The following is a 72,089-nucleotide window of genomic DNA, read 5'->3' as shown; positions in this document are numbered from 1 at the left end:
AATAATAATAATAAAGAGTGCTGGGTATGGTTGCACATGCCTGTAATCCCAGTGACTGCGGAGGCCGAGACAGGAGGATGTCAAGATCAAGGCCAGCCCCAGCAATTAGCAAGGCCTTAAGCAACTTAGCGAGACCCTATCTCAATAAAAAATTAAAAGGCCTGGAGATGTGGCTCAGTGGTAGACAACCCCTGGGTTAAATCCCAATTACAAAAAAAGAAAAAAAGAAAACTCAATGTCCTGCAGATGCCAGGGAACCACTGTGAAGCTTCCTGCCCATCACATCCACAGCCCTTGGACTGGCTGTGTCTCGCTGGGCACATGGCTTCCCTTGTGAGCACCAGTATCCATGAGGGAAAAGCAGCTAGCAGGACCAGCCTGATGTGGAGATTTGAAAACTATGGAAAGTACTAGGCTTGTGCTAGGAGCGCACTGGGTCACCGGGTCACCGGGTCATCATCAGCATGACTCTCTTCATCCCCCATCCTCTCCAAGGATGGAAAGACCTCAGGGCACATCTGTAGTCACTTTCCTTGAAGAAGCCTAGGGTAATGGGTGAAAACAACTGCAGAATCCAGGACCCTACCCCCACTCTATGTGGACTTCTAATACTGAGCCCAGGGACCCTGATGCCTTGCAACCTGAGGCGCTCTTGCAGGAACCAGAACTCATGGCTGATCACTAGTGGCTACACCCCTTGCCTGGGGAAACTCAGTCCACTTACTTCCAATGGTTAGAAATACCTAGAATCAGTCTGCACCACCTTGTGGGTAGGTGGGGGAAGGGCTGAAGATGGAGCCCAAGCCTCATGCAGGCTAGGCATGTGCAGCACCCCTGTGCTCCACCTGCAGCCTGAAGCCATCATCTGCTACTTTTGGTTGTATTCTAATTCCTCTTCTGTGTCAATATGTCTTTTTTTTTTTTTTTTTCTTTTAAAGTGCTAGGGCATGCATGTCTCTGCTGGACTGTGTGTGTGTGTGTGTGTGTGTGTGTGTGTGTGTGTGTGTGTGTGTGTAGCACCGGGAATTATGTACCTAGGTCACTTTACTACTTAGCTACAACCCCAACACCTTTTATATATTTTATTTGAGACAGGGTCTGACTACATCACCCAGGCTGGCTTGGAACCTCCAATCCTCCTGCGTCAGCCTCCCAAGTTACTGGGATTGTAAGTGTACACCTCGGTACCTCGCCATAAAGCATTTAAAACCCTCAAAAGATTACATTGCACCTGGGAGCAAGTGCCATAACTAAAAGGAGAATAATAGCCTCAGACTGCAAAATTCCTCTGGATGACTGTTATACCAATACCGAGACCCTTAAATAACTCTCAGACCACACATTGCCATTCCAATTAAGACTTAATTGCTGGTCAGCAGCAGACACTTACTCTCTAAAAGCATGATGGTCAGAGTAGCATACCACCTTCAGTTATGCCTCATATTTAAGCAAAAACACCACAAAAGGGAGATTTGGGGGTATAGCCAAAGTAAGCAAGCACTTTGAATATGTAAAGAAGAGTAGTGTACTACAATTTTATTGATGTTTTTATATTAACCAAGTTTTAGACTCTGTAATGTGGAACAATACTCTAAAATAACAGTTGCTGTTTCACCAGAGGTGTACAAACCTTCATTTGTCCAGTTAGTTGCTCTAGAGAATAAAACTTAAAAGATACAATGTAATTAATATTTTAAGAAGTGTTTGTCATTTTAATATGTAAATCAAACTTTGGTTTATATCAGTACATTAATATTTGCTCTTAGGGAATAATCTTGAATACTTTTAATTATTTGTGTTACATGTATAAACAACTTAGATATAAAGTAACATGTTAATATTTATCCTTTATTTAAGATGTTTATATAACTTACTTAGACCCTGTTGTTTACTTAGATGTATAATAATTATGTTTTACCACACAAAGACTTTCTTACCTGGAAACATGTTTTTTTACTAAATATATTTTTATATTTAGAACCTTTTAATAATTTTTGATCCACGGATCCCTCTTTTTGTTTATACCTTAAAGTAACCCGTATCAATTTCTAAATTTAGATAAATTAATCCATGTTAATAAGAGGAAATATATTTATAGTATTCTAATTTAAATGCAGTTGAAACCTCTTGACTATATGTATATAGAATAATACCCACTGGGACTTTTAACTTTTAGTAACCTTGTTTTTGTGATAACGTAAAATAATTTCAAATTTTTTTAAATTTACCAATATATGAAAACACCAACAGTGCTTAAATGTTTTACGTTATGGAATTTAAAAAGTTTGATTACTTGATATTACATTTAACAGTTAACATTCAAATTTTGTATACCAATCAGATGTCTCTAACAAACACATCCATGATTAATTTCATATAGGTCAAATCTAATTTACATTTTTTTAAAAAAGGTATAAGACAAGTGCATTGAATAGCATTTGTAATTTTTCCCATTGAAGAAAAATCCTAGAGAAAATGAATATTAGACACTTAAGACACATTAATATTTTATTTACTGTTTGACCACCTAGAAACAAAACTGTGCATTAGTAACTTAAAAACATTTTTACTTTTATTTATTCACCCAATTTCAATTGAATCTTTTAAATCATATGAAGCAAAGTATTTGTATCCATTTTTTAAATTTTAATTTATGAGCTCATATGTCAATTTTTAGTACTAAATATATGTAGACATGGCAATATATGTAGACGGACAGTACACTGGTGCCCCTACACAAAACAGACAAACAAAAGCCTTGTCAGTATTTGATAAAAACCTATTATACTGAGAATTAACCCTTGTAAATTGGCCTTAGAATAAATCAGAATGTAATCAGAAAAACATATTAACCTATGTGTTTCAGATAAAAATTATAAATTTAATAAATATAGACTTTCAAAAAACCTTCTTGGCCCTCTTCCTGAGGTGGTCCTGCTCATCAAAGGTGAAAAGAATTAAGGGAACATAGACAAATGACAGGGCCTTATTCCTCCCTGAAGGAACTTCCCAAAGAGGAAGTCCACTGGTCTCCTCAGGACCTCAACACCCAGGTTAGGGTCCCATTGTATGTTAAATATGAGAGTCCAGTCTCCATAATCCCCTGAGGTGGGGACTGTGAGTTCTTTGGGAAGTTGGGGAGCAGAAGATATGTGTCAAAGGCAAGTGTCTCTCACATGGCTTGGATATATGTTGTCCTCCAAAGCCTCTGTGTTAATGCAAGAGGTGAAATGATCAGATCATGAGAACTATAATCCAATCAGTGGATTAATCCATCAAATGGATATATTTCTGTGTGTGTGAGTGTGTGTCTCTCACTTTGTGTGTATACATTCTGATAATTAACATGTTTTTAATCCTAAATAACCATTGATAAAATGCAAATTCAAAAGCCCTCTCTGGCTGCTAAGGTCCTCTGACAATGACTGGTTTTAGCAGGGTTTCCGTAACCCAGGTAGGTGCCATCCCAACCAGAACAAAATTCAACTTTCCTCCCCAGGAGTCTTCCTGGGTCTTCTCCAAAGTTGTTGTTTGTCTAAGGCTTTTTCCAAATCCAAAGAGTCCTGTCCTTTTCATCCTACAGTCTTTCAGTCTGATACCTTGTCAAGACTCTCGAGATAATCTTATGACCCAAGCCACTGGAGAAAAAGAAGGTGTGGGGGGATGACCAGAATGTTTGGCTGGGAGGTTCCCACAGAAGGCAATAGGAGTCCACTCATCACCTGGAACTAGGGGAGAACAGGGAGCTGGGGCTGGAGAGGTGGCCCCAGGCAGGGCTTGCTAAGTGGCAATAGGCAGGCTTAGGCAGGGTTGGAACATGGCCTGAGGTCTGTTTCCATTTCCAGAAGGCTGTTGAGAGGACCATGCTCCCTAGGGGAAATTAACAAGAAACAGAGACACCATCAGAGGAATCATTGCCACCAAGGAGAAAAAGACTGGATTTCACTTGAGTGACCATGGGCAGCTTGGCAGACCAGGGAGGTGGCCCAGGGCAACTTGACCTTGACCCGAGGTTGCTCTTTTGCACCACAAAGAGGAGTAAATCTTCTCCTGGGCAGGGAAGAAACCTACAGTGGCAAGGGTAGCAAGACTGGCCATGGGGGGAGTTGGGGAGTTGAGGCCCTTGGTTCCCAGAGGTCACATGCATCCAGGCTCTGCCTGCACCAGGGATCACAGGAGTTCTAGTCCAAGGAGAAACAACACCCAGAGGAAAGCTAGATTTACCATCAACCAGGGTCCAGTTTCTAGTTTCATCTCCCCAGGGCCCTCCAAGATGCCTCTACCCAGGTGCACCACCAGCCCCTACACTGTCCATTAACAAAAACAAACAAACAGAAAATCACTTTTGGGGGTGGGGGAGATTGGTTTTGAATTAATTTTCATGCCTGTTCTCTCCACAGTCAGTGTCAATCACAGAAAAGTGTAATCTGAAGAAAGAGCCAACTATAAATTAGTGTAAAATGAGCCAGTAGGGGGCAGGCTTGTCCCAGTGTGTCCCTTTTCCTATCAAGTAACTTTTTACTGCTGGGTTCTAGAGCCAGATGTCATTGTGCCCAGTAGAGGGAATGGGCAGCTTGTGGGTGGACTCTGTCGTTAGTCAGGGTTGTCCATTTGCCCTTAGCTGTTTTTATTTTCTTTCTCTCCTCCTCCTCCTCCTCCTCCTCCTCCTTCTCCTCCTCCTTATTCTCTTTCTACCCCTCTTTCTCCTCTCCATTCATCATCTTCTTCTTTTTTTGTTACTGGTGTTTTAAATAAGGGTAATTAGCCACTGAGCCACATCCCCAGCTCTTTTCAATTTTTATTGTGGCAAGATTTCACTGAGCTGCTTATGGCCTTGTTAAGTTGCTGCAGCTGGCTTTGAACTTGTGATCCTTCTGCCTCAGCCTCCTAAACCACTGGTATTACAATGATGGCCCACCACATCTGGTTCCAGGCCTGTCTTATGCTGAGACAGAATCTCACTTTGTTCTCCATACTAGTCTCAAACTCACGATCATCCTGCTACAGCCTCTCGAATAGCTGGATTTCAGACAGGTACCAACAGGCTCCATTTAAATGTAAGCGATGCTAAAAGCCACATATAGTATTTGAGAACATTTACAAGTATAGATGGAAAATGCTAACTCTGAGATGAGGCTCCATTGTCATGTGTTTCTTGTACACGTGACAGTGTGCCACTTTGGAGTGGAGTCACAGGAAAGAAATAGATCAGAATAGAGTACAGCCTATGAAAAATATTGTGTCATTCCAGGTTTGGTGACCTGCACCTGTAATCCCAGCTCCCTGGGAGGCTGAGGCAGGTGGATTATGAGTTCAAACAAAGCCCTTGGCAATTTAACAAGACACTGTCTGAAAAGACAAAATGAAAATGCCTGGGATGTAGCTGTAAAAGAGCATCCCTGTGCTTCAATACCTGGTAAAACACACCCACACATATTTGTAAAGGGGAAATAAAGAAATTTAGCACAGTGTGGTGGCAGGTGTCTGTAATTCGAAAGACTTGGGGCTGAGGCAGGAGAATCAACTTGCTTAAGCAAGGATTAAATTGCTTCAGCAATTTAATGAGACCCTAAGCCACTTAGTGAGACCCTGTCTCAAACTGAAAATATATACATAAAAAGGAGATGTAGCTCTGTGGTGTAGTGTGCCTGGATTCAATCCCCAAAACCAAAACAAAAACCAAAACAAAACAACAAAAAAAAAATGCAACAGAAAAAAAGAAAAGAAAAACAGAAAGAAAGAAGTTTCATATGATCTAAACCAAAGCAGAAATCTAAACTATTTGGATGAAGGGAAACTGCATGTAGAGACACTAAGTCCAGACCTCTGGTCATTTGAAGAGAAAGAGATGTGATATTCTCTTTGCATCACAAACTCTGTGCCACAATTTTGTGTTTCTTTCTTGGTACTTGGGACTGAACCCAGTGGTGCTCTACCACTGAGCTACATCCCCACCTCCTTTTATTTTTTATTTTGAGTAAGGATCTTGCTAACTTGCTGAACCTGGTCTCCCACTTGTGCTTCTCCTGCCCCAGGCTCTGGCGTTGTTGGGTTTGCAGGCATGTGCTACCACTCCTTGGCTGTAGGTCACTAGGGAAGACTGTCTGAGTGTCGACCCTCTAAAGGTTCTGTTTTGAGCTCAGTTGCCCTATACCACTAAAGCACTTGTTGCCAATTGTTTTTTTCTCATCCCTGATGCTAATGTAATAATGAGGACACAGTTTTGAGAAAAAGGAAAGGGAATGTTTTCAATTTGGGTAGTAAAAAAAAAAAAAAAAAAACAACAACAACAACAAAAAAAAAAAAAAACAGAAGGTCATCTGCCCAAAGGTTGTCATTATGACTATCAGAGGAACAGGTTGTTATTTTTTTAATTGATTTAAAAAAAAATAAATGACAGCAGAATGCATTACAATTATTATTACATGTATACAGCACAATGTTTTATATCTCTGGTTGTATATAGAGTATGTTGACACCGATTCTTGTCTTCATACATGTATTTGTAAAATGATGTCCATCACATTCCACCATCCTTGCTAATCCCCTGCCCCCTTATTTTCCCTCCTACTCCTCTGCCCTATCTAGAATTCATCTATTCCTCCCATGGACCCCTCCCTACCCCACTATCAGTCAGCATCCTTAAAGCTGAGAAAATATTTGGCTTTTGTTTTGGGAGGGATTTTTCTAATATCACTTAGCATTATCTTCTCCATGCCATCCATTTACCTGTAAATGCCATGATTTTATTTTCTTTTAATGCTGAGTAAAATTCCATTGTGTATATGAGCCACAATTTTTTTTATTGGTTGTTCAAAACATTACAAAGCTCTTGACATATCATATTTCATACATTTGATTCAAGTGGGTTTTGAACTCCCAGTTTTACCCCAAATACAGATTGCAGAATCACGTCGGGGTTACACGTCTACATTTTTACATAATGCCCTATTAGTAACTGTTGTATTCTGCTACCTTTCCTATCCTCTACTATCTCCCCTCCCCTCCCCTCCCATCTTCTCTCTCTACCCCATCTACTGTAATTCATTTCTCTCCTTGTTTATTTTCCCATTCCCCTCACAACCTCTTATATGTAATTTTGTATAACAATGAGGATCTCCTTCCATTACCATGCAATTTCCCTTTTCTCTCCCTTTCCCTCCCACCTCATGTATCTGTTTAATGTTAATTTTTTCTTCCTGCTCTTCCTCCCTGCTTTGTTCTTAGTTGCTCTCATTATATCAAAGAAGACATTTGGTATTTGTTTTTTAGGGATTGGCTAGCTTCACTGAGCATAATCTGCTCTAGTGCCATCCATTTTCCTGCAAATTCCATGATTTTGTCATTTTTTAGTGCTGTATAATACTCCATTGTGTATAAATGCCACATTTTTTTATCCATTCATCTATTGAAGGACATCTGGGTTGGTTCCACAGTCTAGCGATTGTGAATTGTCCTGCTCTGAACATCGATGTAGCAGTATCCCTGTAGTACGCTCTTTTAAGGTCTCCAGGGAATAGTCCCAGAAGGGCAATAGCTGGGTCAAATGGTGGTTCCATTCCCAGCTTTCCCAGGAATCTCCATACTGCTTTCCAAATTGGCCGCACCAGTTTGCAGTCCCACCAGCAATGTACTAGAGTACCCTTTTCCCCACATCCTCTCCAGCACTTGTTGTTGTTTGACTTCATAATGGCTGCCAATCTTACTGGAGTGAGATGGTATATTAGGGTGGTTTTGATTTGCATTTCTCTGACTGCTAGTGATGGTGAGCATTTTTTCATGTACATGTTGATTGATTGTATGTCCTCCACTGAGAAGTGTCTGTTCAGGTCTTTGGCCCATTTGTTGATTGGGTTATTTGTTTTCTTATTGTTTAATTTTTTGAGTTCTTTGTATACTCTGGATATTAGGGCTCTATCTGAAGTGTGAGGAGTAAAAATTTGTTCCCATGATGTAGGCTCCCTATTTACCTCCCTTATTGTTTCTCTTGCTGAGAAAAAACTTTTCAGTTTAAGTAAGTCCCATTTGTTGATTCTTGTTATTAACTTTTGTGCTATGGGTGTCCTATTAAGGAATTTGGAGCCCGACCCCACAATATGTAGATCGGAGCCAACTTTTTCTTCTATCAGATGTAGAGTCTCTGATTTGATATCTAGCTCCTTGATCCACTTTGAGTTAACTTTTGTGCATGGCGAGAGGAGGGGATTCAGTTTCATTTTGTTGCGTATGGAATTCCAGTTTTCCCAACACCATTTGTTGAAGATGCTATCCTTCCTCCATTGCATGCTTTTAGCTCCTTTATCAAATATATCCATTCATCCACTGAAGGGCATCTAGGTTGGCTCCACAGATTAGCTATTGTGAATTGTGCTGCTATAAACAATGATGTGGCTGTGTACCTGTAGGTTGCTGTTTTTAAGTCCTATGGGTATAGTCTGAGGAGAGTAATAACATTGTCAAATAGTAATTCCATTCCCAGATTTACAAGGAATCTTCATACTGCTTTCCATATTGGCTGCACCAATTTGCAGTCCCACCAGCAATATATGAGTGTGCCTTTTCCCCCATATCCTCAAAAACACTTATTGTTGTTTCTCTTCATAATAGGGGCCATTCTGACTGGAGTGAGATGATATCTTAGAGAGTTTTCATTTGCATTTCTCTGATTGTTTGAGATGATGAACATCTTTTCATATGTTTTGGATTGTTTCTATATCCTCTTCTGAGAAGTTTCTGTTCAGGTCCTTGGCCCATTTGTTGATTGGATTATGTGTTTTTTTGTTTTTGTTTTTGTTTTTGGTGCTTAGCTTTTTGAATTCTTTATATACCCTAGAGATTAGTGCTGAACAGGTTGTTTTTAAAGAGGAGATTCTGAGAAAATTAGATTAGAGAGAAGAAACCAGGAAGGAGAACATAAGGGACAAGAAGATCAGGGAGGAGGAAGTTAGGGAGAAGACTTGAAGGAAAGAAAAAAATATGTAAGATTCAAAGCCACAAGGGATTTAGTGAAAGCATCAAGCTAACCCCTGTTACACATTGAACCACATCCCAAAATCCCCCTTTTATGGAGGAGCTGGGGATAGAACCCAAGGACTATGTTAACTCTGAACCACATCCCTAGAACATTTTATTTTTTTTAAAATGAGAGGGGTTATCACTAACTTGCTCAGGATTTCCGTGAACTTGCAATCCTCTTTACTCAGCTCCTGAGTTGGTGGAATTAGAGGGTGTGCAACTGTGTCCACAACAATCCACATTTTTAAAACTCCCCACACAAAATTTTATTCAGAAAAAGTACAAGGTTCCCAAGTCACTTTTTCTTTTTCTCTTCTTTTTTCCCCCATTGGTACCAGGAGTAGAACCCAAGGACACTAAACCATTGAGCCACAGTTCTAGCATTTTTTTTAATTCAGTAAATACAAGTTATAGGAAATGAATAGTTTAATTATACAACATGTTGGGCAATTAGGCCTTTCCTATTAGTTCAGTTCCTGATTTCTGAAGCTTATTGCTTTGAGGTAAGATGAAACATTGGACTGTTTCATTGAAAAATTAATAAAGACACAATTCCCTTCATTATTGAAACCTAGGCACTGAATATAATTTACCATGTGCATTTTGGTAGTCTTATTTGTCTCTCAGAAATGCCCTTGGTGGCCCTAGGTCTCTTTGTGCCAACACCCAGCAGATGTCAGAGCTGCAGTGCTTCTAATTCTCAAGGCTGCTCTTCCTGGTTCTTTGGTCATCTTCTGTAACTGATGTCTCTATTTGCTTCTGCCTCTGCTCACACTTCTGTGCTATTGTATCTCTCATCTGGGCTCTGAGGCTGTAGGGTCTGCATTTTTGGACTCAATCAACCTTGGATTGAACATGGTTGAAAATAATTTTATCTGTGCTGAATGTGTAGAGTGTTTTATCTTGTCATTATTCTCTAAACAGCACAGTGCAAACTGCTATATAATGTTCCCGTTGTATTAAACGTTATAAGGAACCTCCAGAAGGTTTAAAGCACACCAGAGGATGTGCATAGGTTATATTCAAACAGTGCATCATTAATACCTGGACCTTGAACATGTGCAGAGTTTGGTATAAAAAGTGTGTGGGGGGGTCGTGGAATCAATTCAATGTGAATACTGAATGAATGCCATACTTGGCCTTGAGCTAGGGAGTATAATTTTCACATATGTGTTTACTCTCTAGGTCACATGAACCCAACATATTTTCACACATCAACAATCATTGGTTTTGCAGTGGGAACCAGGGATTGAACTCAGGGGCACTCGACCACTGAGCCACCTTATCAGCAAAATTCTGAATATATTTTAGGGACATGAACTCCCTGATGAGCTTAGTGCCTTGCCATTGCTGAGGCTGTTTTGAACCCGTGATCTTTCTATCTCAGCCTCCTAAGCCACTGGGATTATAGGCATGTGCCACTGTGACTGGCAACCATGGTTCTTAGTATCAAAACTAACCCAGGTACATTGAAGCAGAGAGAATATACAGTAAGTATGTTGTAAAGCCCACAAGATTATTGGCAAAGTTAGGACAATGCTGTGGAAGTGGTTAGGGACCAAGGGAACCAGGCTAGTGTTGGGATGGGCGAAGGTGTGACATCTGTAGTGGAGGGGAGAAATAAATCATATTCACACACTAATGCATTTTTCAATGGTTTATTCACTCAAATCACTCAATACAACTTCATTGTATAGGTTCTTAATGAAGAAAATCATAATCCTTAATGTTGGGCACTGCAATACAAATAATCAATTCAAAACTATAAATTCTAATTTAACTCTGGGCACAGCAAACACTTAATCATGCCAGACTCATTACAAACACTCCCTCTGCATGCTCAGCTCAAGTGCCAGATTTAGAGTCTCAAGTCTAAGGATTGAAGTCCAGCAGATGCTCACTCACTCAGACGACAGTGATAAGGACAAGAACTGATGGAGGCTTCTCCTGGGCTGGATGTGACAGCTGGTTGAGGAGAAAGTCTTAAAAGGAAGTCACCATTCTCACCAGGGTTGAGATGTGGCTGTAGAGTTTGAGAGCGGTGAGGAAGATGCAGAGATCAGGCAGATTATGACTAGAGTTGGGATATTGGTGCAGGACCTCATCAGGCTCTCCAGCATGTGGCCATGAGTGCAGCTGGCTCAATGTCTGTTCACTTGCTCCATCATTTTTACTAAATGTTGGGGCTCAGCTCACCTTTTCAGTCCCTATCAGCTATTACCATGTTTCTTAGTGATGACTTACATTCTCAGGTCACAACCTCTGGTTTGACAATTTCTGCCCTGACCTCTCACCTCTAACTCCCATCAGGGTGAAGGCAAATGACCATGACTTCACTCTGAGTTTCCACTGGGTTGTGGACAGAGACTTATCTTTATCAGGCTGTGCCTGATTCATATTAGAGGGCTCTGGAGGCTGTCCATGGTGGACCTTCAGGTTCACTTTCAACTGGAATTACATAGGCTTAGGCCATTTTTAGGTTAAGGACATCCTTACAGCTAGCCTGGACCACAGCTTGGAGTCCCCACAGACATCCTGATTAGGACCTGCTGCCAGGTGACATAGCACATTGGGGGCACAGGTCACACCTTAGGCATTAACCCCAAACCACATCAGGAGGCCGAAAAATACATTCAACTTTTTCATTCCTATCAGCTGATGGTGGACCCTGCCTTACTTGGAGACTCCCATGTTGGGTGGGGAATTCCTTGACACAGGAAGGGCTTTCATTCAGAGGCCAACTAAATTACACCTCAGCTACAAACAAAAACTAACACATATTACCTATCTATATATGTGTGTATGCACCATCCCTAACTTATTCTATTACCCCTGAAGAGTCCTGCTGGCCTCCCTTGCCAGACTTCTTGAGAGTTCAGAGAAGGGGAACATGATGGAGATGTAGAGACTGCTCTGTAGCTCTGGGGTTGGTTGTTACCTGTCGTGCTGGGACAGCCCACCCATTGCTTTATTTAGTGAATCATATTCTATGGAAAAGCCTTTGGGTATCCCCCATAGAAAAACAAAAACACACACTCACTCTCTCCTTCCAGTGTGGAAGCAGCACTCTTAAGATCTCAGAACTGGCCTGCCCTTGCATTTCAACATTTTTTCTGTGCTGTGTGGTTTCTTGGTGTATCTCACAGCCAGCTTTCTGCAGGAAGGGAACACAGCATTTTTTTTAGTGCAGGCGTCAGGTGAGAGTATAGGCTCTTGAAGGTGTTGGATCTAATGGGAAATCAGGCCTTTTTACATTTTATTTTGAGACAAGGTCTCACTAAGTTGTTTAGGCCCTTGCTATGTTGCTGAGGATAGCTTTCAATTTGCAATCCTCCTGCCTCAGTTTCCTGAGGGATTACATGCATACAGCAGTGTGCCTGGCTTACATATCAGGGGCATTTAAATGTTCAAATAACTAATAGGAAAGTGAAGAACAAAATAGTGAGTGTTAAGCAGGTCCACAGAAAGAGGTTAAGGAATGCATGAAATGAGGAGAAGAAAACTAAGGCAAAGAAAGCATAAGTTACAAGAAAAAAGACACAGAATCCAGAGTACTGGTAGCAGAGAAGAGGGAGGTTCTGTTCAGCTTAAAATGCTCTTTGGTAACTGTAAAGATTTTCTAAATCCCAGAGGAAGCCCAAAGATAAAACCAAAAATGACTGCATGTTCACAAATGACAAAGAAGGAAATCCAAACTTATCCCAGAAGAAAACACCAACCCACAGAAACAGACTAGAGAGTAAGGGAGGAAAACGGAGAAAAAGATCTAAAGAGAAATCAGAAAAAGAAAATAAAAACAAATAAGACCAGTCACAAATAATTCTGTATCTTTCAATCAAAAACCTTGAATTTAAAGGGAATAAACTCCCCAATTTTAAGATGTAAAGTGATTGAATGGATTTTCTTTTTTTAATGGACTCAGTCACCTGCTGTCTACAAGAAAGTCACTTCACCTCAGGACACACACAGAGTGTCAGTGAAGGGATGGAAAAGATATTCCACATGAAGAAAACCAACCTAGAGCAGGAATGCCTAGACTCCTGACAGATAAAATAAACTACAGATTAAAACACAATAAAAAGAGACAAGGTGATCACACCATGATAAATGGGTCAATTGAGCAACATGAGACAGCAGTTGTACACATACATGTACCCGACAAAAGAGATATTACTGGAATGTAAAAGAAGAAGTCGCCTACAACACAGTAAGAACAGTGGGGGCTTCAACTCCCCTTTTCAGAACTGGACAGATCATCTCTGCACACAGTAGACATTTGCAGACCATCCCACCCAACCACTGCAGAGCAAACAGCACATGACACATTCTCCATTTATTCTCAAAATAAATCTCCATAAAATTAATAAGAATGGAATCCATAGTAGGGGGAACACCTGGACAGTTACAAAGCATGGGAATTCTTCAGCGTGTTCCCCCAAAACCAATGGGTCATTGAAGAAATCAAAACATTGTCATGTATGTAAGAAATAAGAAAAAATAAATAAAAATAAAAAAAGAAAGTGTAAAATGCCTGCAGACCAATGAACTGGGCCACACAAGATGTTCAAACCTGTGGATACAGCAAAAGCAATTCTAACTGGGAAGTCCTCAGCAAGAAATACCTTCATTAGGAAAATAGATCTCGAATAAATGGCCCAATATTGCATTCCAAGGGACTGGAAAAAAATAAGGATGTGTCATGCGCCAGTTAGTAATATTAGGAGAAGGAATAAAAATCACAAATCTTCTCGAGTAGCTGGGATCCCAGGCATGTGCCACTGTAACCAGCTTTTCATACTTGTTTGTTATTGTTTTGGAGACCAGGCAGTGAACCCAAAGGTGCCACACCAGTGAGCCCCATCCCCAGGTAGGATTTTGAAACAGGGTCTCAAAAACTTGCTTACAACCTCACTAAATTGCTGAGACTGGCTTTGAACTCAGCATCCTCTTGCCTCACTTCCTGAGCTGCTGGAACTACAGCTGATCACCACCAAGCCAGCTTTTCCAGGTGTTTTTGGAAGAGAATCTTTCAGCACATCAATTTGACCCACCTGTCCAGACCAATTAAAGAATGCATTCCATTGTTTTCTGTGGGTTCTGGTTTTTTCTTTTTGAATATTTCTAACAGATAGACAGCTCTATTCCAATTAAACCTTCCCAATGTGGTCACACCAATTTTTGATTTATTTATTTGTTTATTTATTTCTGTGATGCCTTGGATGGAATCCAGGCCCTTCTGCACGCTAGCAAGTGCTCTGCCACTGAGAAATGTCCCCAGCTCCCTGAGTTAGCTTTGATGAAGTTCACTCATTTCTCTAGAATAGCATGGGTTCCAGGTTTCTAAATTGTGGAGGTAAAATTAGCCAGTGTTCCAGAAGGGCTGTAGAGTGTTTGGATACAGGTGCACAAAGGACTCTGCATCTTTCAGTAGCCAAGGAGTGAAACCCAGTCCCCACTTCCTGACCCAGCCACCCTTACAAACCCGGTCCTGTATGTTATGACATCCCTCACTATTGCTGTGAGCTCAGCACAGAGTTGGGAACATCTCCCTGGGTGGATCGTTCCCCAGGCATCATAGCTCTCCAGAGGGGCAGGGTACAGCTCTATACTCAACTGGCTCAGCCTGGCAGTGTGAAGCAGCAGGTCTCTCAGGGTTGACATAGAGAGGCCGTTCCCATGGAAGCTCAAGATCACAAGCTGGGAGCAGCGGCTCAGGGCAGGCAGGAGGGCCTGGAGCTGGGAGTCCATGATCCCACAAGCTTCCAAGTTCAGGCTGTTCAGGGTGGTTGCAGTGCTGTCCAGCAGGATTTGGAGGGGCTCCAGACTGAAATCAGTCAGTTTGATGCCCCTCAGTTCCAGGTGTCTGAGCTGTCTGGCGTTTGGATATCGGGAAAGATAATTCCAGTCAGAATCGGACAGTGGGCAGTTGGTTATTGAGAGGGTCTCCAGGGGGGTCTTCATTTGCCTAAGGAAAAATCAAACAGTTCTGAGAAGCAATGTCAAGGAGGGAGACGACAAACTGGCCAAAACCCAAAATCACCCTGGTGATCTGAAAATGGTCCACACTTAGGATGCTGCCTTTTGCAGAATCTGGTCATTCACATCACCCCATGTCAGGGTGAGCCTTTCACCATATCTCCTATGAAAAGATGAGTCCACATCTCTGTGTCCCCTCCTCACTGCCAAGCAGAAAGTCACAGGTCTTGCTACAGAAGGTCTTGGGTAGTCATGTATGAAGGACAAATTTGGCAGGATGTAACAAAATGCACTGGGGTGAACCCTCTGAGAGGCTCACACCCTATATCCTCAGCAAGATTTCCAGCCCTGCTCCTGAACCTTACACCCAGGATCACTACCTGGAGTTCAGAACAGCCTTCCCCAGGTGGGTATAGAGGCTCCAGCTGGGGAGCACAGAGCTTCCCTGTTGACAGGTGTAAGTGTGGGTGCTTCCCTCCTTCTAAGACCTCTTCCCTGCCTGCTTTCCACCACCTTCACTGGACAGGACTCCCACAGAGAGAACATAAATCCCATCCCTAGCTCCTGTCCCTCCCAACTGGATTCCCAGCATGGTGGCACTTCCCAGACTATGGACCCTCCTTTAGGAGTCTGCTCCAACACACGTGATGCGAACTAGCTTCAGGATCCAAAAGGAACTAAAGGATGGGTTATTTACCTTCCAGTGTCTTATTAACCATGAGAGTGTCAGTGGCTGGTAGGTGCAAATTTCCTGTAACTGTTCTGCAGAGGGTGCTCACCCCCCCCCCCCCTTACTCACCTCAGCACCTGTTCCAGGTGGCCCTCGAGGAGGAAGACAGCATTGGCACAGAACTTCCGCAGGCAGTCCATCCTGAGGAACTGCGAGGTGAGCTAGGCAAGCAGCTGCTCCTGCTCCTCTTGGGAGGTATAGGCAGGCACATAGACCTGGGAGACAAGCAGCTTCCACAGTTTCCTCATCTGGCCCAAGAAAGGAGCAAAAGCAGCCAAGGTGGAGGTCACCCAGTTGAAGTGCACTTCCACCTTCTGGACAGAGTCCAGCTGCATCAGTCTCAGGACCTTCCTGGTGTGACAGGTGGGTTTCCAAAAGATCTTTAGCCTATTGCAACACAGGTTCAGCCTGTCCCTTCTCTGTGTGACCCACAGGAAAATGTGGACAGGAATTCATCCAGGGGTCTTTTTCTGAGGCTCAAGTCAATGAAAACCTTGAAGGGTGGCTTAGCTGCCATTGCTGGACCAAGTTTCAATGTTCGATTCTGCTTAATGTCCTCTGGTGAGCAGGCATCAAACATGGCTCCAGACCACATCCTCCAGAAGTTCTGGGGAACATTCCGCAAATCCAGCACCTGCAGTTTCCACCTCCTGCAGGGACGACAGCAGAGTCTCAGCCCTGAGGCACCTTCCTTCACCTCTCAGCTGCTGCCTCCTGCTCCACCTCTTCCTTCTGTCTCACTTTTCTCCATCCACTTCCCTCCAATCCAGCCTGGTGCCCCCTCTTGTACAGACTAAGGCAGGGGCAGGTACAGCCTTCTACATGGGTCACCACAGCTGCCACAAGCACCTCCACATCTGGAAGCCTTTCCCAGATGGGGCTTAGCATGGCCAATACCTCTCAATCCCTCCTTGCTGGCAGCACAGGAAGCCTGTGGTGCACAATTCAGCATCCACTCTCCCTGCCTATACCCATCCCTTCCCTAGCACCGAGGGTGCTTCCTTCCAAGCCACCTAGTTCCCCCTCACCTTGGGCAATGCTGCTGGGCAAGCAGCATGTCCAGCCCATCCAGGGCCACTTGGATCATCTCAAGCTGTGGCTTCCTCATCAGGGCCCCCAGGGGCAGGCAGGTGAAGGGCCAGGCCTGCACCATTTTCTTCAGGACCTCAGTGTGTCCCCTGCTGAAGGCCTCCACAAATAGTGGTGAAAAGAACTCTATGGGCAGGTCCTCCAGATCCAGGACAGCCCTGGAATTGTTGCTCAGCAGGCTGAGCCCTGCCAGATCCAGCAGCATGGGTGGGGACTAGATGCTCATCCTGGGGAGTCTGAATGAAAAACAATCCTGGAAAATGGTCCAGGGAAAAGGTCACTATCCCATCCATTGCCAGCCTCTGGGAAGGGGGTACTGGGAAGTCTATAAGCACACCTCACCATTATGGGGGAAAGTTTGGATTATTATTTTGTCCTTTTAAAAGGGGAATTGGAGTGTCATGCGACCTAAACAGTAGGCTCCTAGATTTAACAACTATTGGCTGGAAATGGACTTATTCTCATATGGGTGACATTAGTTTTAATTAAAAAAATAATGAACACTTATAAAGCATGTGCCCATATTTTAAAACACTTGGAAATTACAACAAAGTCTCATGGATATCTGTTACACATGTGAGATTCTGCCATCTTAGGGGGATGTTGAAGAGAACAAACAGATCAGAATAGAGTCTGTGAACTGTTCCATGAGATCATTTGAAGTTTTTGGTTTAATTTGTTTAAACAAATTATAAACGTACAAAACCACATAGGCCATACAGTATACTCTTTTAGGGGCCGATATTGGCGACTGAATTTAGCACACTCAACCACTGAGCCACTTCCCTAACCCTATTTTGTATTTGAGATGGTGACAGGGTCTTACTGATTTGTGTAGCATTTCGTGTTCTGAGGCTGGCTTTGAACTCTAGTCCTCCTGCCTCCTCAACCTCTTGAGTTGGTGGGATTATAGGTGTGTGTCACCACAAATGGCAAAAGAGTATAATTTATAGGCACACAATATAAATATTTCCATCATCAGAAAATAGAATTGCAATCAATTAGAATAAAATAGGAATCCAATCTCCCTAGTGAAAAAGTGGCTGGGGCTCGAACTGGGCTTGATCCTCAGCAGCACATAAAAATTAATAAATGGTGACCTGGGGATATACCTCTGTTATTAGAGTGCTTTCCTCACATGTACAAGGCCCTGGGTTCAATCACCATACCACCAAATGAATACATAGATAAATAAATAAATTATATTGTCCATATAAACCTTAAAAACAAAAATTAAACAAATGAATAAAGTTGGGCTTGTGAGCCTACACCTATAATCCCAGGGGCTCTGGAGACTGACAAAGGAGGATCAAGGGATCAAAGACAGCCTCAACAAGAGCAGGTGCTAAGCAACTCAGTGAGCCCTGTCTCTAAATAAAATACAAAACAGGGTTGGGGATGTGGCTCAGTGGTAGAGTGCACCTGAGTTCAATATGGGGTACGAAAAAAATAAAAAGAAAAGAAAAGAAAGTTAAAAGTGGCATAAACCAAAATGGAAATCCTAAGATTCAGCATAAAGGCAAGACCATACTGAGAGGCAAAATCGAAGTCCTAAGTTGGTTCATGAGAAAAGACAGGAACAAAATTGTACCTGAATCCATACAGGTGAGGAAGGAAGGCGCTGGTCCTTAGGCCAGTAAGGGACTTAAGGGATCTGGCCAGGTGTGCAGGTGCTCTGAGCTTCAGCAGGCCACGGTGTGTCTCCTTAAGCTGCAAGACTCTTGTGTTTCTCTTCTGGCTCTGCAGAAGCTTTTATGGACCTCTCTGGCCTCGCTCCCACCCCCATCTGATTGATCAGCATCCAATCAGAAACCAGTATGTTATCACATTCCCCAATCTCCACCCACTTAATCATGCTGGGTTTTTCTTCCTTGGATTAGTTCATTGAATCTGATGGTCATGCAAGAGCACAGAATCGGTGAGATGTGAGAGTCAGTGATGCCTTTGTCCATGCACTCCCCATCATGGACTCAATTTTGTCCATATGTGGCCCTCCTATTTCTACTGTGAGACATAAAAGTACATAATCCCTAATGTAAGAAAAACATTACTGGAAAATACCTTTCTACAGGGATCTTTGGCCACATCAAAATTATTTGAAAAGAAAGAATTTTCAAAAATTCCAGAGAGAAAACAGCTTTTTGAAGACAGTAGCATCATCCACAATGATTACAAACTGGAAACAATGTTTCCAACAGTGACTCAAGTGTCAGGTTAACTTGCAGCAAATCTGAGCACACTAAGGGAGGTAGAGCACACAGGAGGGTAGAATCAGTCTTCTAGACTTAGGGCAAGATTTCTTCTGTCTCTTTGTACTAGGGATAAAACACATTGGCACTCTACCACTGAGCCACATGCCCAGTCCTTTTTATTTTTTGCTTTTATTTGGAGACAGAGTCTGACTAAATTGTTTAGGTCCTCTCTCAGTTGCTGAGGCTGGCCTCAAACTTGCCATCCCCCTTCCTCAAGTCTCCTGAGTTGCTGTGATTACAGGCATGGGCCACCATGCCCCATCAGACTTGGAAAAGTCTGAAAGTCACTGAGGGTGGAAGTGGTGGGCAACTTGGGATGTTGGAGAGAAAGACACAGGGTTGGACAGCAGGTATCCTTGACTTCAGGGAGGCCCCCAATTAGAGAGCCTTCCTTCAGAATCAGGGACCTCCCCAGGGCACATCTCCCAGAAAACCTTGGCCCCAGGCAATTTACAAGGCCTTTAGCCTGGGAGAAGAACACAAGCAAAGGAAAATTTCAAGAGTCTGAGTAAAATGAAATTCTAAAATTGTGGAAGGAGAGACAGGAAGAGATGGAATGCTTGGATGAGCCATATGAGGTGAGCACTTCCAGGGAACATGTAGAAGGAATGGTTTGATGGGTGGCGGTTAGACAATTGCATTTCTGTTTTTTCGGTCTGTCTTTGTTATAGTCAGCTTTATGGCGCTGTGACTAAAAGACCCAATGACAACAACTACAGAGGAGGAAAATTTATTTGAGTGCCTTGGTTTCAGCAGACTCAATCCAGAGACAGCACCTCCAAGTTGAGACTGAACATCATGGCAGAAGCCTGTGGCAGAGAGAAGAGGCTCACATTACCAAAAAGCAGCGAGAGAGAGAGAGAGAGAGAGAGAGAGAGAGAGAGAGAGAGAGAGTTGAGACTGAACATCATGGCAGAAGCCTGTGGCAGAGAGAAAAGGCTCACATTACCAAAAAGCAGAGAGAGAGAGAGAGAGAGAGAGAGAGAGAGAGAGAGAGAGAGAGAGAGAGAGAGAGATGTGCACTTGCAGATACAAACTCTACACCCATATTCACACCTCAAAGATCAGCATCTTCCAGCCACAGCCTACCTGTCCCCATTATCCCCCAGTTCATCCCACCAGGGATTAATTCACTGGCTAGGTTAAGGCTATAAATCAATCATTTCTCCTCCAAAAACATTGTCACATGTGAGCTCTTGGGAGACAGCATCTAAACCGTGATGGTCTTTTGGGGTATCTTGTTGGAAAATATCCCTGCTCACATCATATAATCATATGTTAGTTGGATACTTACAATTGGCTAAGGTTATATTTGGTTTCTGTTTCACATAATAATTTACCACAAATGAAGCACACTTAATTTCATGTGTGTGTGCAGCTATATAGGATTAAGGCTACATCCAACACTGTTTCTGGTTTTTATGATCTACAATATATGAAATCTACTCTCTGATTTAATTTTAAGTTTCTCTGGAATTTGTGTGTCAACAGCTGAAAGGGTGACTTCATGCCACAGATCTGGCTTCTCTTATTATCCCTGACTTGGTGCACAAAACAAGTCAAAATTAAGTCACAACAGATAGTGGCTCTCCAAAGAACATGGGTAGTCAGACATAATAGGGCAGGAATGCAGGACACCTATAAAAAGATAAGTCAGAGCCCCATCCAGGAGGCAAAGAGAGACAGGGTGTCAAAGGCAGCTTTGAATCAATTATCACTAGTTCCACAATAATGTGGGTGACCTTTGTTCATGGACAACAGGTGGCCACTGGCCAGGTGTTCTCCTAGTCATTAGGGGGTGCATGTTGGGGTGGACTTTATGCACAGCTGAGGTTGGGGCTGACTGGTTTGTGACAATTCCTGCCATCAGGCAGGGCTGCCCAGGAACCTTCCCTTCGCAGCACCCTATTTCCCGTTCATCAGGATTTGACACAGTTACTGCCTGTTGATTTGAGCACCATTTATGTTTCCCCCTTGGGATGAAGGTCTTTCTCTGGATGTATCACATAATGGTTAGGGTTTGATTCTATCTCAGTGCCAGGATGGACTTTTCCTGGTTGGTCCAGTTCCCCATTGGAGGGAATTAATAGATGACTAGGAATCAATGTTGAAACTCATTGAGCCACATTTGAAGAAAAAGGTGGGTTTGGAGGGAGTGGCTCTCAGTGTCCCTCCACCAGGAAGTCACTGTGAAATTCAATTTTGCCTATTCATTAGGCCTTGGGTATCTCATCTCCAAGCTTTGGCCTTTACTATTCTATGAAAAGTTAGACTATTGCAGAAATTTTATGAGTACAGGTGATCATTTTTAAAAAATCTTTAGGCCTTGAATTTATGTATTTTTATTTTTTATTTCTTGGCACTGGACATTGAACCCAGGAGAGCTTTACCACTGAGCTACATCATCAGCTTGTTTTTTTCATTTTTATTAATTAATTATTTACTTAATTAAATTATTCATGTATTCAGTTTGGGTACCAAGGTTTGAACCCAGGGGAACTACACCACTGAGTTACATTCCCAGCCCATTTTTTTTAAGATTTTTTTTTATTTTATTTTGAGACAGGTTATAACTAAATTACTGAGACAGACCTTCCTTGAATTTGAGATCCTTCTGTCTTAGCCTGCTAAATAGATGGTGTTATGGGGAGTCCCTCCAGAAAGCACTCTAAGTCTGAATTTCAAATCAAAAGAGATCTTTACTTACCTGACTAGGGACTGTCACCCACCACAGTGTCTCAGTCTCTGTGAAAGGACAGCAGCTTCCTGATCCATCCAAAGATATTATAAGCACAAAATCCACAACTCAGTGACTTGCTTATCCTCATGTAAGCTAGCCAATCATAGAAATTAAAGCGTTAATAAGTGGGACCTCTGGGCTCTAGGCAAGATCAGAATTTTCCAGTCAGCAAGCCAGAACATTAGCTTAGCAGTTCAGTTGACCATGGTCCTGGGTTCAAGCAGGTGCTAGACAGTCACATCCTGAATTTGGGTGGGGATCAGCGGGGTGAGAATCTAGTTCAAAGTCATGTAGACCCACAATAGCATTCAAACCCAGAAAGTAACTCTCCACAATCACCACTGCATCCCGAGTAGGGTACAATTTGTGGGGTACAAAGTATAGAGATGCATTTGTTTTTGAATAAGAAAACAGCTTTCATTTCAGTTTCTCAGAAATAGCTCTTATAACAGTTTTTCATAAAAGGCAGCATAGGCCTGCCTATGACAGTGCTTGCTTTATAAATGTCTTATCTCGCTTTTCAAATTTTATATCCATCGTCTATATTTTTTTTTTACTAATCTGGAAACTATAACTGACAGGCATATTGATTGTATTTATCACTTCACAACACAGCATATGAGATTAAAAGTGTTCACCACCACACTCTGTTTTGAATTACAATTTTGAAAAGATAGAGCATTTGTCTTGCATGCATGAGGCCCTGAGTTTGATCCCTAGCAACAATAAATAAATGAATAAATAAATACATAGATAGATAGATAGATGAGAGACCTGTGTTCAAGTAAACTTGTTAGTGTTTTTTTTTTTTTTTTTTTTTTTTTTTTTTCTTAATCTATTAATCTGATTTTAGTTTTGTTCAGGGAAAATATCCAAATGATAACTCTTGATGATAAACATTTAGAATAGTCATGGTTAAAAATATATTGGGAATTTACGATAACCAGTTATTAACCATGTGATTTGATTGACACATATTTTAATATAGTGTCCAGAATTATGTCTGAAAACATATGAGATTTTTTATGAATTTTTGCCATTTTTAAGCAAATATTAATAAAATATCCAAATAAATATAACTTGAAAAAGTTATGTCATATTTGACAGGACTTCCCTGTTGAATATAATATCAAGTAATCTTAACTCCTTAAATTCCATAAGGTAAAATATTTAAGCACTGTTGGTATTTTCATATATTTGTAAATTTAAAAAAATTAAAATTACTTTGTTATCACAAAAACAAGGTTACTAAAAGTTAAAAGTCCCAGTGGGTATAATTCCATATACAAAAAGTCAAGAGGTTTCAACTGCATTTCAATTAGAGTACTGTAAATATATTTCCTCTTATTAAAATGGATTAATTTATCTAAATTCAGAAATTGATACGGGTTATTTTAAGGTATAAACAAAAAAGAGGGATCCATGGATTAAAAATTATTAAAAGGTTCTAAATATAAAAATATATTTTGTAAAAAACATGTTTCCAGGTAAGAAAGTCTTTATATGGTAAAATCTAATTATAATACATCTAAGTAAACAATAGGGTCTAAGTAAGTAATATAAACATCTTAAATAAAGGATAAATATTAAAATTTTTCTTTATACCTAAGTTGTTTATATATGTAACAGAAGTAGTTAAAAGTATTCAAGGTTATTCCCTAAGATCAAATATTATTGTGCTGATATAAACCAAAGTTTGATTTACATATTAAAATGACAAACACTTCTTAAAATATTAATTACATTGTGTCTGTTAAGTTTTATTCTCTAGAGCAACTAACTGGACAAATGAAGTTTTGTACATCTCTGGTGAAACAGCAACTGTTATTTTAGAGTATTGTTCCCCATTACAGAGTCTAAAACATGGTTAATATAAAAACATCAATAAAATTGTACTACACTACTCTTCTTTACATATTAAGTGTGCTTGCTTACATTGGCTAGACCCCCTAATCACCCTTTTTGTGTTTTTTTTTTGCTTAAATATGAGGCAAAAATGAAGGGGGTTCACCACTCTGACCATCTCGCTTTTAGAGAATAGAGTGTCTGCTGCTGGACAGCAAAAAAAGGCTTAATTGGAATGGCAAAGTGTGGTCTGAGAGTTATTTAAGGGTCTTTGTATCAGTATAACATTCATCCAGAGGAATTTTGCAGTCTGAGGCTATTATTCTCCTTTCAGTTATGGTACTTGCTCCCAGGTGCAATGTAATCTCTTGAGGGTTTTAAATGCTCTTTGGCCAGGACCAATGTGCACACTTACAATCCCAGTAACTTGGGAGGCTGAGGCAAGAGGATCAGAGGTTCCAAGTCAGCCTGGGCAACCTAGTCAGACCCTGTCTCAAATAAAAATATAAAAAGTTTTGGGGGTGTATCTCAGTAGTAAAGTGCCCCAGGTACATAATCTTCAGTACTACACACACACACACACACACACACACACACACACACACACACACAGTCCAGCAGCGACATGCATGCCAAGTGATTGCCATGAGATTCAGACAACTGACCATGTCAGCCAACACTGACCATGTGAAGGCTGAGGATATTCTATGGTCACAGTTTCCCAGCTGATGATGTTATTGTGAAGGACTGCAGAATCAAAATGAATTTATTTTTATGAAAACCTCACAAAAGTGGAGGGTAGGGGACCATGCAGGAGAAGGTCCTTGAGCTTGGTCATTTGATAATAGACTTTCAAGAGGACTCTGCCAAAACCCCAACATTATAACACACACACACACACACACACACACACACACACACACACACACACAAGAAATACTTCCAAACCCCTAACTTTCCAAAGAAGATTATAGGATTTTTATCATTGGCTCTCAAGAGATTAATAAAACACAGAATGGGACCTGCAAATTCCAAAGAAACTCCAGGAGAGCCTTTCTTATGCACTGCAGTGGAATCTATTATGGTTCATTCTCAAGCACTTTTTGAAATTGATGGGCAAATGATTTCAAAGACAATAAAAAGCAGTAATGACTTCCATGTGGAATGTTCCAGTTGAACATCTCTCAAACAGCTGCACTTTAAGAAGTTCATTAAAGCCTGGTGAGGTGGGCCATGCCTGTAACTCCAGATTCTCAGGAGCCTGAGGCAGGAGGATGGCGAGATTCCACCACACTTGGCCATTTGGCAAGCCTGTTTCAAAATAAAACAAAGAGAACTGGGCAGGTAGCTTGGTGGTAGAGTGCCCCTGGTTCAATGCTCAGTACTAGAGGAGAGGAGAGTAAGTTTTTAGGGTTCCAATTGGTTTTATCAAGTTCTCTGATTACTTGGGAAAATGAAAACTGAGTCATCTCTGTTAAAAGTTGAAGTATCGGTTGGGAATGAGGCTGAAGTTGTAACATGCTCGCCTGGCATGTGCGGTGCCCTGGGTTCAATCCTCAGCACCACATAAAAATAAAATAAAGATGTTGTGTCTACCGAATACTAAAAAAAAATAAATATTACAAAATTCTCTCTCTTAAAAAAAAGTTGAAGTATCATTTCATAGGACATACTTTCTGTCTTAGCTTTACATATCTTTCATCACTCTGGTTAAATGAGTTATCTTTTATAATGATCTAGAACCCCAGGATTCATTAAGTGCTTTAAACCTTTTGAGATTATTGACTAACTTCTCTTTGATCAAAGTCTACACTGTCATTTGACCTTGAGCTAACATTGGGATGTTCCAAGAACTCCATAGTTGCTTAAGGGATTTCTAGAAGAGAGACATTAAGGCAATTAGCCTAATTTGATATGATGGGAAGTCCTGTCAAATATAACATAACTTTTTCAAATTATATTTATTTGTATATTTTATTAATATTTGCTTTAAAATGACAAAAATTCATAAAAAATCTTATATGTTTTCAAACATAATTCTGGACACTATATTTAAATGTATGCCAATCGAATCACCTTGTTAATAGCTGGTTATAGTAATATCCTAATAGATTTTTAACCATGACTATTCTAAATGTTTATCATCAAGAGTTATCATTGGGATATTTTTCCTGAACATAACTAAAATCAGATTAATTGGTTAAGAAGGAAAAAAAAAAAACCTCTAACACTTTTACTTGAACACAGGTCTCTCATCTATCTATCTATCTATCTATCTATCTACCTATCTATCTATGTATTTATTCTTTTCTTTATTTATTGATGCTAGGGATCAAACCCAGGGCCTTGTGCATGCTAGGCAAATGCTCTACCTTTTCAAAATTGTAATTCAAAACAGGGTGTGGTGGTGAACAATTGTAATCCCATCTGCTGTGCTGTGAACTGATAAATACAATCAATAAGTGTGTCAGTTATAGGTTATGGATTAGTTAAAAATATAGATGATGGATATAAAATTTTGAAAATTGAGATAAGACATTTATAAAGCAAGAACTGTCATAGGAAGGCCTGAGATTCCATTTTGCTTCCTCCTATGAAAAACTGTTACAAGAGCTGCTTCTGAGAAACTGAAATGAAAGCTGTTTTCTTATTTTAAAAAATTGCCTTTCTGTACTTTGTACCCAAGAAATTGTACCCTATTCAAGATGCAGTGGTGGTCATGGAGAGCTACATCCTGTGTTTGCATGCTATTGTGGGTCTACATGACTTTGAAGTAGATTCTCACCCTGCTGACCCCCACCCAAATTCAGGATGTGACTGTCTAGCACCTGCTTGAACCCAGGACTGTGGTCAACTGAACTTCAAAGCTAATGTGCTGGCTTGCTGGCTGAAAAATTCTGGTCCTGCCTATAGCCTAGAGGTCCCACTTATTAATGTTTTAATTTCTATGGTTGGCTAGTTTACACAAGAATAAGCAAGTCACTGAGTTGTGGATTTTGTGCTTATAATACCTTTGGATGGATCAGGAAGCTGCTGTCCTCTCACAGAGCTTGACTCTCTGTGGTGGGTGACAGTCCCTAGTCAGGCAAGTAAAGATCTCTTTTGATTTGAAATTCAGACTTAGAGTTCTTTCTGGAGGGACTCCCCATAACACCATCGACTTAGTAGGCTAAGGCAGAAGGATCTCAAATTCAAGGCCTGTCTCAGTAATTTAGTGAGAACCTGTCTCAAAATAAAATTAAAAAAAAAAAAAAAAGGGCTGGGGATATAGCTCAGTGGTGTAGTTCCCCTGCATTCAAACCTTAGTACCCAAGCTGAATAAATGAATAATTTAATTAACTAAGTAATTAATTCATAAAAGTGAAAAAAATCTGAGGATGTAGCTCAGTGGTAAAGCTCTCCTGAGTTCAATCCCCAGTGACAGAAAATAAAAAAATAAGATAAAAACAAATGATTTCAGGACCTAAATATTTTTTTTTTTAAAATGAACATCTATACTCATAAAATTTCTGCAAAAGTCTAACTCTTCATAGAATAGTAAAGGACAAATAGTAAAGGCCTAATGAATAGGCAAAATTGCATTTCACAGTGACTTCCTGGTGGAGGGACACTGAGAGCCACTCCCTCAAAACCCATCTTGTTGTTTAAATGTGGCTCAATGAGTTTCAACATTGATTCCTAGTCATCTATTAATTCCCTCCAATGGGGTCTGGACCAACCAGGAAAAGTTCATCCTGGCACTGAGATAGAATCAAACCCTAACCATTATGTGAAGCATCCAGAGAAAAAAAAATCTTCATCCCAAGGAGGAAACATAAATGGTGCTCAAATCAACAGGCAGTAACTGTGTCAAATCCTGATGAAGTGGAAGCAGAGTGCTGTGAAGGGAAGGTTCCTGGGCAGCCCTGCCTGATTTCAGAATCTATCACAAACCAGTCAGCCCCAACCTCAGCTGCGCATAAAATCCACCCTAACCCTCACACCCCCCACACACGTTTTCAAAGAGGCCACCTGGCCAGTTGCCACCTATTGTCCTTGAACTGAGGCCACCCTTGGTACTGAATCTATGGAGCCAGTGTTAATTGATTCAAAGATGCCTTTGACACTCTGTCTCCCTTTGCCTCCTGGATGGGGCTCTGACTCATCTTTCTTTAGGTGTCCTGCATTCCTGCCCTATCATGTCTGACTACACTTGTTCTTTGAAGAGCTAATGTCTGTTGTGACTTATGTTGACAGTAACATCTACCTGCCTCCTGCACCAAGTCAAGGGTGGTAAGAGAAGGCAGGGCTGTGGCATGAAGTCACCCTTTCTGGCTACACACACACACAAATGGCAGAGAAATTTAGAATTCAATCGGAGACTAGACTTCAAATGTTTTGGAACCTAAAAAGCAATGAGGTCTCTGAAATAGCCTTAGCCCCACTTCACTGCACTCATAGGAGATTAAATGTGGGTCATTTGTGGTAATTTATTATGTGAAACAGAAACCAAAGATAACCTCAACTGTAAGTATCCAACTGTGATGTGACCAGGAATATTTTCCAACAAGATACCCAAGAAAACCATCACAGTTTAGATGCTATGTCATCCAACTGCTCACCTGTGAGACAATGGTTTTGGAGGAGACATGATTGGTTTATAGCCTTAACTTTGTCAGTCAGTTAATTCCCAATGGGATTAACTGAGTGATAACCAGGGCCAGGTGGGGTGTGGCTGGAGGAAGGTGATCATTGGGGGTGTGAATATGGTGTGTATATTTTGTATTTGGCAAGGGGCCATCTCCCTCTCTGTTCTCTGATAATGTGAGCACCTTCCCTCTGCCACAATCTCCTGCCATGATGTTCAGCCTCACCTTGGAGGTGAGGGCCCAAGGAATGGAATCTGCTGTGGGTGTTTTGAGACCTCTGAAACCATGAGCCCCCAGATAAACTTTTCCTCCTCTGTAGGTGTTGGGGTTGGGTCTTTTAGTGACAGCGTGAAAAACTGACTAACACAAAGACAGAACAACAAAGCAGAAATGCAATTCTGTAACTGCCAACAATCAAACCATTCATTCTATATCTTCCCTGTAAGTCCTCCCCTCACATGGCTCATCATCCAAGTACTCCATCTCTTTCTGTCTCAGCTTCCTCAATTCCTGAATTACTTTTTACTTAGGCTCTTCAAATCTTCCTTTGCCTGTGAAATTCTCAAAGCCTAAAGGGCCATGGAAACTGCCTGGAGCAAAGGTTGCCTGGGAGATGTGCTCTGGGTGGTCCCCGATTCTGAAGGAAGACTATTCAGTTGGTGGCCTCCCTGGTCCAACACTGTGTCTTTCTCTCCAATTCCCAAATTGCCCACAGTTTCCACCCTCAGTGGATTTCAGACTTTTCCAAGTCTGATGGGGCACAGTGACCCATGCCTGTAATCACAGCAACTCAGGGGACCGAGGCAGGAGGATGGCAAATTTGAGGCCAGCCTCAGAAACTTAGTGAGGACCTAAGCAATTTAATGAGATCCTATCTCCAAATTAAAGCAAAAAAATAAAAAGGTCAGGTGATGTGATTCAGTGGTAGAGAACCAATGGGTTCAATCCCCAGTACAGAGAGCCAAATAGGAGAAGTCTTGCCCTAAGTCTAGAAGACTGATTCCACCCTACTTATGTGCTCTTCCTCTCTGAGTGTGCCAAGATTTGCTGCAAGGTAACTTGACACTTGTGTGACTGTTGTAAACATGGTTTCCATTCTGTGGTCTTTGTGGATGACACCATGTCTTCAAAAAGCTATTTTTACTATGGAATTTTCAGAAAAAAAATGTTTCAAATAATTTTGATATGGCCAAAGATCCCTTTGAAAGATATTTTCAGGTGTTGTTTTTTCTTAGGAGTTCAGTGCTTTACTGTGTCACGGGAGGAACAGGAGAGTCACATATGGACAAAATTGAGTCCATGGTGTGTAGTGCACGGAGGGAAGCATCCCTGACTCTCACACTCTCCTTGATTCTGAGCACCTGCATGAGAATCAAATTCAATCAATTAATCTGGAGGAAGAAAATCCAGTCAGGATTAAATGGGTAGAGATTGGAGAACGTGATCAGATACTGCCTTCTGATTGGATGCCAGTCAATCAGATGGAAGTGGGGGCGTGGTCAGAGAGGTCCATAAAAGGTTCTGCGGAGCCAGAAGAGAAACACAAGAGTCCTGAAGCCCAAGGAGAACCAGCCTGGCCTGCTGAGGCTCCGAGAACCCTGGACAGATTCAGTAAGTCCCTCACCGCTCTGAACACCACCCCGTTCCCGCCTCACCTGTGCAGATTCAGGAACAATTTTGTTCCTGTCTTTTCTCATGAACCAATTTAGAACTTTGATTTTTGCCTCTCACTGTAGTTTTACCTTTATCCTGAACACTAGGATTTCCACTTTGGTTTATGTCACTTTCAATTTTCTTTCTTTCTTTCTTTGGTACGGGCTATTGAACCCAGGGCCACTCAACCACTGAGCCACAACCCAGCCCTGTTTTGTGCTTTATTTAGAGACAGGGTCTCACTGAGTTGCTTAGCGCCTGCTTTTGCTGAGCCTGACTTTGATCCCATGATCCTCCTGTCTCAGTCTCCAGAGCGCTGGGATTACAGGCTTGTGCACGTACGCCCCTCACTTTTTCTCTTTATAAATTGTTGTATTTTTTAAAGTTTATATGGACAATGTAATTTATTTATTTATCCATTTTTTTATATGAAGGTATTCTGATTGAGCCAGGGCCTTGTGCATGTGAGGCAAGCACTCTATCAATGGAGTTATGTTCCCAGCCCATCACTTAATAATGATGCTGCTGAGGATCAAGCCCAGTGCCTCACATGTGCTAGGAAAGTGCTCTTCCACTGAGCTCCAGATGAAGCCAATTTAAAATTACTTAACCAAGGAAGTGGATTGAAATCCTTTTTCATTCTAATTGATTGAAATTCTATTTTCTGATAATAAATATATTTATTTTGTGTGCCTTTAAAATTATACTGGTTTGCTGGGTGTGGTGGCAAAACCCTGTAATCCCAACAACTCCAGAGTTTGAGGAGACCGGGGAATTAGAGTTCAAAGCCATCCACAGCAGCACAAGGTGCTAAACAAATCAGTTAGACCCTGTCTCCAACAAAAATACAAAATATGGCTGGGGTAGTGACTTACTGGTTGAGTATCCTGAATTCAATCCCCAATATTGCCTCATCCCCCAAATTATACTTTAGGGCTTATGTAGTTTTGTAATTTTATAATTTATTTAAACAAATTAAACAAAAAGCTTCAAACTATCTCATGCAACAGTTCACAAACTCTGTTCTGATCTGTTTGTTCACTTCAACTCCCCCCTAAGGTGGCAGAATCTCACCTGTGTAATAGACATCCATGAGACACCCTTGTAATTTCCAAGTGTTTTATAATATGGGCACATGCTTTATAATTGCTCATTTAATTTTTTGAAATTAAAAATAACACCACCCATGTGAGTGCAACTCCTTTCTGAGCCACTGTAGTTATTGAAACTGAGGAGCCTGCTGCATTAAGTCACATGACACACTAATTCCCATTTTATAAGGACAAAATAATAATCAAAGGCTTTCCCCCATTAAGGTTGGAGTGAGTTTTTGGACTCCCCAGTACCCCCTTCCCAGTGGCTGGCAATGGATGGGATAGTGGTCTTTTCCCTGGACCATTTTCCAGGATCCTTCTTCTTGCAGACTCCCCAGGATGAGCATCCAGTCCCCACCCACGCTGCTGGAGCTGGCAGGGTGCAGCCTGCTGAGTGACAAGTCCAGGGCTGTCCTGGATCTGGAGGACCTGCCCATAGAGCTCTTCCCACCACTCTTTGTGGAGGCCTTCAGCAGGGGACACACTGAGGTCCTGAAGAAAATGGTGAAGGCCTGGCCCTTCACCCACCTGCCCTTGGGGGCCCTGATGAGGAAGCCACAGGTGGAGATGATCCGAGTGGCCCTGGATGGGCTGGACATGCTGCTTGCCCAGCAGGATCACCCCAGGTGAGTGGGACCCAGGTGGCCTGGAAGGGAGCACCCTCAGTACCAGGGAAGGGATGGGTATAGGCAGGGAGAGTGGGTGCTGAAGTGTGCTCCATAGGCTTCCAGTGCTGCCAGCAAGGAGGGGTGGAGAGGCCTTGGCCATGCTGAGCCCCATCTGGGAAAGGCTTCCAGATGTGGAGGTGCTTGTGGCAGCTGTGGTGACCCATGAAGGAGGCTGTAACTGCCCCTGCCTCAGTCTGTACAAGTGGGGGCACCAGGCTGGATTGGAGGGAAGTGGATGGAGAAAAGTGAGACAGAAGGAAGAGGTGGAGCAGGAGGCAGCAGCTGAGAGGGAAGGAAGGAGCCTCAGGGCTGAGACTCTGCTGTTGTCCCTGCAGGAGGTGGAAACTGCAGGTGCTGGATTTGTGGAATGTTCCCCAGAACTTCTGGAGGATGTGGTCTGGAGCCATGTTTGATGCCTGGTCACCAGAGGACATTAAGAAGAATCGAACATTAAAACTTGGTCCAGCAAGGGCAGCTAAGCTGCCCTTGAAGATAGTCATATACTTGTGTCTCACAGAAGGGCCTCAGGATGAATTCCTGACCCACTTTTTCCTGTGGGTCACACAGAGAAGGGACAGGCTGTACCTGTGTTGCAATAAGCTGAAGATCTTTGGGAAACCCACCAGCTACACCAGGAAGGTCCTGAGACTGCTGCAGCTGGTCTCTGTCCAGAGGGTGGAAGTGCACTGCACCTGGGCACCCTCCACCTTGGCTGCTTGTGCTCCTTTCATGGGCCATATGAGGAACCTGAGGAAGCTGCTTATCTCCCAGGTCCTCGTACCTGCCCACACCTCCCCAGAGGAGCAGGAGTGGCTGCTTGCCCAGCTCACCTCGAAGTTCCTCAGGATGAACTTCCTCCAGAAGTTCTGTGTAGATGCTGTCCTTCTCCTCGAGGGCCACCTGGAGCAGGTGCTGAGGTTAGTAAGGAGGGTGAGCTTCCTCTGCAGACGAGTATCAGTAAATATGAAAGGGCACTTACTGTGTGCCAGCCACTGACACTCTCATGGTGAACAAGTCACTGGAAGGTGAATAACCCATCATCTGTTCTATTGTATCCTGAAGCTGGATCTCCTAACCTGTGTTAGAGCAAAGGGGTAAACCAGGTCCATGATCTGGGAAGTGCCACCATACTGGGAAGCCAGTTGATGGGGACAGAAGCTAGTGAGGTGGGTGTGAGGCTCCTTCCCTGGGAGGCCTGTCTAGTGACAGGGGTACAATGCAGGGTAGAGGTGAGGACTTTGAAGGAGGGGAAGCCCCCACACCTGTACCTGTTCAACAAGACGCTCTGTGTCCTCCATCTGGGAGCAGAGGAGCCCACTTCTAATGACAACCTGGGAAGGCTGCATGTTTCTCTACAACCATCTCCAGGTGATGACTTGCTGAGGGGACAGGGAGTGAGCCCTGCAGGGGTTAACCCCAGTGTGTTTTGCCACATCTTTCCTGGATTTTTCTTTCGTACATGACTCTTCCTGACTTCCTGTGGCTAGATATGTGGTTTTCTGCTTGTCTTTGAGGATGACATTCATAGAGATGGAGGACCCACCTGGTCACACAAGTAGTGATGAAAGTTCAGGATGAAATGGAGTGACCTGAATGAGCAGATTCTACAAAATGTCAACCATGTTCAGATTTTCACAGTGACCTTGGGTTTGGGCCAATTCATCTTTTCCCTCAGAACTAACTGCCTGGTTCTTCCTTAGGCACCTGAAGATGCCCCTGAAGGCCCTCGCAATAACCAACTGACGGCTGTTGGATTCAGACTGGAATTATCTTTCCCGATGCCCAAACACCAGCCAGCTCAGACACCTGGATCTAAAGGGCATCAAACTGACCAATTTTAGTCTGGAGCCCCTCAAAATTCTTCTGGAGACTGTTGCAGCCACCCTGAAGAGCCTGGACTTGGAAGCCTGTGAGATCACGGACTCCCAGCTCCAAGCCATCCTGCCTGCCCTGAGCTGCTGCTCCCAGCTCAGGGCCTTGTGCTTTTTCCAGACTAAACCAGTTGAGCCTAGAGATATACCCTGCCCCTCTGGAGAGCTATGATGCCCAGGGTGCCATCCACCCCAGAAGATGTTCCCAACTCTGTGCTGAGCTCACAGCAATACTGAAGGACTTTAGGCAGCCAAAGGTCCTTATTTTCCGTACTGTCTCATGTCCTCAATGTGGCTGCATGTTTCTCTACAACCAGGGCCTCATTCACTGTTCCTGTCCAACAGCTGCCTAGTTGGGTGTGTATAAAAAGCTGCCCTCTATGCAATTGGATGTATAACCAGTATGTAGAGGGATCATGAAGGAAACTCAGAGCCCAGCACTTCAGACACTGCCTGAAGTGTGGATGGGGAAAGGAATCAGATGCTGGGGGCTACATTGGAAGGAAGCCCCTGAAGATTGGACCTTCTGTATAGAGCCATATGTGTCTGTATAGAGTCATAACTAGGGACCTGGATTTTTACAATGGGTTATATGCTTCATGCACATGAAGAAACTATTTTGTTTCATGGATGGTCCATAAATAAATAGTCTGAAATGAACAGAATCTCAAGATTAGTCCTCTGACATCTTCCATGATGGTTTTACCTAGTTTTCTGATTTTGACACTGGAATAGTCCAGGGGCTGATGGAGAAATACCACCAAGTACTTGCTAATCAATGAAGTTCATTCCCAGGAACTCAAAGAATCAAATTGAAATAAGGTCATTATCTGTGGCTACACTGTCATAATCCATGTAGGGGAACACAGGAGGCCTGGAACATTCTAAATAGACAGTAAAATTTCAAAAAGCCCTTTTTAGGCAATCTCAGTGCCACCCAGACCCTCAAGGCCTACCCATCCTTGTGGGTCTCCACATAGACCTACAAACCTGGTGTCTTGGCCTTTGGATGCAATGAGAATTAAACAGGGTCTCTGGGCGTTACAAAACCTTGCCTGTCATCCTGCTACCATGTCTTTCCTGAAATAATGTAGTCATGGCCAATAAAACGTTCCAAATTAGATTTTATCAAAATAGTAGAATTATATAGGTAGATAACACTTGCAAATGTTTCTAAACTAAACTTAATAAATTACCATCTTCTGGTGGGGGAGAAGGCTGCTCATAACTGACAGATCTTCCCCTAACACTTCCCATCTCTCCCTACTCAGGGACACAAGATTTTCAATCAGCAGATGATCAGAGGATGAGTAAGGATGAGGTGGCTGTGGGAAAATGGGTGACCCTGCCTGTGCTGCCTGGTCCTAGACCAAGATCCCCTAAATGATGATTCCTGCTGAGGACTCAGGCTATTGGGGTTATGCAGTAACCTTAGCCTTAGCTTCCCATCCAAGGAGGTCCACCGGATCTTCTTTTGAGTTATCCTAAAGTTGCCTGTGTATGTGTTCTAGTTTGAGCCTGAAGGCTTCTTCATACACAGTGAACTAGAACCCAGTTGGATGTGTAAGCAAACTGTAGCTCATTCTTGAACAGGTAGCAGAGTCCATGTCCTACACAGCCAGCCCATCTGTCACCCACACAGCGATCTGTGTGCCTCACCCCTCTTTATGACACTTTCTTTCCTCTGGCTCTATGTCTAACTTGCGTGTGTGGTGGGGGGCAAGTTCTGAACAGCATTCATTCTGCTCTGCTGCTGGATTCTAAGATCAAATAAAGGCAAGGGAGATCTGCAATATAAGAAGTGTCATCACTGGTTGTTTTAAGGGTTTTCATGACCAAAAAGGGATTTGCAAACATTCTAGTGTGTCCAGACTTATTGAATTGTATAAGTACTGTGAGCTGCATGTGTCCCCACACAGCCCTGGGGATAAAGCACCCAGATTGCTCTTTGAATTCCTCATCTTTTGAATCTAGGTTCATTTGTGCTGTGAGACATCCCACAACTGTAGGATGTCATGATAGACAGGACTGGGTGTGTAAGGGTGGCTGGGTCAGAAGGGGACTGGGTTCCACTCCCTGGAGTGCTACTGAAAGGTGCATATTCCTTTGTTCATCTGCATCAAAAGAGTCTAGATCCCCTTCTGGAACACTGGCCAATTTCACCTGTACAATCTAGGAACTCAGAACCTATGCTTTTCTACAGAAATGAGTGAACTTATAAAAATTAACTGAGGGCCTGGGGATATAACTCAGTGGCAGAACAATTGCCTAGAATGTAGAAGGACCTGGGTTCCATCCCCAGAACCACAAAAGTACATAAACAAATAAGTGAATAAATAAATCCAATATTGATGTGACTCCAGGGGGAAGTTTTAATTTTAAGAAAATTGTCTATCTGTGAGGAGAACCAGAGCCCATATGAACACAATGAAATGCATTCTTTAATTTGTATTTATACTTTATACATTTAATTGGATACACTGGCATGTAAAATTAATGTATTTAAACATTCTTTTTCAAAAAAAAAAAAAACTGAAAACCTGGGATGAGGGTGAAAGGAAAGCAAGGAATGAAAGACAGATAAGCAGGAAATGAAAGACAGAGACCAGGCAGAGATACACATGAGTTTAGTTTTCAGACTTGACAAGTGAAGGCCATCCCTTTGTAGGAGAGAGAGGCAGAACAGGCTTGAGTTCTGGGACTTTTATGGAGGAAGCTCAGGAATCAGAGCTCAGAGGGCCCTAATGCAGGTGGTTAAGTGTTTGGTTGGTATGAGGGAGTGGTGAGCCTTTCTCAGAAACGCCCTTGGGCAGGAAAGTGAAATGTTTTCCTTAAAATGGCAGCTGCCATTTAAGATGGCCATCCAGGTGCTAAGCAAGAACCTTATAAGTACTAAAAAGAAAAGACAAAAATTGGAAGAGAGTTGTTAGAGACACAGCAGAGACTCCTAAAACCTACCCATGAGAACAGGGAGGGAGAAGCATTCTTTGGTTCCCCTACAAGGTAAAAGGTATTTTGGGGGGACTGGCTCAGCAAGCAGGCTTGAGAAGAATAAGCATGCAGAGGGAATGTCTGTCATTAGCCTGTCATGATTAAGTGTGCTTGCAGTGCTTAAAATTAATCTAGAATTGTTTGCTGTGAATTGTTTATGCATATTGCAGTGCCTAGCATTAAGGATTGTCATTTTCTTGATTAAGAACCTATAGAGGTCTGGGATTGTGGCTCAGTGGTAGAGCACTCGCCTAGCATGGGCAGGACATGGGTTTAATCCTCAGCACCACATAAAAATGAAGGCATGATGTTGTGTCCATCTACACCTAAAAAATAAATATTAAAAAAGAACCTATAGAGTGAAAATGTATTGAATAATTTGAGTGAATACAGCACTGAAAGGGGCAGAAGAATGTGGACATTCTTTATTTCTCTCCCTGGACTGCATACATTGCGATTTTGTCTCCTTGTGACACATGCTTTGAGAAGGGGCTTCTAAATCCCAAAGCTGAGGTTCTGGAAGTGACCTTTAAGGTGTATAATGAGAGAGATGAGAAGGACTGAAAGCTGAGATATCAGATGCTCGCTCAAGCCATCTGTCCCTGGTATCACTGGCCCATGGGATGGTCCCTCAGGACCAATCAGATGATGTTTTAAATGTGGTCAGATGGGTCACTGGGCTTGTATATGTCCCAAGCCTCATAATTTCTGGATTTTTGTCCTAAATATCATCAAGAGGGACACTGGGCTGTTCACATTCCCTGAGCACATGCGGGCTCCCCAGACATCTGTCCCTTCAGTTCCCCTTTTCAACTATTAGGACTGGCTGCAGAGGAGTGAAAAGATCCAGGTCCCCATCACTCAACCACTACCATCACTCCATGGAAAAACAGGGTAACACTGCACATGTCAGGTAGGCCCGTCTCCTACCTCCTAGATACAGGGCTACATATTCAGTCCTCAAGGTGTTCTGGGGACCGACTACCAACCCTTACAGTCACCTAGCCTTGTTTGTGCTTGTGGTTCTCTAATTTTTACTCATTCCTTTTTGGTCATTCCACAGTGTCCTGTTCCCCTTATGGGAAGGGACATCCTCACAAAGTTGGGGGCTATGCTCTCCTTCTCCCCTCATAGAAGCTTCCATGCAGACTCACCTACTGCTCCTCTGACCCTCACCCTTACCTTAGGACCATCCCCTATTCTGTTGGCCAGTGCCTTCCCATGACCCACTGCTGAGGTGGACATTCCCAGTCCTTCTATCACCTCACACCACGAGCCCGTTCACATCTGTCTCAAAACCTCCTCCTTTTTCTGCCCAATCACAACACCTGCTCTCCCTCCTTGCTGATGCTGTCCCTCTCTTTGAAGAGCAGACTTGTTCCCAAAAACTTTTCTCACCAGGACAATGACCACACACCTTCTTCCATTCACCTAGGGATCTTCTTTATCCACACACCAGTTCCCTTGGGGAAGTGATTCTACCCTTCTCCTCCCCTCCTCCTCACAACTCTACCCCCAAGAGATGGCAGTGACAAGTCTCCTCTTGAGACACAAAAGTTAACTTAGATCTTGGCCCAGCACCACGATTCTCAACCTCCCCATCCATTCCCCTTGGCAACTTTACTCTGAGTTTTGGTTTAAAGATGGCTCCCCCTTCCTTCAGGAGCGAATTCATGGAACAGGGCAGGCAATAGACTCTCTAGCCTCAGTTGTGTAAGAGCCTCCACTCCCAATATCAGCAGGCTGAACTTGTTGCCCTCATCAGAGCCTTCACTTTGGTAAAGGGAGCCTCCCTCATTATCTACTGTCCCTTGAATTACATTTACATTGGGCTAAACTCCTTCCTTGGCTCTTTCTCTGTCACAGGCCCTCGCAAAGAAGCCACTCAACATCTCCCCTTTGAGCTTTTATATGGACAGCCCACCTCCCTGCTCAGCTAAAAACCCTTGATTCTCCACTACCCCTTGCTCCTCATCTTTTCTGGCCCCTTCTTGCATACATTAGGAACCTTCTTTGTCAACACAGGGACAGACATTGTTCTGGCAAAGCCAATTCTGCCTCTTCTCTTTCTCCCACTCTGTCTCCTGGTGACCTGGTATTTTACCACCCTCAAAAAGCCTGCCTCCTCCTCTCAATTCTCTGCAAAATGGACTGGACCCTATCAGGTCATTATTACCACTTGTTTGGTGGCCCACCTTGAGGACATTCCATATCGAGTTTCTAACCCCCATTTAAGACAGTCCTCTCTGCCCTCTCTGTGTCTCTCCAAGGCCAGAACCTCCAATCTTCCTTTGGTCTCTGAGGACCACAAGAACACTGCAGAACCATGAGTGCTATCCTTCCCTTTTTCATTTTTGCCCTCCTCCCTCACTCTGCACTTACCTCCCAGGGGTGTCACCACCAGGGATTACCATTCCAATTTCCAAGAGACTTACAGCAAGTTGCTCAAACCATACTAGCCATACAATGGCATCTTGATTCTTTAGCTGCTGTGGCTCTGCAGAATCCAAGGGGCCTTGACCTTTTTATGGCCAAGAAAGGTAGATTTGTCTGAACCTACAGGAGGAATGCTACTAACATGTCAATCAATCTGGTATAGTAAAGGACAAGATAAAACAACTCCAACAAGACCTTGAACATAGGAAAACACAGCTCTCCTCTACTGAAGGAATACTAATCCCTCACCAAAACTGGGCCACTTGGGACACATTCCACTACCACTCAACCTCCCTCAGTGTCCCAATGATTCAAACACTGCCCTTTCCCAGCAGGAAGCAGTTAGAGAAGATTGACCTACATTCCTCTTCCCTATGGGGCCCAACACAAAAACAAAAAAGAGGGAATATAAGGTCCTTGCTTAGTACCTGGATGGCCATCTTAACTGACAGCTGCCATTTCAGGAAAAAGCTTCACTTTCCCACCCAAGGGTGTTTCTGAGAAAGGCTCACCACCCCCTCATACCAACCTGACCCTTAACCACCAGCATTGGGACCCGCTCAGCTCTGATTCCTGAGCCTCCCCCATAAAAGACTCAGAACTCAAGCCTGTTTTGCCCTCTCTCCATAGAGAGATGGTCTTTCTTGTCAAGTCTGAAAAATAAACTCCCTTATGTATCTCTGCCTGGTCTCCATCTTTCACTTCTAACTTACAATTCAATCTCTTCCATTAGGTTGTATTTACTGAATTGAAAAAGACTAGAAATATGGTTCAGTGGTTAACTGTCCCTGGGTTCACCCCTGGTGCCAAAAGAAGAAAAAGAAAAAAGTAAAAAGTGACTTGTGGCTGGGGATGTGGCTCAAGCGATAGCATGCTCACCTGGCATGTGTGGAGCGCTGGGTTCGATACTCAGCACCACATAAAAATAAAATAAGATGTTGTGTCCACCGAAAACTAAAAAAATAAATATTAAAAAATTCTCTCTCTTACAGAATACATGTATGATGTTGTGATGAGAGAAGTCTGTTTCTGTTCTATCCTTTAAATAAAACTTGTTCTCTTAAAAAATCTCTCTCTGTCTCTCTCTCTCTCTCTCTCTCTCTCTTAAAAATGTGACTTGTGTTATCTTCTTTAATGAATAAAATTTGGGGGTGGGTGTTTAAAAAAAAGAGGTTGTAGTTGACACCGTGGCACACACCTGTAATTTCACCAACTTAGGAGTTGAGGCAGGAGGATTGCAAGCTTAAGGACAATTTGGGCAAGTTAGTGAGACTTTGTCTCATAATAAAAACATAAAGGACTGGGGATGTGCTCAGTGATCAAACAATCCTGCATTCAATCCCCAGTTCCTCCAAAGAAGAGGGGGTTGGGAATGTGTAACAGGGCTTCACTTGATGCTCTTTTATTATTGTTATGCTCCAGATCGGGACCCCCAAAAGACCACCAGAGAGTGAGATATATGTAAGCAGCAAAGAGGCGTTTATTGCGAGCTAGCTGGGTCCTCTGCTCACACAGCAATTGGTGACACTGAGAGGCCCTGAGCCCAGGGTTTGAGCAGTTTTTTATACACTCTTTGGGGAAGGCAGGGACTTCACATACATCATAGCATCTCTTAGCAAAGCATCACATGCCAAGAGAAAATCATAAAACAACTCTAAAACAGGATTAGCACATTCACTGGTGGGAACAATTTGGGTAGGGGTGATTGGTGAGTACAAGAGGGGGATTCCTTTGAACTGATTGCTTCAAGCCACGAGGGGAGTATGTGCTGGACTACATGGTTTCCCAACATATTATCAATCACCATAAACTACTGGGAGGGTCATCTGGCATCCCAGGTATTTTCCCTGTCTCATGCTGATTGGTGATTGCTGGGGGTTGCTATGGGTCCTCACCTAGCCTAACGGAGTCAGTGACACCTGGCACCACAGATATCTCCTGGTATTTGTAGATAAACAACTCAGCAGGGTGGGTATGTGCCTAGGAGTGTTCTGTGTGTTTTTCCAAGGACAAGGGTCATGCCCCCTTCCTTGGACAGGCTTTGCTCTGAGGTAGAGGCTGGTTTCTCAAAAATGGAGTCATATCAGTTTCTCACTATATCCCTTGTGGCTTTGAAACTTAATTTTTTTTTTCCCCTTAACCTTCTCCTCCCTGAACTTCCTTTCCCTGATCTTCTCCTCCCTGGTTTCTCCTTTCTAATCTCATTTTCTCTGAAACACCTCTTTAAAAACAACCTGTTCCTGCTGATGGGCAGGTCACAGCCTTTGGGACAGCAGTCCCCTATGTTCCTCCTTTGCTAGAAAAGTAACATACATTCTTTTTCCTTTTTCTGAAAACTGTGTCCTGGTTATTGGATTGACACTGGGGAGACCAACCTTTTACTACACTTGTATAATGCCCCTAGGTTCAATCTTCAATACTAAAAATAAATAAATAATCAGGCAACAAGCTGGATCAGCATACCTATCTCTTGGCCATTGGTGATTATTCCTTTTATAGTCCTCATGCTTGCCTTCCTAGTTTTAAAGGGTTTTAAACACCTACAACCACACACACTCCAAACTGTTGCCATCAGTTTAAGACAACTCAAGGAAACCAACATTGGTTGTGTCCTTGCTGAGGATGTCTATCAGCCGTGAACTCCTGTGTACTTACAGGTGGAGCTAATGGTGAAAGTTTTCCATCAAAATGACACCACTCTATGTCAAACTCTGACAAAACAGGGCTGGGGGGAGGTGCTAGGAAGAGGGCATCTTTAACTACCCAAGTAGCTTGGATTACAGGGGCATGTCACCAAACCTGGTACTGCTCAATATTTTTAATAGGCTGGACTCTTCTGATCTATTTCTTTCCCTGGATTTCACTCCACAGTGGCACACTGTCATGTGTACAAGATACACATGACAATCGAGCCTCATCTCACAATTAACATTTTCCATTTCTTATTTCCAAATGCTCTCAAATACTATATGTGGCTTTTAGCATGGCTTACATTTAAACTGAGCATGGTGGTACCTGCCTATAATCCAGCTATTCAAGAGGCTGAAACCAGAGGATCATGAGGTTGAGGCTAGTATGGAAAACTTAGTGAGATCCTGTCTCAAAAGAAAACATGGCTGGGAGCCAAATGTTGTGGCAAGTGTCTGTAATCCCACTGGCTTCAGATGCTGTGGCAGAAGGATAATGAGTTCAAAGCCAGGCTCAGCAACTTACCATGGCCCTAAGTAGCTTAGTGAGAACCTGCCTTAATAAAAAATAAAAACAGCTGGGGATGTGGCTCAGTGCTTAATCACCCCTGAGTTCAATGCCCAGTACGAAGAAAGAAGGAGATGAAGAAGGGGGAGGAGAAAGAAGGGCAAAAAGACAATAAGGAGGAGGAGGAAGAGAAGAAGGGACAGAAAAATAAATCAGCTAAGGGAAAATGGACAACCCCGACCTGAGGCAGAGTCCACCCAGGAGCTGACCATTCCCTCTACTGGGCACAATGAAATCTGACTCTAGAACCCAGCAGTAGAAAATTGCTTGGGGGAGAGGGGACGTACTGGGACAAGCCTGCCCCCTAGTGGCTGATTTACAGGTGGCTCTAGCTTCAGATTTCATTTTTCTGTGTTTGGTGCTGACTCTGGAGAGTAGACTTGAAAATTAATTCAAAACTAGATCTCCCCCATCCCATAAAGTGATTTTCTATTTGTATCTTTTTGTTATTGGACACAGTGGGTGGGGGAAGAAGCACTGTTGGTGCCCCTGGGTAGTGTCCTGATGCTTGGAGAGCTTGAACTTGAATGCAAACCGATGTTGGCCTTCGAGTCTTTTAGGGCTCACCTTGAGGTCTCTGTCAGCTAGATATGAAAGTGCTGGCCCCAAGGCCTTGGTTTCTGCACCTGAGATAGGGGCATCTTGGAGGTTACTGGGTAGATGAAACTGGAAAACTGGATCCTAGTTGCTGGTGAATCTAGCTTTCCTGCTGGGTTTTGCTTTTCCTGGACTAGAGATCCTGTGACTCCTGCTGCAGGCAGAGCCTGGCCTCGTGTCATCTCTGGGAACCCAGGGCCTCAACTCCCCATCTGCCTTAATGGCCAGTCTTGCTACCCTTGTCACTACAGAAATAAATATCCCTGAACCAAGAGAAGTTTTACTCCTCTGTGTAGTGCAAATCATCAGCCTCCAGTCAAGTTGCCCAGGGTGCCATGTCACTCAAGCGCAAGCCAGTCTTTCCCACCTGGTGCCACTGAATCCTCTGATAGTGTCCCTATTTCTTGTTAATTCACTCTGGGGAACTTGGTCCTCTCAACAGCCTTCTGGAAATGAAAATGACCTCAGGCCATGTTGAAACATGATGCAAGCCTGCCAACTGCCTCTTGGCAAGCTTTGCCCTGGGGGCACCTCTCCAGCCCCACCTCCCTGCTCTCCCTAGTTCAAGGTGATGAGTTGCCATTACCCCAGCTAAAACCAGTCTTGTCAGAGGACTTTAGCAGGCAGAGTCCAGTCTCTATAAGCTCTTTGAGAAGTTGGGGAGAAGTGTACATGGGTCAAAGGCATGTGTCCCAGTCATGGTTTGGGTATGAGGTGTCCTTTAAATGCTGCTGTATTAAGAAGGGTTACTCACCCTTTACATGGGAAGGACGGTGTCACTGAGAAAGCCAAAGGCACTGAGAAAGCCCAGAGGCCCCTTTAAGTCTCCAACCCCCCTCAGCAACTTCAGTGTTTAGTAGCAGAGGATTCCCAGCCTCTCCCCACCTGGGCCGAGGATTTAGGAGCTTCTAGGTGCTTTCTGTGTCCCACTCCTCGGGGAGATGCCTTGGTCCCCTAAATTTTAGCATGCCTGAAAAGCCACCAAGGAAATTGTTCATCAAAGATTCCTGGGTCTCACTCTCACAGACTCAGGGTCTTTGACCGAGAATTAGCGTCTCCAGCAGCTCCCAGGTGCTCGGTGCTGTAAACATTGATGGCTCCCCTGATGGCACTGCCCTGTCTGCTCCGGGGGTCCCACCTCCTTCGAGGTGGGCAGTGCAAGAGCCACCTCATCACAAGCTCTTTTTGTGCATCGTTATTTCTGGGACAAGACCTTAGAAGGGCCCTGGATCCCTTGGACTTGGGCAGCATGGAAAAAGTTGGAGAAGCTGGCGGGTTGGGGGAGGGGTCGAAGCAAACTGGGTGGAAAGTGGGGAAGTGCCCTTCTGTCCAGATGGGGAAGCTGTGTGTCCTTGCAGGAGGCACAGACTTCCTCAGCTGCCCCCAAAAGCCAGCCTTTGACATCAGAACGCCCAGGTCTGCAGGGAGAGCTAGTGGGGAACCCAAGGGCCACACCACAGATAGCGCACCTGGAAGGAAAGCTACCTGCAAGGACTCGCATCTGTTCCCACTGTGCTTTGGGTGTTCCCCTCAAGTCCTTGCTCACTTTGCTTGATTAGAAAAAAATTACATAATATTTACTTACAATTTTAGGGGCCATTAGCAAAAAGCAAACGTTTTGGAGTCAGAAGTCCTGGTTGCCCTCCCCTTGCCTCCACGAGGTTGGGAGTAACCATGTAGGAAACAGTGGAAAGGGTGGGGGCCTTCTCCGAGTCTGTTTCTTCATGGTTGATGCGTCAGTACTGCACAGGGCTGTTGATGCGGATCGAGTGATAGAATATGTGCGCACGGTCGCCCCAGCACACCATGCCGCTGTTAAGTAGCCTCCAGCCGAAAGTAAATGCTTCAAATAATTTAGGCTTTTTTTCCCCCACCATGTAATTCTTTTCCTTCCTGCATTTTTTAAAATATATTATTATTATTATTTTTTTATTTTATGGAGCCAAACCTGGCCTTCCTCAACCGTATTCCTGCACAGTGTCCCTGGTACAATATTGGCACATCCACGTAAATTTTTTAAGTAAATGGATAGAAACTTGAGAATTCAAGGGTTGAACTCTTTGGTTTCCTGTTAACAATTTCCGAGGTGGCATATCCCAGTAAAGCAGTCCCTCTCCTGTATCCTCAAGGGACACTTTAAGACCCCAGTGGATGCTTGAAACCACAGATAGTAGCAACCCCGAGTTCTTTCCTGCACATACATACCCACGAGGAAGTGTGATTCATACATTAGTCACCATAAGAAAATAACCATAACCAAAATACAACAATTTATTACAGTATATAAGTATGTAAAAATACACTGTAATAAATGTTTTTTAAACTTAAAAAACAGGTGCTGTATTAATGCAAGAGGAGAAATGATCAAATCAAGAGAGCTGTAATCTAATCAGTGGATTAATCCATCCAATGGATTAATTAGTCATTTTCCAAGCACACTCAAGTATTTTCCAAGTATATTCTGATAATTAGCATTTCTCCCTCATATTTAACAATACAAATAAAATCAAAACAGAACCATGATATTGTCAACCACACATAAGAAAACTAACAACTAGACATTGGTTCAAAGGAAATTCTAGAGGCAAATAGAATTTCTCTTTATAAGATAAATTATAGTTTTCTGTATGGGATGGATAGTGATGAACCCAGCCTGATTTCATCTTAAGATTGAGAACCATCTCGTCACAAAGCCATGAAAAGTTCATTTCTGTTTTACTATAAATTACTGTAATTTTCTAAACTTGTTTGCAATTCCTGCCTGTGCCTTGATATCACCCATGCCTGGCTTTCCCGGACCAGATAACAACCTTCTCTGAAACTTCAGTGGTGTCTCATAAATTCTAATATTGGGATTTAAATTTACTCCCTACTTTGAAATATCATGCCATGTAGATCATTAACCTAATATCTGCCTTTGTATTATACTTGTCAAAATCCTGTTAGCTGTAAGTTCTCAAGACATCCCCTTTGCAAATTTTTGTGCTGTAAAACCTTGTTCCTGTAGTGCTGAGGAGCTGGTCTTTAGCCTGTGTTGGGAGAGACAGCCACTGATCAGTCTCATCATGTACACAAACACAAGCTTGCTTTAATTAAATTTAAAATTGTAGTTGGTGGTCTTTTCTTTGCATCAGGGTTCAAAAATAGATGCTTATGGTATATTTGTAGAGGAACTCAATCATGCTTAATTGGAGATGGTATATGGGATTTACTTTATCAAATTCATAGAATTTTTTTTGTTTGTATCTAACTTAAACTATACATTCCTCCTGTCAATATGCAGAGGCAGATGTGGTAAAGGATTGTGACATCATACCACCACCAAGAGTTGGATAATGGGATTCACTTTGACCCTTTCTCTCATGAATGTTGTATGATTCACCTTGTGTGATAACAACACACACAAAAAAATTAAAATAAAATAAAATTTTCCACCTAAGTGGGTAGAGCCCAGTAGCTCATCCTGTCTCCTACCTGAAAAGGACAGAAATGCCTCTTAAAAAGCTGGTGACATCCCTAACTTAAGGTCCTACATGAAATGACCTCTGATTAGTCTGTCATGTGTTCCCAAGCCCAACTGTTTTGTGCTTCAGAGAAATGTGGCCCTGTACTACACTCCAGGACACTTGTGGCCCTTGATAATTGTCTCAAAGCAACTTATGTAACTTTCGCAAGGAAGGTGGGTCCGTGAGACCAATGCTAGGGACAGATAGACCCAAGATTGCATCCAGTGCTTTTTATTGGAGACTAAAGGACAGAAGCATGTCTCAGGCATCAGCAAGATGCTGGACTTCCGCTGGGATGATACTTGGACATTCTTAGAAACAATAATGTGTCTGACACGTCAGTGGATATTAAGAAACAGGTCAGGCCAGGCTGGGTGGGGGCATGCCTGTAATCCCAGAAGCTGGGGAGGCTAAGGCAGGAGGATGGCAAGTTCAAGGCCATCTGGAGAATTCAGAAAGATCTTCAGCAACTTAGTGAGATCCTGTCTTAAAATAAAAAATAAAAGTGATGGTGGGTAAAACACCCTTGGATTACATCCCCAGTACAAAAGAAATGGCAAAAGAAAAAAGTAAAGGTCTGGGAATCAGAGACTGGGACAACATGTTTCTGTGATTGTTAACAACTTTGTTGGCCTCCAGGGCTTGGGATGTATGTCAGGATTAACTGGTGGGTAAAATGGCATTATGACTGAGATGGCTCAGATCACATCAAGCTGTTTCCCTACGCTATGGTTTGGTGCAGTTTCATGTATTAGAAAGCTTCATGTATTAGAAAGATCAACCTCATTGTGGTGATTTTAGGAGGCAGAATCTCCTGGGAGGTCATTGGATGTGTGTTCTTAGAAAGGAATGGCTCTCCTGAGATGCTGAGTCAGTCCTCCTGAGAGCTGTTTAGAAGCCTGAGCCTGAGCCCCAGGTTTTGCTCTGGCTTCCTCCAAAAGGCCAAACCAAGAGGGCTGCCTGATTTTGGCCTTGCATCTTTCAGAACTGTGGGATAAATAAATCTGTTTAAAAAAAATAAACTGAGCCTGTCTCAGGTATTTTATAACAGTAACAGAAAATGGATTAATGTATCTATGACCAAAAGGGCTCAGGATTTCATTCTTTTGTAAGTGAAATTGTACCTCAGGTAGGAATCTCTAAATTGGAAAGAAAATCACTTATTAATATTATAGCAACTGTTATAAAAAGCTTGAACACTTTGAATTGTCTACTAGCAGTGCAATCTGAGAGAGATTTGACCTAGGAGGACTCCAGAGGATAAGTGCTCTCTTTGTCCTGCTATTCATCAGGAAGTCACTTGTGCCCTAACTAGTAAAAATTGATATTTCTGATAAAAATCTAAACGTTTTTAAAGAAGAAATGAGAGCCTTTTATCAATGAGCACACCCTACATCATTGACATATTCAGCAGGATAAATCTGGGTTCCCTGAAAGCTTCATCCAGAGGAATTTTGCAGTCCAAGGCTATTATTCATCTTATAGGTATGGTACTTGCCCACTGGTGCAATGTAGTCTTTCAAGGGTTTTAAATGATCTATGGCCATGTACCAAGATGCACACCTATAATCCCAGCAACTTGGGAGGCTGAGTCAGGAGGATTGAAGGTTCCAATACTGAGATCCTCTCTCAAATTAAAAAAGAAAAAGTGTTCAGGATGCAACTCAGTAGTAAAAGGCCTCAAGTTCAATCCCCAGTACCAACACACACACACACACACACACACACACACACACACAGTCCAGCAGCCATGTGTGTATCAAATGATTGACATCAGATTTACAAAACTCAAGGAAGCCAACACTGACCACGGCTTAGAATATTCCATGACCACAGTGTCCCTGCTGATGCTGCTACTGTGAAAGTCTGCAAATCAAAGTGAATTTATTTGTACCAAAAACCTCACAAAAATGGAGGCCAAGGGATCATGCAGGAGAAGGTCCTTAAGCTTGATAGTTTGATCAAAGAAACTTTCAGGAGGACTCTGCCAAAACCATCACCTTATCCAAAAGAAATTCTTCCAAACCCCTGACTTTCCAAATAAGATCATAAGATTTTATCTTTGGTTCTCAAGAGATTAATAAAACACAGAATGGGACCCACAAATTCCAAGGAACTCCAGGAGAGCCTTTCTTCTGCACTCCAGCTGAGACTATTATGGTTCATTTTCAAGCACATTTTGAAATTGGTGGGCAAATGATACCAAAGATAATTAAAAATTGTGATGGCTTTCATGTGAATGTTCCAGATGAACAGCTGTCAAAGAGCTTCACTCTAAGAAGTGCATTTCAAGACAGGTGAAGTGGGCCATGCATGTAATTCCAGCTTCCCAGAAGGCTGAGGCAGGAGGATGTCAAGATTCAGATGAGACTTGGCAATTTGTCAAGCCTATTTAAAAATAAAACCAAAATGACTCAGCATGTGGCTTAGTGGTAGAGTACCCTTGGTTCAATGCTCAGTAGTGGGGATAGGTAACTTTTTATGCTTCAGATTAGGTTTATTTGGGGGGGTGGGGTGAGGCACAAACTGGGGATTGAACTCAGGGGGATACTCGACCACTGAGCCCCATCCCCAGTCCTATTTTGTATTTTTCTTTAGAGACAGGGTCTCACTGAGTTGCTTAGTAGTGCTTTGCTCTTACTGAGGCTGGCTTTGGACCTTCAGCCTCTGAAGTTTTAGGTTGGTTTTAACAAGGTCTCTGATTACTTGAAAAAAAGGAAAACTTAGTCATCTATGATAAAAGTTGAAGTACTATTTCCTATGACATAACTTTCTGTATTAGCTTTCAAAATCTTTCATCACTCTGGATAAATGACTTATCTTTTATAATGATCTAAGACCCTACTTTCACTAAGTGCTGTAAACCTTTTGAGATTGGTGACTAACTTCTCTAGGATCAAATTCTGCATTGTCACTTGACCTTGAGCTAACATTGGGATATTACAGAGGGATCCAGAAATTCTCAAGGGATTTCTAGAAGAGAGATATTAACCCAATTAGCCTAATTTGATATGATGGGAAACCCTGTCAAATAAGACATAACTTTTTCAAGTTATATTTATTTGGCTGTTTATTAATATTTGCTTCAAAATTGCACTAAATTCATTAAAAAAACTAACATATTGTCATACATAGTTCTGGACACTATATTAAAACAACCAAATCACCTTGTTAATAGCTGGTTACAGCATATTACCAAAAGATTTTTAACCATGGCTCTTCTAAGTGTTTATCATATGAATTACCATTTGGATTTTTTTTTCCTACAAGTAACTACAATGAGATTCATGGAAACAAACAAAAAAACAAACAACCTCTAACAAGTATACTTGAACACAGGTTTTGGATTTATAGGTTTGTTTATTTTTGGTGCTATGGATCAAACCCAGGGCCTTGTACATGCTAGGCAAATGCTGTACCTTTTAAATTTTTTAATTTGAAATGGGGTGTGATGGTGAACACTTGTTATCCCATCTACTTAGGAGGCTAAGGCCAGAAGATCTCAAATTAAAGGCCAGTCTCAGCAATTTAGCAAGAACCTGTCTCAAAATAAAAATAAAAATAAAAATAAGCTGGCAGTGTACCTCAGTGGTACAGTGCCCCTGTGTTCAATCCTAGGTACCAAAACTACAAAAATGAATAATTTAATTAGTTAATTGGAAATGAAATTAAAAGGGCTGGGGATGTAGCTCAGTGTTACAGCTCCCCTGGGTTCCATCCCCAGTGCCAAAGGAAAAGAAAATAATGTCAGTACCTACATTGTTTTAAAAAATTAAAAGGAGACTGTGGCAGGAGGATGGCATGTTTGAGGCCAGCCTCAGCAACTTAGTGAGAAACTAAGCAATTCAGTGAGAACCTGTCTTTAAATAAAAAAAAAAAAAAAAAAAAAAAAAAAATAGAAAGGGCTAGGGATCTGGCTCAGTGATAGAACACCAATGGGTTTGATCCCCAGTACAAAGAGACAAACTGAAGAAGTCTTTTTGTAAGCCTTGAAGACTGATTCCACCCTCCTTGTCCATGCCTCCTCTCTGAGTAGGCCTAGATATGCTGCACGGTAACTGGATACCTATGTGACTGTTGGCAGTTGGATATCTGGTGTCCATTCTGTTTTCTTCACAGGTGATGCTACTGTCTTCAAAGACCTGTTTTCTCTCTGGAATTTTTTAAAATTATTTTTTTAAATAATTTTGATATGGCCAAGGTTTCCTTTACAATGATATTTTGGAGTTTTAGTTTTTCTTAGTTTATGGATTAAGGGTTTTTCTGTCTCACAGGCAGGAACAGGAGGGTCACATATGGGCAAAATTCAGTCCATGGTGTGGAGTGCATGGACAGAGGCATCCCTGACCCTCACTATCCCTGATTCTGTGCTCTTGCATGAAAATCTGACTATATCAGTTAATCTGGAGAAAGAAAATCCAATCAGGGTTACATGGGTGGAGATTGGGAATGTGATTAGATACTTCTTTCTGATGGCATGCTAGTCAAGAGGTGGAGTTGGGGGGCGTGGTCAGGGAGGTCAATAAAAGCTTCTTCAGAGCCAGAGGAGAAACACAAGTGTCCTGGATCCCAGGAGTCCAACCCTGTCATGCTGAGGATCCCAGCCTGGCCCATCTGCTCAGATCCTATAAGTCAATCACTGCCCTGAGCACTACCCCATTCCCATCTCATCTGTGTGGAGGCAGGAACAATTTTGTTTTATTTGATTTTTTTCTTATTCACCAATTTAAGACTTAGATTTTGCCTCTCAGTGTGATTTTACCTTTATGTTGAACATTAGGATTTCCACTTTAATTTATGTTGCTTTCAATTTTCTTTCTTTCTCAACTATTGTTCCAGAGATTGAACTCAGGGCACTCAACCACTCAGCCACATTCCCAGGCCTATTTTGTATTTTATTTAGAGACAGGGTCACACTGAGTTGCTTAGCACCTATTCTTCTGAGGCTGGCCTTGAAGGTCCTGAGACTACTGCAGCTGGACTCTGTCCAGAAGGTGGAAGTGCACTGCACCTGGGCACCCTCCACCTTGGCTGCTTGTGCTCCTTTCTTGGGCCAGATAAGGAACCTGAGAAAGCTGATTGTCTCCCAGGTCTGTGTGCCTGCCCACACCTTCCCAGAAGACCAGGAGCAGCTGCTCACCCAGCTCACTTTGAAGTACCTCAGGATGGACTGCCTGCACCACCCTGAGGGCAGAGACTCAAGCTTGGAATAGACAACTCCACCTACAGAAAGAGAAGAGAAGAAAACCGAACTCTGAGAGTGATTTGTTGTTTGTTTGTTTTGTTTTTTGTTTTCTTCTCTTCCATTTTATCCTCGTTCTTTCTCCTCTACCCCTCCTCCTCTGGTCCTCACAACTCCAACATATGTGAAACTAAGAACTTTGTATGAAATAGAACTTTAAGAACTGAGTCACCAGAATAATATCATATAGAGGAATTGCATAAGACTCCCTTTTATATTTCTCTCTCTCTCTGTTCTCTTTTTTCTTTTTTCTTTTTCTTCCTTTCTCTCTTCCTCTTTCAACCTCCTAATTTTTACTTCTTGTAATTTTCTAAATTCATATATGTGTTTGTTTTTTATGCATTCTACTGTCCTGCCACGTACTTGTCTCCCCTAAATTACCTGCTGTCTATTCTCCTGCTACTAACACTCTTGATTAGAGTTCTCCTCCAAATTTCCTAAGTTTTATTAACCCCATTGCCCTCACATCTTTCCCCGTTAACATATCATCAGACACCTGACCCTCAGTTCTCTGTTTCCTGCCAGAAAATGTACACCTTCTATGAAATTACTGATTATATTTTAAATTATTATTGAATCCAACATTACTAGACATTGAGACTAAGTATAAATGTCTTAATAGCAGTAATTTACACATAGGTGATGTATTGTTGATATTGGGAACTGTCAACATTGTCCTTCCCCACAAAGGAGGGATCTTGGAATATAAAAGAGCACTAGAAATCTATAGGATAAAAGCAATAACACCAGTCCCACAGAGCAGGAAAGAAATGCCAGCAACATGAAAAGATAAGGGAAGAAAGTACCAGAAACAATTGAAGACACACATCATTAGAAGAGTTATCAAAAACAGCAGAAAAAAATGACAGAGAAACATTTCAAGATTAACATTATTCAGATGTTTTGAAATCTCAAAGAAGACATTAGACAATAAATACAGACATTGACAGATCACTTTGACAATGAGCTACATAAACAAATCCAAGAAACAAAAGATGATCTCTACAGGGAGATTGAGGTATAAAAAAAAGAAAGAAAGAAGGAAAGAAATCCTTGAAATGAAATAAATAATAAACCAAATTAAAAACACAAATGAGAGAATCACCAGCAGAGTAGACAACTTAGAAGATAGGACATCAGGCCAGGAAGACAAAGTCTATCATCTTGAAAAGAATGTAGCAGAAGAGCAAAAATGATAAAAAAATCACAAGCAGAACACCCAATAAATATGGGATAACATAAAAACACCAAATTTAAGAGTTATTGGGATAGAGGAAGGCACACAGGTCCAAACCAAAGGAATGAACAATCTGTTAAATGAAATAATATCAGAAATCTTTTCAGAAATGAAGAATGACATGGAAATCCAAATCCAAGAAGCCTACAGGGCGCTGAAAATGCAAAATCACAAAAAACCCATAGCAAGACACATTATAATGAAAATGCCCAACAATCAGAAATAGGAGAGGATTTTAAAAGCCACAAGAAAAAGGAATCAGATTACATATAAGGGGAAACCAATTAGGATAATGGCAGATTTTTTAAATACAGTCCCTGAAAGCTAGAAGATCCTGGAATAATATATTTCAAACTCTGGAAGATAATGGGTTCCAACTAAAATATTGTATCCAGCAAAACTAAGCTTCAGATTTGAAGAAGAAAGAAAAACTTCCATGATAAACAAAAGTTAAAATAATTTACATCTAGAAAGGCAGCACTACAAAACATCCTTGGCAAAATATTTCATGAAGAGGAATTAAAAAACAACCATGAAAAACAGCAGAGGGAGGTAGTACACTACATGAAAAACTAATCAAAGAGGAAAACAAGTCAAGTTAGGTAACAAAAATAAACAAATATGGCTGGAAATGCAAACCATATCTCAATAGTAACCCTAAATGTTAATGGCTGAAACTCACCAATCAAAAGACATAGGATAGCAGACTGAATTTAAAAAAAAAAAAAAAAAAAAAAGATCCAAGAATATGCTGCCTACAGGATTCTGATTTGATAGGAAAAGACATACACAGACTGAAGGTGAAAGGTTTTGAAAATCATACCACTCACATAGACTGAGGAAGCAAGCAGGGGTCTCCATACTCATATCAAATAAAGTAGACTTCAATCTAAAGCTAATCAAAAGGGATAAAGATGGACATTACATACTGTTCAAGGGAACCATACATCAACAAGACTTAACAATCATAAATATATATGCCACAAACAATGGTGCAAAAATGTTCATCAAACAACTCTTCTCAAGTTCAAGAGTCAAAGTGACCTCCCAGCACAATAATTTTGGGTGACTTTATCCCACCTCTCTCACCACTAGACAGATCTTTCAAACAACATTTAAGTAAAGAAACTATAGATTTCAATAATACAATAACTTAGACTTAACTGACATATATAAAATATATCAACCAGCATCAAGCAGATATGCTTTCTGCTCAGCAGCCCATGGATTTTTCTCAAAAATAGACCATATACTATTTCACAGGGTAACTTTTAGCAAATACAAAGGAGTAGAGGTACCTCCATGCATTTTATCAGATCATAATGGAATGAAATTGGAAATCAACAACAAACTAAACATTAAATATTCGGCATCACATGGAGACTGAACACTATGTTGCTGAATGAGCAATGGGTTACAGAAGGCATCAAGGCAGACAATAAAAAATTCTTAGAGGTAAATGAGAACACAGACACAACATATCAAAATCTCTGGGACACTAAGAAAGCAGCACTAAGAGAAAAATTCATTGCATGGAGTTCATTCCTTAAAAGAAGAAAAAGTCAACAAATAAATGACCTCACACTACACCTCAAAGCCCTAGAAAAAGAAGAACAAATCAGCAGCAAAAAATAAGGCAACAAATAATTAAAACGAGAGCTGAAATCAATGAAATCAAAACAAAAAAAAAAAAAAAAAAAAAAAAAAAAACAATTGAAACAATTGACAAAACTAAAAGTTGGTTCTTTGAAAAAATAGATAAAATTGACAGACTCTTAGCCATGCTAACGAAGATAAGAAGAGAGAGAACTCAAATTACCAGCATACGTGATGAAAAGGCAATATCAATACAGACCCTACAGAAATACAGAAGATAATTAGAAATTATTTTGAAAACTTATCCTCTAATAAAATAGAAGTCAGTGAAGGCATTGATAAATTCCTTTAGTCATATGATCTGCCCAGATTGTGTCAGGAAGATATACACAACTTAAACAGACCAGTATCCTGTGAAAAAATGGAAGAAGCCATCGAAAGAATACCAACCCAAGAAAAGCCAAGGAACAGATGTATACAGAGCTGAGTTCTACAAAAACTTTAAAGAAGAACTAATACCAACATTCTTCAATGTATCTCAGGAAATAGAAAAAAAGAGAGAGTACTTCCAAACTCATTCTATGAGGCCAATATCATCTGGATTCCAAAACTGGACACAGACACTTCAATGAAAGAAACCTTCAGACCAATATCTCTAATGAACATAGATGCAAAAATCCTTGACAAAATTCTGGCAAATCCAATATAAAAACATATCCAAAAGATTGTGCACCATGATCAAGTGGGATTGATCCCAGGGATGTAAGGTTGTTTCATCATACAGAAATCAAATAAATGTAATTAATCATATGAATGGACTTACAGATAGGAATAATATAATCATCTTGAGAGATGCAAAAAAAGCATTTGACAAAATACAGCACCCCTTTATGTTCAAAACACTAGAAAAACTAGGGATAACTGGAACATATCTCAACATTATAAAGGCTATCTATGCTAAGCCTCAGGCCAATATCATTCTAAAGGGAGAACAACTGAAAGCATTCCCTCTAAAATCTGGAAAAAGTCAAGGATGTCCTCTCTGACCACTTTTATTCAACATAGTTCTTAAAACACTGGCCCAGATCAATTAGACAGAAGAAAGAAATTACAGGAATAAATATAGGAAAAGAAGAATTTAAACTAGCACTATTTGCTGATTATATAATTCTATACATAGAAGACCCCCAAAAACTCCACCAGAAAACTTCAAGAAATAGTAAATGAATTCAACAAAGTAGCAGGATATAAAATCAAAACCCATAAATCAAAAGCATTTCTGTGTATCAGTGACAAATCCTCTTAGCAGGAAATGAGGAAAACTATTCCATTCACAATATCCTCAAAAAAAAAAAAAAATAAGATACTTCAGAATCAACTTAACAAAAGATGTGAAAGAACTATATAATGAAAACTACAGAACCCTAAAGAGAAAAATAAAAAGAAGACCTTAGAAAATTGCTTGTTTATGAATAGGCAGAATTCAAAGTATTAAAATGATTATATTACCAAAAGCATGACACAGGTTCAACACAATTCCCATTCAAATCCCAATGGTATTCCTCATAGAAATAGAAAAATGCTATCATGAAATTCATGAAAAATAAGGAACACATAATAGCTAAAGCAATTCTAAGCAGGAAGAATGAAGCAGGTGGTATCCATATACCAGACCTTAAACTATACTACGGAGCAATAGTAACAAAAACAGCATGGTATGGGCACCAAAACAGGCTGGTAGACAAATGGTACACAATAGAGGACACAGAGACTTACCCACAAAATTTCAATTATCTTATATTAGACAAAGGTGCCAAAAACATGCACTGGAAACAAGAGAGCATCTTCAACAAATTGTTCTGGGAAAACTGGAAATCCATATGCAACAAAATGAAATTGAACCCCTATCTGTCACCATGCACAAAACTTATCTCAAATGGATCAAGGACCTAGGAATTAAACCAGAGACTCTGTGTCTAATAGAAGAAAAACAAGACCCTAATCCTCTTCATGTGGGATTAGGCCCCAAATTCCTTAATAAGACTCCTATAGCACAATAATTAAAAGGAAGAATCAATAAATGGGAAGGATTCAAACTAAAATTTTTATTCTCAGCAAAAGAAACAATCTGTGAGGTAAACAGAAAGCCTACATCCTGGGAGCAAATTTTTACCCCTCACACATCAGATAGAGCACAAATCTCTAGGGTATATAAACACCTCAAGAAGCTAAACACCAAAAAAACAAATAATCAATAAATGGGCCAAGGATCTGAACTGACACTTCTCAAAAGAGGATATAAAATCAATCAACAAATATATGAAAACATGCTCATCACCTCTAGAAAGCAGAGAAATGCAAATCAAAACTACTATAAGATATGATCTCAGTCCAGTCAGAATGGAAGCTCTTATGAAGAAAATCAACAACAAGTATTGGTGAGGATATGGGGAAAAAACCTAAATTCATACATTGCTGGTAGGACTGCAAATTGGTGGAGCCAGTTGAGAAATCAGTATAGAGATTCCTTGGAAATCTGGGAATGGAACCACCATTTGACCCAGCTATTCCTCCTCTTGCACTTTACCCAAAGGACTTAAAAACAGCATATTACAGGGACACAGACACATCAATGTTTATAGCAGCACAATTCACAATAGCTAAACTGTGGAGCCAACCTAGATGTCCTTTGATCAATGAATGGATAAAAACAAAAGTGGCATTTATACACAATGGAATATTACTCAGCATTTAAAAAGAACAAAATCATGGCATTTGCAGGTAAATGGATTTCTTTGGAGAAGATAATGCTAAGTGAAGTCAGCCAATCCCCAAAAGACAAATGATGAATGTTTTTTTCTGATATAAGAGGAGTGACTCATAATTGGGTAGAAAGGGAGAGCATGGGAGGATGAGATTAATTCTAGATAGGGAAGAGGGGTGGAAGGGAAAGGGAGGGGGAAGGGGAATAGCAAGGATGGTGGAATGTGATGGACATCATTATACAAAGTACATATATGAAGACTTGAAATGGGTGTCATCATAGCTTATTTACAAACAGAGATATGAAAAATATTGTTTATATGTGTATTATTAATTGTAATGCAAAAAAATATTGTACATGTGTAATGGCATAAACTGACATGAACATACTTTATATCCAGAGATACAAAAAATGTGCTCTATATGTGTAATAAGAATTGAAATGCATTCCAGTTGTCAAGTATTTAAAAAAATAAAATAAATTTTAAAAAAAGAAATAGCTTCACTAAATACATGAGAGTCTACTTTTGGATTCTATTTTATTCTGTTGATTTAAATGTCTCTTTCTAGGACAATATCTCAAATCTTGAATCCTGTAGGTCTACAGTGAATCTTAAGCAGTCTAAATTCTCTAAAATTTCTTTGAATCTTCCATATCTTTAACATTTTCATATAAATTTTAGAATCAGCTTGTTAATTTCTGCATAAAAACATGCAGGGTTCTTCCAAAATCCTATATACTCATCAATAAAAGAGAATAAAATCATGGCATTTGCAGATAAATGGATGGTGCTGGAGAAGATAATGCTCAGTGAAGTTAAGCAATCCCAAAGAAACAAATGCCAAATGTTCTCTCTGATATAAGGAGGCTGATTCATCCTGGGGTAGGGAAGGGAGAACAAGGGAGGCATAGACCAACTCTAGAGCAGAGGGGTGGCAGGGGAAGGGAGAGAAAATGGAGTTAGATATCATGGTGGAATGAGATGGTCATCATTGTGCCAAATACATGTATGGAGACAAAAATTGGTATGAATATACTTTGTATATGAGCAGAGATGTGAACTATTATGCTCTATATGTGTAATATGAATTCTAATACATTCCACTGTCATAAGTAAATAAAAAAGAAAAAAAAAATGTGTGTTTTATAAGCGATCAATAAATGAGATTTTTTTCATGTTAGAAATGCAAAATAATAGCTTTTTGTAATATACAAAAAATCTCAAAGTCTAAAAATTATTCCAAGTATAATATCATGTGGTATATATTTTTTTTTTTTTTGTCATTTTACCCTTCTTACATACTAACATTTCTGTTGTAAGGACCCAGTTCCCTTGGAACATTTCAGCAACCATTAATGGCAAAAGCAGCTGCCACCCATAAGTTCAGAAAATGGAGATTTCCCGCAAGATGTAGATACTGTGAATGCATTGTCATATTCCGAGGTGTTAAATGCAAAGTGGTAAGATCTTTTTGGAATCACAATTTTTAATTTTGCTATATACTTTTTTTGTTATGATCTTACTTATTTGGAGACATGTGTGTGTGCATACACACAAACACACACACACACACACACACACACACACACACACACACATATATATATATATATATATATATATATATATATATATATATATATATATATATAAACTTATTGTTTGTACTCCTGAGAACTAAATTCAGGGTCTTGCACACGCCCCACAAGCACTCTACCCATTCTTAAAATTGTGTTTTGAAATGGGGTCTTGCTAGATTGGGCTGGCCCTCAACTTGTGATCTTCCTGTTTCAACCTCTCAAGTAGCTGGAATCATAGGCATATGCCATCACACGTGGCTCTGCCAGTACATTTTTAATAAAGTCCCACGGTTTATTTCTAGTTTTCTACTTTGCTTTGCTGTTAAATGTAATTCAAAACCACAAGTAGTACTTTTTAACTTATTTTTGTCATTATTAGTCTCCCTGTACTTTGCTTAGTTGTGAATAATTTTAAGGTGTGTCAATCATCTTTCAAAAAACATTTTTCTTTTAGTGTCTTCTTGTCTGCTATAAAAAATGCATGGTAAACTTAGCCATTGTTTGTGGACATCAGAAACTTCAGGGGAAAACTCACTTATTTAGAGCAGAATTCTCACGCATTGCCAAAAAGGAGCCAGACGGCATTCTTTTCATAATAAAAATGTGTTCTACAGAGATTGAAAAGACAGCCTTGTGTTTAGAAGTATGTTGTTAACTCTTAACACTCTAAAAACATAAATGCCTTTTTGATTTGTTTTAATGAAAAAGAGACTTTAAGAAAATCAGCACTCTCCCTTTGAAATAACTGAATTTATTCATATTTATTTGGAAAATGTTTATTTATTTGATTCAACTTGTATTTTTTTAAATACCAATAAAAATTGAAGTAGATCCATCAACTCTGTTTAGATGTCTGTACTAAAGTAAAATATTGCATACTGTTTTTCTTTTCTCTTCAAGTGAATTTATCATGTCAGTGGCAACAAGGCAAAAATGGCAAGACTGTGTCGAGCTTTGGAAAACAGTAGGCATTTAGTGGATCTGTCCCAATTTACTTCACATAACATCTCTGAAGTGTTAAAATTACACCTTTAACAGGTTAAATTTTTATTCTAAACCTATCATCAAATAAAAAGAGAACAAAATATTTTATGTTTCATGTAAATATTGATCCCCCAATTATTCTAAGATTTTATAATGATGTACTTTGATGTGGATACATTTCAATCCAGTATTCTGGTCACTCCATGAGCTCTGTCAGTTATGAGCACTTTAGTTCTTGGAACTTTTCTTGATTTTTATTGCCCATTTTCCCACCCACCCTCTGTCTTTGTAATTTATACTTGAAGCTCTTGTTTGGAGATGTGTGTGTGTGTGTGTGTGTGTGTGTGTATGTGTGTGTGTGCACATTCACAACACACATGTAAATATTTATAAATTTGTTTTTTGTAATCCTGGGAATTAAAAATTCAGGGTCTTGCACTTGCTTGGCAAGCATACATGTTCTCTACTTCCCTTACCTTTCCTGTATTGTTCTTTTTTTCTTCAAAACCTTTCTAAGACATTTTCTTGTCTTTTTCTTCTTGACTAATATAAATTACTCCACGTGTGAGATCATGTTTTAATTTTCAAGAAGTCTGATTTTCTATTCCTTTGATAACATTTTTTAAAAGATTATATTATGCTTTTTATTGTGGATATTCATTGATTTTTCTCATTAATGGTTCTTTTCTCTATTTAGCCTCTAACCTCTGTAGAAATACATTGTCACCCTCATATATAACATTAAGATTTTTATAGCAACATAAAATTTAAAAATTAGGTGAAGTAAATTTTAATATATCATTTAACATTTTGAATATCTAGTGTTTTAAATTATGAGGTATTTTATTTATTTATTTATTTGTATTGCAGCTCTTCTTCTTTTAAATCTGGTATCTATTTTTCATTTAGAGCACATCTCAATTTAGATCAGTTGCATTTCCAGTACTCTTTCACCATATCTGACTGGTTGCCAGAATATTGACAGCATTGTTTTAGACCTTCAATTTGTTCTTTTTCTAACCGTTTTGATTTTTGTCTTTCATGGTGTCTAGTTATGTTAAAGTTTGGACTTGAAATCGCTTTGGAAGCACTTGAACACATCAAGGGTTTTTAAAAACTTTGAACTTTACTATAAAGTGGTCTAGGTGGACTGTTTAGTATATGCCTAACTACATGTATCTAGTTCCCTGTTCTGGCACTGGTGTGATCCTTCCAGTAAGGCATTTTTTTTAGTTGTAGATGGACACAATATCTTTAGTTTATTTATTTATTTTTATGTGGCATTGAGCATCAACCCTTGTGCCTCACACATGCCAGATGATTGCACTACCACTGAACCACAGCCCCAGTTCCCCAGGAAAGGGTTTTTTCCTTGCCTAGAGATACAGTACCAATATTGTGGGAGACAGGGTGCCTAAGATGACTGTAGGATCTGTGTTTTCAGTGTGCATATACCCAACAAATCTCCATTGGAAGACAATTACCTCTCTGTGACTTATGTTTGGCATTGCCTCAATTCAGAGAGTCTCTGTATCACATTGCTCAGAGAAAAAAATTTCCAGAGTTTTAAGAAGGAGATTGCTCTAGTACATGGAGTAGAGACAGGATTCTATAGAGAGCTAAGCTTTCTCAGCTAGCCTACCTGCAACCTAACCCAAGATCAACCTAACCTAAACCTGGTAGTGATTGTCCATGTCCCTTTAGGATTCTGAAAATCATGTTGAGTGACAAAGGGTCAACTCTCTTGTAAATGCTGCATCAGAACTTGTTCATCTGCTCTTCTACTTGTGAATTTAGTTGCTTTTTGTTTTCTCTATTTTCCTAATTTCACTCATTATCTATTAATTTGTTACTACCAGAAGTAAAATTTATAGTCAAGATTTTGATTTGCTTTCTAAGTCAATTCCCTACCAAACACATATATTTTATGGGAAGGGATGAAGCTCAGTACTAGAGTGCTTGCCTATCATGCTTGAAGTCATACGTTCAATCCCCAGTACTGAAAAAGAAATAAATAAATACAGATTGTCTTTAGATTTTGTTAATCTAAAGAGACATGCTAAATTATTTGAGTAACTCTCACAGTTGACTATAAGAAAAAAAAAAAACAGTTAGATTTTTTCAAAATATTTATTTTTTGGTTGCAGCAGGATGCAATACCTTTAATTTATTTATTAATTTTTATGTGCTGCTGAGGATGAAACCCAGGTCCACGCATGTGCTAGGCAAGTGCTCTACCTCTGAGCCACAACTGCAGCCCAAAGGTATTTTTAATATAATTTTATTTCTTTAGCTACCAGAACCATTAGTTTTATTCCAATGGTACCAGGAATTTATGGAGCTTGCAAATGTCATTCAACAGATTAACCAAGAACAGGACACAAAAAGGGTCAACTATGAAGACAACACATACTGAAATATGTGTATGGAAATCAACAAAATTCTTCTCAAAACCAAGGACCTTCTAAGACAATTGCCATCATCCAGTTTTAACACTCTACAATACCTTGTCATCCCATCTTAAGTGGTAAGAATTTTTATACCATCTTAACCATTTTTAATTGTACAGGGCAATAGTATTCAGTACATTTATATTGTTGTGGTACAATTTTCAAAATGATTTTTAGGATGTTTTTATTATGTGTTGGGAAAGGGAGACATTCAATATATGTTCATTCAGCAAACATGGTTCTCTCAGATGCCTCCTGTGTGCCAGGCTCTGGCTGGGGATACTAGGATGAAAACACAGGGTTTCTACTATTTGTGGGCTCATCATCTTGGGGAACAGACCTGTATATAACCACAGTATATCATCATCCTTTTACTTTTAGCTGTGCACAGCTTGCAGGCATGCATAGAACGTTTTGGGGGTAGGGATAGAGAAGAAGAGGCAAAAGCCCTTGAGTTCAACTTTAAGAACTGTGTGATGATTTGGTAGAGAATGTGCAGAACAGCATTCTAGGCAGAGGGTAACAGACATGGAGACACAAGAAATCATTTTTCATTTGGAAAATTTGATTTTATTAGGATACAATATAGCAAGCAGTAGCAGGAACTGTGCTACCCTTCCTAGAAGCCTGATAAGAAAATCTTACCTACCTGGCAGATGAGTTGACCATATTATTTCTGTACTCACTAAAGAACTTGGCATCAGAAATTTTACATATTCAGATTTGCCTGGTAGACCTTTCTGACAGCAATTCAGATCTCCTTTTAAACATTTTGTTTAAATTTATTTTGGGAGGGCTGGAGTTTTGGCTCAGAGGTAGAGCATGTGCAAAGCCCTGGGTTCGAAGCTCAGCACCACATAAAAATAAATAAATAAAATAAAAATTTAAAAAATATATATTTTTTTTAGTTTGAATCAGTTATACATGACAGTAGAATGTTTGTAATCCATTGTACACAAATGGAGCAGAAATTTTCATTTCTCTGTTCATGATGTAGAGTCACATCTCATGTGCCATCTTACATGTTCCTAGGGTAATGATGTTTGTCTCATTCCACCATCTTTCCTACCACATACCCCTCCTCTTCCTTCCCTCCCCTGTGGCCAATCATTGTTCCTCCAGCACCAAACACCCAATTATGGATCAGCATTTATTTATCAGAGATAATATTTGGCTTTTGGTTTCGGGGGATTGGCTGATTTCATGGTATTCACCAACTCCATCCATTTACCTGTAAATGCCATTATTTTATTCTCTTGTAATGCTGAGTAAGTGTCCATTGTGTATATATACCAAAGTTTTTTATCTATTCATCTGTTGAAGGCCTCAAATTATTCCATAAAATAGAAAAGGTGGAAACCTTCCAAACTCATTCTGTGAAGCTAGTATCACCATAATACCCAAACCAGCCAGACACACATCAAGGAAAGAAAATTTCAGATCCATATCCCCAATGAACATAGATGCAAAAATTCTCAATAAAATTCTGGCAAATCACATACAAAAATATATGAAACAAACAATTCACCATGATCAAGTTGTGTATTCCAGGGTTGCAAGGTTGGTTCCACGTACAGAAATCAATAAATTTAATTCATCACACCAATAAACTTAAAAAGAAGAATCCTATGGTAATATCAATTGATGCAGAGAAAGAGTTTGACAAAAAACAGAATCTTTTCATGTTCAAAACATTAAAAAAAGTATGGGTAGTAGGCACATACCTCAACTTGGTAAAAGCTCTCTATGCTAAACGTAAGGCTAACATCATTCTAAATGAAGAAAAATTGGAAGCATTCCATCTAAAAATTGTTCAACATAATCCTTGCCTCTCTAGCCAGAGCAATTAGATGAAAGAAATTCAAAGGAATACGAATAGGAAAAGAAGAACTCAAACTATCATTCTTTGCCAATGATATAATTTTATAGTTGGAGGATCCAAAAAACTCCACGAGAAAACTTCTAGAATAATAAATGAATTTGGCAAAGTAGCAGGATATAAAATCAATACCCATAAATCGAATGCATTTCTATACATCAGTGATGAATTCTCTGAAAGAAAAATAGCAAAACTACCACATTCACTATATATATATATATATATATATATATATATATATATATATATATATATATATATATATATATATATATATATATCACAGCTTATTTATGCATAAATAAGGCTAGTATCATCCTGATAGCTAAACAAGGCAGAGACAGATTTCCTTGGATAGTCATAGAAATAACAAGCTGAGAGTGTTTGAAGTAAAACCAGAACATTGATGGTGGCCATAGAATAGAGAGATGTTCATGAGAAAGAGTCATCTAGGCTAGAAAACTAGCTGGGGTGGCTGGGAGTGTGGCTAGTTGTAGAACACTTGCCTAGCACATATTAGACACTGGGTTTGATACTCAGCACTGCATAAAAATAAATAAATAAAATAAAGGTATGTGTCCATCTCTAAGTAAAAATTATTTTTTTTTTAAAAAAAAGAAAACTAACTGGGAAGTGAGAGAGAAATTGATAGTGCTGTTTCAGTTTCCAGTATAAGAAATGGGGAGTATATCCCACATACAAAGATGGAGCAATTTTTAGGGGTATTTTTCTTCCTTCTGCTACTAAGAGTTCAGTAGTTCCTTCTACTCTGAAACTCAGTTTGGTGTGTGGTAAGCATCATAATGAAACAAAGGATTCTTTCCCTAGACCCACCAAACTTGACCCTTGACAAACTCTTTGTAGTCTTCTACAGCCTGAGTTTTCTTGACCCTTCTCAAGTCATAGTAAATTACCATTAAGGACCTCTATTAGGCAAATCTCATACACTTTATGTGTTCTTCTTTTCAGGGTTGTAGACCATTCTAAATAAAACCTGATGAACTCAAAAAACTTGGGCGTGATATTTGGACCTTGTCTCATGAGGCCCAGGGCTACAACCACACCTGGTACCATCTCCTCCTCCCTTGCTGCATTTGCCAATCAGGCCCTGTTGGTAGAGTTCCTCATTGCCAATGCACAGATGATCTTTGATGGGTCCCTAGAGCCATAAAATGTTCCAAGTAGTACTTATGTTGTTGAACCTGGAGTGGGTAAAAGCCATCCTCCCAAACCTGTAATGTCAACAGAACATTCCACAAAGTCACAATATTTTTCTACACAGCAATTGAGTTTTGATCATTATAGAATTGCATTAAATTTGAGATGTTTATGTTAACAAGTTAATAGTCTTTGAACTGTTTGTTTTGAGATGTGTTTTGCTTTCAGTTTAAAACTTTTCTTGTATCAATAGGATATCCACACTGCAGATAATGAAACTGAAAATTTTGAATTGGCTACATCATTTGAGGAATCAGAATGCAAACAAAATGCATTGGAAAAATGGGATGCCTGACTCATTGGTGAGTTGTCATGTAACATATATTTTTGCATGTTTCAAACCTTGCCAAGAAGTCGTGATTAAAAACCAAGGTGAGGGTTGTGCTTGTAGTGGTAAAACGCTTGCTTCAGCATGTGTGAGGCCATGAGTTGGATCCTCAGAACCATATAAAAACAAATAAATAAAGATAAAAATATTTTGTCCATCTACAATTCTCATTCTTTAAAAAAAAGGAAAGTTAAGTTGAGGTTGTTTCAAACTTCAAGGTTTAATTAGTTATCTTGGCTAGTAATTGAGAAAGTTTAATGAATGTCATTTAAATGAATATCATGCTTTGTTTTTTTCTTGTGAAAGATATTTTGAAATTCATAAATTATTTCTGTTCTCTTTCTGAAATTTGTTTTCACCTTTACTTTTTGTCATCAATTAAAGTCAAAGGAGAAAAAAGCTGTACTTCTGAAACTCAAAAAAAATAGACTCCTAAAGTTTTTTGATGTCCCTTTACCTGTGACCTAACTTTAGCACATTAAGCACACATGTTTTCCATTTTCTTGGCTCCAGTCTTTTTGTTCACTGTTTTTTGATCATTTTATTTCGGTGAATGGTTTCTGCTAAGGGGATTGAAAACCTTTCATTCATTACTGTTTTAGTAGAGCTAAATCTAAATTTTTCAACATATAGCAATGTATGTTAAAATTGATATATTAAATTAATGAAATATCAATGAGTGTAGCCTGAGAAAGTTTGAAAACAAAGACAGTCCATTACCTCTGCAAAGAAAAGCACTGAACTCACTGATTCCATTTATCTAATTTGATCTTATTTGCAATTCTGTGCTATGAACCTTGGCATCATTTAAGCCATAGCTAACAGTCTCAGGAAGGTAAATAATGCCAAGTGTCATATCCCTAAATTGTTGTTGATTCAGGATTTGAACCTTATCCTGTCTCATTCCTAAATGTAACCTTGTTTCGCTGTCTAAGAAAATTGAATTTCCAGGTAGGTATAGTAATAACAATAAATAATTTTAAAATATTTGAAGTTTTCATTACATACCAGGTAATTCTGAGCCTTTTCTTTAGTAGATCATTAACACCACATGCCAACATATCTCCACATAGGAGTCTGTCTTGACACAAGAAGGTAGGTAGGGCTAGTGCACTAGATTTACCCAGGGCAGAACTGGAGCAGGAGCTGAGCCAGCACCCAGGCAGCTGGATGCAGAGCCTGCACTCTTCATGGTGCTAGAAGTTCTGCAGGAATGTAAATATGTTCTGGTGTTTACCATCCAACCACAATGGCTCAGCTCCCTTCTATCAATGTGGAGAAGGGCCCAGGGCAGCAAATCATATGAGCACTGCCTGGGAACCAGAGAAGAGAGGCCAGCAGCCTCAGGTGAAGACGAAGGTCAGATGAGATGATGACCTTTAAGTGTTGCTTGTGTGCACCTGTCTGCAAACCACTGCCCAAGGATGTGGTAGAAGGACAAGGTGGCAGGGATGAGGACTGTGGGCTATGAACAGGGCCATTGGAAAGCCATCAGACCACTGGCAAGGCACACAGTTGTCTGATGTTTCCCAGGAGGGAGATGAGGATCATGGCCAGAGGGCTGCACCTTTCTAGTAACAGGAACTTCTGGGGTACATTCAGCAAAGACAGAGTGTGAGGAGCTAGGGTTCAAGGTGAGAAAACAGGGACCTTAGGACCAGACTAGAGGAGAAAGAGAAGGAGTTAAATCTGGAGTCTTCAGGACCAGTAGCGCAATGGCAATTTTGACAGCTCTTCAACCTTCTTTTGTCCAGAGGATCTTGCCATGTATTAGTGGATCAGCTGGAAGAGCTTCCAAGTCCTCTCTTGTGTGTTGCCCTCAGTATGGAAAGAATGTATCTGGGAAGCAGATTGATTGACAGGAAAATTCCTTGTGATTCAGGACATGGCTTTGGTTGGTGTACAGAATAGTGTTACTGTTGTAGAGTTACCATTGTCTGCCTATTGAAATCAGTAATGTTCTAACCCAGAAAATAATCATTCATGGGTAGCATATTAAAACAAGTTACTTCAGGAAGAGTTTTTTTTTTTTTTTTTTTTTTTTTTTTTTTTTAATTTTATATGCTTTGTAGCTAATTGTTCTATTGATTTAGATAAATTTTAAAAAGTAATGCTTTAATTCAAAATATGCTTTTAATACTGTATGGATTTTTAATTCCTCTGCATAGATGACTGAGAATATCATGTAGGAAAAAAACATGTAAGACTATATTTTTTGAGAGAGTGCCCATTTATAAATAACCACACTTCCTTATTAACCAAGCTCCATGAAGTTAAAAAAAAATCTCTTCTTTTTCAGATAACAAAGAACTTGAATCATCATCCCAAAACATGGATGATATATGTAAAACCACAAAACCACTTAGTCTGAAATCTGATGTGGCAACAAATGATATACAGAGGCCTATGCCAAGCACCAAGATCAGCCATTTCCATTTGCCTACAGATAGGTTCCATATTGCAAGCTCTCCTAATGAGAGAAACAGCAGAAATGTGGGAAATGTGAATTCAGACAAGTTTTGCCAGAATCTTACTTTTGAAGTACTTAATAGAAAAGATACCCCTACTACTGCTGGTTTCCAATTTAATGGCTTTGATCAGGAGATTCCACAAAAAACTCAGGCACAACAATGTGAACCAAAGAACTTAACTGGCATGAGTGCAGTGATTGTGCCAAGTGCACTCCAGGAAAAAGTCACAATGAGCTTCAGGGTTAGTGATGACCATTCCTGTGATGCCACACAGCCCAACATGCCAGCCAGTTCAGCAAGAGAGGCATCAGAGAGATGTTCCTCTCATTCTCACCATCTTGCTCCTTCAAGAGCACCCAGAATATTGCAGACCCATCTTGGGACAACATTTTACAAACCACCTACTCTGACCAGCAAAGTCAGGGGGACTGAGGAGAGACAAGCTTCACCTTCAGTAGCAGTGCCTCCTAGCACAGCTTTTATTCTCCTGAGTCATGTGGAGAAATCTGTTCCAGAGGCAGACAGCACATCAGCTTATGCTTTGAAGACAGCTGCTGAGCCTACAGAGAACTGTGAGGAGGTTGGCCTGCCTGACATGAATCCAATGTGCCAAGGACTCAGGCTAAAAAAAAATGGAAGAGTTAAAAGACCTTGAATTTGAAATGCCACAGTTTGTGTAGGGTTGTCAAAATTCAGTTTTTCTTTTTCTTGTTTCATTTTTTGGTATTGTGTTTATTTTAGGAAAGAATGTTGTGACAGAACCCTTTTGTATAGGTTGGCCAAAGTGTGCATTTTGCCTTTTGGCCTTGTATTGTGTTTGCTAGTCATATAGAATGGTAGTGATTTAGTCATAAAGAATGATAGTGCCTCACTGGTATTGTCTTTAAATTCTGTGTTTTTGAAGTTGTGCATAAAATAAGTATGATAATTTTAAATTTCAAATGATTTTCTCTATAAAATAATCCATGTATGGTATTGTTCTCAACAAATAGGGGCAGTAGGTGAAAATGAGTTTTATTTTGGAGCAAATCTGGTGCTGATTCATAAAATGCTTCTGAATGCAAGTACCTGAAAAATGTTGATTGGGTATGAATATATTTCTTCCCACATAATGTTCTAGTGCATCTTTGACCACTTGTGTTGTTATAGTATGTATGGAAGCATTGGCAATTCACTTAACTTTTTAATATTTACATAGTGGCCAAAATGCTTGCGAATCTATATTTAACTATTTGACAATCTTTACATATGGTAGTCAATACAATTGTAGAAATAAAATGCACTTCAATACTAAAAAGTTTGAGACATTGGCAGAGACAACACAGATGGACAGAGTTGAGGTGTCTCAGTGTGACAGACCCGTAACCTCATTGCTCTTAGCTGTGGCCTGTTGCTAGATTGCCTGTGTCTTCTGGCTATCTGCTTCTCTGGCTGCTGACCGAGAGCAAGTGGCCAACAGCTACGGCAAGATGAAGCTCTCCCTGGTAGCTGGGGTGCTGCACAGCAGCCCTGGCTGAGGATGAGGAGAAGATGGAGGACGTGGGTACCGTGGTTTGCATTGACCTGGGGACCACTTATTGCTGCATCAGGGTGTTCAAGAATGGCCCTGTGGAGATCATCTCCAATGATCAGGGCAACCTCATCATGCCATCTTATGTGACCTTCACCCCTGTGGGGAAATGTCTGATCAGTGATGCATCCAAGAATCAGCTCACCTTCAATCCTGAGAACACAGTCTTTGACACCAAGGGGCTCTCGTCCACACTTGGAATGACCTGTCTGTGCAGTAAGACATCAAGTTCTTGCCTTTCAAGGTGGTTGAAAAAAAAAAAAAAAAAAAACTAAACCATACATTCAGGTTGATATTGGAGTTGGGCAAACTAAGACATTTGCTCCATAAGAAATTTCTGCTATGGTTCTCACTAAAATGAAAGAGACTGCTGAGGCTTATTTGGGAAAGAAGTTTACCCATGCAGTTGTTACTGTACCAGCCTATTTTAATGATGCCCAGCAGCAAGCAACCAAAGATGCTAGAACTATTGCTGTCCTGAATGTTATGAGGATCATCAATGAGCCTACAGCAGCTGCTATTACTTATGGCCTGGATAAGAGGGAGGGAGAGAAGAACATCCTGGTGTTTGATCTCGGTGGTGGAACCTTTGATGTGCTTCTTCTCACCATTGACAATGGTGTCTTTGAAGTCATGGTCACTAATACTGATACTCAGGGGGTGGAGAAGACTTCAACCAGCATGTTATGGAACAAACTGTACAAAAAGAAGACTGGTAAAGATGTTAGAAAAGACAACAAAGCTGTGCAGGATCTCTGGCATGAAGTAGAAAAGGCCCAGTGGGCCCTGTCTTCTCAACATCAAGCAAGAATTGAAATTGAGTCCTTCTATGAAGGAGAAGATTTTTCTGAAACCCTGACTTGGGCAAAATTTGAAGAGGTAAACATGGACCTGTTTCGGTCTACCATGAAGCCTGTTCAGAAAGTACTGGAGGATTCTGACTTGAAGAAATCTGATGTTGATGAGATTGTTCTTGTGTGTGGCTCTACTCAAATTCCAAAGATTCTGCAACTTGTTAAAGAGTTCTTCAATGGCAAGGAGTCATCCTGTGGCATAAACCCAGATGAGGCTGATGTATATGGTGCCACTGTCCAGGCTGGTGTACTCTCCATTGATCAAGATACAGGTGACCTAGTACTGTTTGAAGTATGTCCCCTGACACTTGATATTGAAACTGTGGGAGGTGTCATGACCAAGTTGATACCAAGGAATAATGTGGTACCCACCAAGAAGTCTCAGATCTTTTCTACACCTTCTGATAATCAACCTACTGTTCCAATCAAGGTCTATGAAGGTAAATAACCCCTGACAAAAGACACCCATCTTCTGATTACATTTTATCTCACTGGAATTCCTCCTGCTCCCCAGGGGGTCCCTCAGATTGAATTCACTTTTGAGATAGATGTGAATGGTATTCTTTGGGTGACAGCTGAAGACAAGTATACAGGGAACAAAATTAAGATTACAATTACCAATGACCAAAATCCACTGACAACTGAAGAAATTGATGAGAAGTTTGCTGAGGAAGACAAAAGACTCAAGGAGTGCATTGATACTAGGAATGAGTTTGAAAGCTATGCTACTATCTAAAGTATCAGATTGGAGATAAAGAAAAGTTGGGAGGCAAAGTTTCCTCTGAAGATAATGAGACCATTGAAAATGCTGTAGAGGAAAAGATTGAATGGCTGGAAAGCCATCAAGATGTTGACATTTATAATTTATATAAAATTTATGTGTATATAATAAAATAATAATATATGTATATAATATAAATTATATAAATTAAAATGTTATATGAATATTTCTATGTATTTTCTCTTGAGATCATGTGGGTTTTATTAAAACCATTCCTTTTGGCCAGGAACAGGGATGTATGCCTGTAATCCCAGTAGCTCCGGATGCGGAGACAGGTGGATCTCAAGTACAAAGCTAGCCTTAGAAATGGCGAGGTGCTTAGCAACACTGTCTATAAATAAAATTCAGAATAGGGCTGCGGATGCAGCTCAATGTTTCAGTGTTCCTGAGTTCAATTCCCAGTACCAAAAAAAAAAAATCCTTTTGAATGAAATGTTTTAACTTATAAATCACTTTACATAGTCTTTCTACCTGGACTATCAAACAGTGAAAACGTTTATGTCATTAGAATAGAGCAATAATTTATTTAAGTTCATTTTGAGAGTATAGTAAGTCTCATTGTTTGCAATTTGAGAAATGTAGATGCCTGAATGTGTTTCACTTATAAAATACCCAGTTTTTCTAAACTAATTCATTCCTGTTATTTTCTGGATTTCATCATCTTGCCTAAAATAGGATGTAAAAGGGACAAAAATAAAATAGCCTTCTTTTGTATGTTTGAACTATATTGTGAGTCAATGTTTTTGTATGATCATATTATACTTGATAAAAAATTATATGTGCAGGTT

The 72,089-nt window shown here is 40.6% G+C and overlaps 2 pseudogenes; both read left to right on the top strand.

Moving 5' to 3' along the window:
- Positions 1-31,361: 31,361 nt before the first annotated feature.
- Positions 31,362-68,776, top strand: LOC114081544 (rho GTPase-activating protein 29-like; annotated as a pseudogene).
- Positions 68,777-69,565: 789 nt separating this feature from the next.
- LOC139707385 (endoplasmic reticulum chaperone BiP pseudogene) lies at positions 69,566-71,417 on the top strand (annotated as a pseudogene).
- The last annotated feature ends 672 nt before the right edge of the window (positions 71,418-72,089 follow it).

The sequence above is a fragment of the Marmota flaviventris genome, chromosome 10, assembly GCF_047511675.1.
Source record: "Marmota flaviventris isolate mMarFla1 chromosome 10, mMarFla1.hap1, whole genome shotgun sequence".
NCBI classification, from domain to species: domain Eukaryota; kingdom Metazoa; phylum Chordata; class Mammalia; order Rodentia; family Sciuridae; genus Marmota; species Marmota flaviventris.
This window is presented reverse-complemented; position numbering and strand designations above follow the sequence as displayed.